General features: G+C 34.1%; 3 protein-coding genes across 3 annotated transcripts; all 3 read right to left on the reverse strand.

The window, feature by feature from the left end:
- Positions 1-3,436: 3,436 nt before the first annotated feature.
- Positions 3,437-7,160, reverse strand: LOC107483625 (uncharacterized). The gene is made up of 7 exons (XM_016104239.3): positions 7,001-7,160; positions 6,874-6,912; positions 6,732-6,785; positions 6,556-6,609; positions 4,030-4,083; positions 3,876-3,947; positions 3,437-3,711 (listed from the first exon to the last, which is right to left on the reverse strand). The coding sequence occupies exons 1-7, from the start codon at positions 7,052-7,054 to the stop codon at positions 3,589-3,591; spliced, it is 450 nt and encodes a 149-aa protein (XP_015959725.1). The 5' UTR covers positions 7,055-7,160; the 3' UTR covers positions 3,437-3,588.
- A 14,765-nt stretch (positions 7,161-21,925) lies between these two features.
- On the reverse strand, positions 21,926-25,021 carry LOC110280433 (uncharacterized). The gene has a single exon (XM_021141476.2). The coding sequence runs from the start codon at positions 25,019-25,021 to the stop codon at positions 21,926-21,928; it is 3,096 nt and encodes a 1,031-aa protein (XP_020997135.1).
- Positions 25,022-33,035: 8,014 nt separating this feature from the next.
- LOC107483624 (flowering-promoting factor 1-like protein 3) lies at positions 33,036-34,100 on the reverse strand. Its single transcript, XM_016104238.3, has one exon. The coding sequence runs from the start codon at positions 33,931-33,933 to the stop codon at positions 33,592-33,594; it is 342 nt and encodes a 113-aa protein (XP_015959724.1). The 5' UTR covers positions 33,934-34,100; the 3' UTR covers positions 33,036-33,591.
- Positions 34,101-67,411: the final 33,311 nt, after the last annotated feature.

The following is a 67,411-nucleotide window of genomic DNA, read 5'->3' on the forward strand; positions in this document are numbered from 1 at the left end:
TTAATCACATTACTTTCATTTTAAATAAATTTATTTTTTTATAATTTTAAAAAATTTTGATACATTAGAGACAAAAGGTATAATTTATATTTTATTGTATATATATATTATTTTTTCTTTTCTGCAAGTTTATATACTAGTCATTCTACAAATATTTCATGATAACTAAAAATCTTTAAGAGTAAAATTATAAAAAAATTAATTTATTTAAAATAAAAGTAATATGATTAAGTGTAATTTACTTAGATGTGATTAAAAAATAATTGAATATTATGTATAGTAAAAAATTGATATTATTAAAGGATAAAATTAAAATTTATTTCTGTGTATCATTTTTGACCTCAACGTTTTCGTCCTATTTAAGTCCCTAACGTTTCAAAATCGTCTTAATTTTGTCCCGCCGTCAATTCTGTTAACGGATCCCTAACGGCAGGACAACATTGAGTCAGGTTTGAAACATTAGGGACTTAAATAGGACGATTGAAACGTTAAGAATAACTTTAAAATTCACCCCAAATGTTGGAGACAAAAACAATACTTTACTCAAATAAGAATACCATGAGTACTAAAAGATATCATGCAAAAAAGAGTATTGAAAAGTTATTTTTTAACCGTTAGTATGAGCAAATTAAACAAAAAATAAACATAATAATAATAGTAAAAATTATAGTGTATTAAAAGAGTACTGAATACTAGAAAAAAATACTATATAAAAAATTAAAAATATTATTCCAATGTCAAAATGTTATTTGCAAATCAAAATCAGCTATTAAAATCAGTTATTAATGTATTTGTGTATAAATATACATGTGTAGTTTAATTTATTTTCAACATGTATTTGTGTTTCAACATATATTTCATATTGATAACGGATTTTGGTGACTGATTTTAGTGTAAAAATAGTATAATCTTTGATAAAAAAAAATATACTAAAAAAATATAAAAAAATTTAACATACTTAAAAGGATAGCATTATATTTTAATAATTATCTATCTAAATATGATTTAATTACTATTATTTAAATAATTGGAAATCTCAAAAAATGTTTAGAAAGAAATAGAAATAGGAATAGAAATTGTTATTCTTATTTTAATATATATTTTTATTTACTATAAATTCATCAACTAACATACAATACAAAAACATTATGTGTAAAATGACATTATTAAAAATAAAAGTGGCATAAATCATTTTTTGCTCTAAGATTTCTTTTTAACAAATTACTTTATTAAGATATTATTTTAGAATATAAAAAGAACTTTGTTGAAAAATAAAGAGCTGGAAATATTTTTATTTTTATAATTTATGAAAAAAATCTTGTTAGCAAGCATTTTAAAAGGATTTTTTAAAGATATTAAAAATAAATGCTGTTTAGATGTATTTTTAAAAAAAAAATTATAAATTGAATGCATTAAGAGAAAAACTACAATTTTCCATATCCCAGATTCTCCTTCCTCTATCCTTGTCAATTATTTAGTAGAAAGATAAATAATGCTTTAACACTTTTAAGTTCTATAATTATTCTATTTATTTAATGAGAGTTGTTATATATCTAATATTTTTTACACTAAAATTTAATTAAGTTTGCTAAAATTTAACAAAATTTCTTTTATTATATGTAGCGTTACACACATGTTTTACAAATATAAACAAAATTCTTTTTCACTTTGCATTTATTCTTCATGCGCTTCTTCCTCCTTCTTTTATTGGTAATGTTGTTGTTACATTTTGTTTTTATTTCTTCTTCTCCTCCTCTTTTTTATGTTATTATAGTCATTTATTCTTTTTCGTTTGATATTTTTTCTCTTTTTATTGGTTTTATTCCTCTTAAGAGAATAAATCAAGAGGAAAAAAAAGATGAAAAAGAAGAAAAAGATGAAGCGAAAAATGAGAAAGAGAAAGAGGAAAAAGAGTTTTGAATTGTGTATGACAACAATACCAAATACACTGAAATTACAAGAGTTTCTGAGTTTATAAAATACACAATTTTTGGTTCATTTGTTATTACACAAATGATGTTATAATAATATTTTGATTCATTTACAGTCCAGATGTGTTGTCGATGAACAATTTATCCCAAAGGTTGGGATGACTTTCAAGATAAATTGAATGGAATGGGATAGAATCTAATGCAATTGAATAAAGATATAATGAATAATTTCATTCTTCTTTGCTAATAAATTTGGTCAATACCTATCAACAGCATAAAGTGAACCTCAAGTCCTCAATTAATATACAAATGAACTAAAATTAGTTTAAATTTGAACAAGCAGTAAAAAAATGCTCATTTTTTAACAAAAACACATCGAATTTATTTTTGAATCTAAATGAACCTCAATTAAACTAAAAAATGAACCGAAATTACTTAAGGAATGAAAAATTTGGTCAATCAACAACATCAAATGAACCTCAATTAATTTAGAAATGAATCGAAGTTAGTTCAGATTTGAACAAGCAGTCAAAAAGACTCAATCATCTACAAAAATACATCGAATTCATTTCTGAATCCAAATGAACCTCAAATAAACTAATAAATGAACTAAAATTATTTAATTATGATACCAGAAAAAATCAGAACCAATAAAAAATGTTAGTAAAATGTTAATGTTGATAATGATGATAACGAAAGAGAAAGAAAATGAAAAAGAAAGAAGAACTTGCATGTACAAATTTAAAAAAATCTGCATGTACAAATTTAAAAGAAAAAAAAATTAAAATACTTAGTTAGACTTTGTTGAAATTATAACTAGAGTTCCGCTCAATGAGTTAAAAATAAATATTAGGATAAAATACTACTAATTTCTCAAACACAATACACCCATATTATCCAGAATAACCATTCAGATACCAGAAATAATAAATATCTGATCTTACTAAACCAAATATTTCAATACTCTCATTATACACATAGTATAAATACTCCATTTTATAAATATTCTCGTTTAATACTAGCCACAAATTCACAACCTCAACCCCGATGAATTGTGTTAAGCAAGCTAATTTGCAAAGCCTCGAGTCAATGCAAGAGGAACAATATATTCAACTTGATATGATGCACGACTATTAGAGTAAATCTTGAAAAAAATGATTTCCTCTCCAAATAAATATGTATAGTATTATTATTCGATGAATTTTTTAGCAATTATTAATATAGCAGATATAACAACTATAAAATTTTCTTTAAAAATATAGCTTTAATTAAGATTATATTCTTTACTATTTGATAATATTTTTAAATTTGATCATATTTTTTCTTTTTATTTTAAAATTAAAAAATAATATCAATTATTATCATTTTAATTTTAGTTACAATTATTAAGTCTTACTAAAATTTCATAATTACTATAATAATAGTTATCATAAATTCGAAGATTAAAATTTGATTAACCTAAAATTTCGGATACTATGTCAAGTTACTATGCAAATTTCATAGGCTAGAAATGAAAGGCAACCACAGAAGTTACCATTGATTGATGAATCCTGTATTATCATACGCAGCAGTACTCATCAAACACGTCACACACAACTAATAATACAACATGGAAAATCTCTCAGCCTCCTCTAAGGGAACAAACTGCTCCTTGTGTTTAAATTTTATCCACTTTGGCAGTATGCTCTTCAGGTAATACCTGTTGCTCTTCCTTGTCAATTTCCTCAATCTTAACCTCCTGTGACTGAGTTTGTTTTACATCTCCTGCTACATCCTGAAGCTGCAAATGCATTCATTATGTTTATGTTAGAACATTTAACAATTGGAACAACCATCCTAAAACTAATCCTAGAAATTATATGGACAATGACCACTTTGTCAAAATTGCTGTATGATTTGAAAGATTGGAAGTAAAATAAATAATCCTTCCTTCCAATGACTTACCCCCAAGTTTTTTAAGCTTGCTGTAACATCCTCCTGTTGCTGCTGAAGGGTGGTCCTAAGGTCTTGGAATTCCTAGTTTTTGATTTACACAAATTTTGAATATCCAAATTATGTTGAAAGAGAAACTTGAGGGAAAATCCAAAAGCACACTTACTGTTCGTAGTTGCTCCACTTCAACATTGAGTGTTTTCTTAAGTTCTGACAGCTCCTGCATGAACAGAAATAAATACTGAATTGCCAAACTACAGATTTATCACATGCATAAAAAATGAAGCTGAAGTACATCGAAACTTCAAAGAATTTCAGAATAAGATTTGATGTTAAATACTATTTCATATAAGGATTCTACGGAGGGTTGCTCATCTTCCTTTGCATTCTGTATTCCCCTTATCTTTGTCACAATAAATCTCTTCTTTTTATCAAAAAAGAAACAGGAAATCTCCAAACCAGTTATAAAAGAAGGTCTCAACAACCATAATAACAAAAAATCACACAAAACAGAAACAAAAAGTGGAGAAATCTGTTTTTCCTATCAGTTTTTGTATTATGATTACATAATCAATTAATGACATAGGAATCCACTATGAATTAGGTAAACTATAATGCAAAAAAGAATAAATATGTGCCTGCCATGTCCCAAGGAACCATCATTTTTTAAGGCTCTCAGACCTAACATGTTGCTTCTATATGTCAATCAAATATAATAATAAATTACGGAGAGATAGGTTGTGGGGGAAGCTACTCTAACGGTAATTTGAACCTTTCATTGTTAAGTTTTATCCTAGCTGGTACAAGGTAGTTATTGCTATTCTTAGTTCTTAATCTAGTAAGAGCCTAAGATTTCGTAGCTTACTGTATCATTGCAGTAATAGGCAGTGTTTGGGTTGACATTTTATAGTAAGCTTCTTCAAAGATATATTATTATATCCTGTATGCCTATATCTTACTCAATTCTTGTATAATCTTATCTAACATAAAGGAGTATGATAAGCTAGACACCATTCTTTGCCCATAGGAAAATGTACATTGGTTCTACCAACAATGCACCAAGCACAAGACTTAATTTGTTAGAACTGCTTTCATTCAAAATTCAAATGCTTTTCTAATGTAAATTTAGGAGCTCACAAATTGATTTGAAAAACTGCAACAAGAAACTTTCCTTATATCATCCAATATTTTGAGCTATTCTGTTAGAACTGCAATCAAGAACTGGAAGTAATTGTGGTATTGTTTTAGGATCAAGACAATGTGTCGAGATTCAAGAACCCAAGAAAAAGTTACACTAACTTGAGGAAGAGTAAGCAACGAAGCACTTCCAATTCTATAATGTTACAAAGATCAACCACATCTAACTAATTCCTTCTTACCTTCATTTATGGTAACTAACTCCTGGCTAATGGGCCCTAAGTCCTAACATTTAACTCCCTAGTCCTTTTACAGTTTTTACACAACTTATGCAATCATGGCAACTTAACAAACTCTTGTCATTGTTAAAGTATATATGTTAGGCACAAGATAAAGTTGGAAAAGAATTAAGAAACAATTGAAGCAACTCAAGAAATGAGGAGCAATCACCAAGGCATCTTGGGACATTACTTAGCTTTGGTTTTAATGAAAGAAGCATGAAGCATTCTTGAACTATGAATGAAGTAAGTACCATCAATAAGAGAAGAGAAACATGCCAGTAGAGAAGGCAGAAAGTCTAAGAAGACAGATTGAAATAGAAAAGAGCTTCATGGGTCATCATTCACATGGAGGTGACTGAGAGATAAACTGATGGCAAAACTGCAAGTTTCTTGGTATGATAATTGATACTATATACAATAGTGTTGTAAAATGTATTATAGATTATTTGAAAAGCATGCAACCCTTGTCACTGACAATCAAGGATGTACCTTACACATACGACATGCCCAACTAACATTTAAAAGTATTGATTCACCAAGTTCATTTTGGCTCTTCCTATTTGGAAAAACAGCCGTGCCTAGAGCTCTTCAACAGTTCTAACTACTGGAAGAAAGAAACTATATAGGCAATCTTGTTCGTGTGAAGATAAGAACAAAGGTTAAAGGCTGGCTGTCCATTACCCTATGTAGTTAATTTTTTCGTGGCAGAAGCACAAAATATGTAATGCGAACTCAGAAATGGACCAATTCGTACAACTTACTCCAGCAAATGGGAACAAATGAACATATGCACAAGGCAGAGTAGCAGACCCAGCATAAACTCTCAAACGCTCAGCAATGTATGATTCGACACCATCGAAGAAGGAAAAGGAACTGGCCTAATAGCTATTGTGGTCCGTAAAAGCGAGAAACCCCAAATATAAATTTGTTCAGTATATATCAGGAGACATTGTATGCGCACCCTAATAGTACTTGACAAGGCATAAACAATAGCTATCGCAAATGATGCAATCAAAAACACTAAACAGGAAACTAAGTAATACTAACAAGTATCTTCAGGACAATATAAAATTTGTTGCATCAAATGCAATTAAGGATCCTAACAGATCAATTTTAAGAAATACCATTCAATCCAAAATGAACAAAGTACACTATCACCGGAAATTAGTGATACAAAGCATAACATAGCAATCCTCATCGCTCAAAACCTTTCACAAAAAATGCAGTCTCTATATGTAAATAGTTTCCACAGACTGAGAATGAAGATCACTTACATCGCGATAAACCTTCACTTGTGTGTCTAGCTTTGACCTCCAACTTTGCAAATCCTATCATTAATACACCAAAAATAAAATAAAAAAAGTAAATAAACTAAGAAAAGAGATCGGAGAGAGCAGTCACTGAGAACTGTGAACTAAGGAATTTAGAAAAGGGATTTTTTTTTTATCACCTGTTTCAAACTCTGGATTCTCGTGAGAAGCTCCGATCTCGATTCATTTAGTTCCTGAGAAGTAAACAATGGCAAACAAGATTCATTAATACATAAATAAATACATAACGTAGGAAATAAAAGTGTATTTTCGAAAACGGACCGCGATTTTAGACGAAATCGGAGTGACCTCATCCTTCTTCTGAAAAAAAGAAACAGAACTAAAATTGATTAATATTTAATGTTTAGTAGAGATAGTTGGAAGCAAAAAGGGAGAAAATGGCACTAACGGTGGAGGAGGGAGGGAGGGAAGCGGCGGCGGCGGCGGAATCAGGGGAAGCCATTGTGAAGAAAGGGAAAGGGGTTGGTTTGTTTTTGAAAATGGGGGGAGCGTGTGAGAGCTGCTTTCAAGTGTGGAAAATGGAAGCAAGAAATAACGTTATAAAAATTGTCGCCAGTAGAGACACTACAAATACTAAGTAGGTAACTCAAATTTGAATAATTGGGCACCGAGATTAAATCAAGGTTCTGTTGGGCGGGACTATTTCTTTTTTTTTTCCGTAAAATTAGCACAACTATTATTTTTATTTACGAATATTTAAATTATTGATAAAATTAACCATAAAAACTAAAATACATATTATTGTACCATGATAAAAAAAAAATCATGTTGACAAAATATTCAAATATCAATTTTTGTTAGATCTGTTGAATTTAATGATAAATTATCTTTTTTCTATTATTTTCAACATTCTTACTCTTTATTTTCGTTTAGATATTTTGAAAGACTTTAGACTTACGAAATTCAAGATATAGAACAAGCTCAAAGTTGAGGTTTAGAAGGTGTGAAGTGACGATGATTTTGTATTTTAAGATCAATCTCCGAAAGGACAAAGGACCAATACATCGCAATTGTGAAGAAGAATGGGAAAGGTGCGAGGTGCAATTTGATAAACAAAGATAATGAAGGTTCAGTGGATGTTAAAGTGAAGGATTATGTGATAAATTGGATAGGGAATAATGTCTAAATGCAAAGACCTAATGGTAAGTGGGTTGTTTCTACTTCTATTGTTTCTTCTGGTTGGAAAAAAAAAAAAAACACAAGAAGAAAGAGGTGGAGGAGTAATAATAGTAGCAAATTTATGAACAATGCTAATAGTTAGGGATGAACGCGGATATGATCGGATTAGATATAATCAAAATCTATATTCAATCCCCACTAAAATTATCGAATCGGATATTTATATCCGCAAAATATAAATATTTCTTAAATCTTATTTTTATTAAAAAAATAATAATAAAATTCCTTTTCTCTACTTTTTTAAATATATTTATTTTTAAAATAATATTAAACATATTTTTCTTAAATAATAAAATTAAAATAATATAACATATATGATAATTACTAGTTGAAATAAAACATAAGAAGAATATTTACTTATTTATTTATTTTTTTGCAGATTCGCGGATATACGGATCGGATATGCGGATACCTACATAGAATCCACAATCTGATCTTATAAATGTGTGGATCAGATCGGATCCAACCCGATAACCTTGCAGATCGGATCTATATCTGCAATTTTTGGATTGGATTCAAATAAATACCACGGATATGCGGATCAGATCTGATCCATGAGCACTCCTACCAACGACGATGTTTTGAAAGAAGGAAGAAGGCTTGTTAGGGAATGGTGGAAGGAGGAGTATTCTCAATAAGACAAAAACTTGCTAGTAAGAAAAAGATAAAAAAAAATGAGAAAAGGACAAATAGGTCCTTGATCTTTTGGCCCGCAGACATTTCTGTCCTAACTATTGAAAAATACTTTTAAGTCCCTGACCTTCACAAAATTTGGACGGATCAGTCCCTCCGTCTAAATGCCTCCGTCAGGGACTGATCCGTCCAAATGCCTCCGTCAGGAACTGATCCATCCAAATTTATGAAGGTCAGGGACTTAAAAGTATTTTTCAATGGTCAAGGACAAAAATGCCTGGAGGCAAAAGGTCAGGGACCTATTTATTTTTTTCTCAAAAAAAAAGAAAAAGTGCAAACAAAAAGAAGCATAGTGATGATTGGTTAGTTAGAGATGATTATCTTAAGAAGATTAAGAAAAATGGTAGTTGGAATAGCATAGAAGATGAAAAAGAGGTATATGAAAAAATAGTACTTTAAAATTTAATATTAAATTTTAGTAAAGTCAATAAAAATTTGACGCTGAGACATTTTTGTTCACCGAAATCAATTTTTATAAGTACAACACGAAATTTTATATTTGTTTTTTTATTTCAATTGTTTTTACGTTAATCTAACCATAATTCTCGCTTTCCTCACTTATTTTTTTTCTTTGTGTGTTTTAAGTTTTAACTCCTTTTAATATCCACGATTCTTCTTCCTCTCTTTTCTTTCTTCCATCCTCCTTTTGTCATTGTTATGTCTCTCCTCCAAATTGTCGTTGCCACTACTACCTCTCCTTCTCTCTTCCTTATCACTTTCTCCTTTTTTCTTTTCACATAGCCGTAGCCATCATCTATGCTTCTCTTTTCATTGTCGTGTCCCTCTTCAATACTGTCGTTGCTATTCCTTCTCTTTTTCTGTCTTTGTATTATCGTGCTCATAATTGCAATTGGTCATCATCTTTATTTAAATGTGTCTTCTTCACTGTCACGTTGCTTAGATTTTTCTGTCTCATCTTTGTTCTTTTTTATCATTTATTTTAACTCGTTCAAATTTTTAATAAAAAACCGCATTACTGAACTGATGAAGAAATAAAAATTTATGATAGTATTTTGTGATGAAGTTAAAAATCGGTGATGGCAGTGGTGGTAGAAGGCTCTTGTGGTGACAACATTAGTATTGGTGGTCGATAATAATAAAGAACTAATAAAGATAAAATTGATATTTGAATTAAATTATTTTGTCTTGTACATAAGTACATTGTTGTAAATACTTTAAAAAATTTGTGTCTATTTATATCTATGTCTTTTGGTATATTTATGTTTGTATCTATGTGATTTGAAGGTACTAACCAAACATAGTCATGTTTATTATTTAATAGCACCCAAATTTTAAAATCAGATATTGACATATAGTGACAAAATATATTTATTTAGTTCTTGTCAAAAAATTAAAGGTAATATATTAGACATGAAAGATGAGGCACATATTATTATTACATAATTGAAGACAAAATTTCACTTTCAATTCTCATCACCAGCAACTTCATAAATAAATACTAGTGTCTTAATAACAGAACAAATTACATATATTCATTTGTATATGTGTCTTTTTGTTCGTATCTTTAGTAATCTAAGGCTTTATTTGGTTATATCTTAGATATAGATATAAACATTGAGACATATATTAAGAAAATACAAACACAAAATACATGTACACATATTTTATATTTGACAAAATAAATATACAAAATATTAAAAAATCCATAATACTATCATTTTCTACTTTCACCACCATCACCACACAAACTTTTAATCCACCATCACCTATTTTTCTCCTTCACTGCCATTCATATAACCAAAAGTAAATTATCTAGATATTAAAAAATTCTAATAATTTCAACAATAAATTCAATAATATTAAAAAAACAACAGAGATGAATAACAAAGAATAATTTAAACTTTGTTTTAGAAAAAAAAAGGAAAATAAAGAAAAAAGCAGAAATAAGGAAGAATGGACAGAGAGCAGAATCAGAGAGAGCAAGAATGACAAACCAAAGAGAAAGAGGGAGAGAGACTGTGGTGAGAGAGAGAGAAAGAGAGAGAGAGAGAGAGAGAGAGAGAGAGAGAGAGAGACGGTGGCGGCAGCGAGGAGAAACAGAAGGTAGCAGATGTGCACAAAGAAAGAGGAGATGCGACGGATCTAAACCAAGGTGGTTCAAAGTGTTAATGTTGCAAGTGTGAGGAGTGCATGAAGTTAGTCCCACATCAAAGAAAATAAAGAAGAGTGAGGAGTTTATAAGATGAGAGACCCATTAACTTAACACCTTAAGGTTTTGAGTTGGATCTGGTGTCTTCTCATCTTATGTTATCTCACTTGATTCCTTCCCGAAATCTCTCCGGTGGTCGAGAGCTCCCTACGATGGCCCCAACAAGTGGTATCAGAGCCGATGGTTAATCGGTCTGGTGGTTTTAAGGGGTATTCAAGGTGAAGTATCGAAAGTCTTCCGGGCAGTGTGTCCCGCGGTGTTTTGCGGCGGTGTGATGGATGAATACTCATGGTGGAGGAGCTAGAAAGAGGGGGAGTTGATGCTTGATGTGGAGACTTACACTTAAGGGAGATATTGTTAATGTTGCAATTGTGAGGAGTATATGAAGTTAGTCTCACATCAAAGGAAGCAAGGAAGAGTGAGGAGTTTATAAAATGAGAGACCCATTAACTTGACGCCTTAAGGTTTTGAGTTGGATGTGGTGTCTTCTCATCTTATGTTCTCTCATTTAGTTCCTCGCCGAAATCACCCCGATTGTCAATAGCTCTCCACGGTCGGTCCAACACGTGGTATCAAAGCCGATGGTTAATTGGTCTATTGGTTTTAAGGGGTATTCAAGGTGAAGCATCGAAATTTTTTCCGGCAAAGGTGGTCTGGGCAGTGTGTTCCACAGTGTGTTTGCAGCAGTGTGATGGACAAATACTCGTGGTGGAGGAGGTAGAAAGAGGGAGAGTTGATGCTTGATGTGGAGCCTAACACTTGAGGGGAAGATTGTTAATGTTACAAGTGTGAGGAGTGCATGAAGTTAGTCCCACATCAAGGAAAGCAAAGAAAAGTGAGGAGTTTATAAGATGAGAGACCCATTAACTTAACACCTTGAAGTTTTGAGCTAGATGTGTTGTCTTCTCATCTTATGTTATCTCACTTGATTCCTTTCCGAAATCTCTTCGGTGGTCGAGAACTCCCCACGGTGGCCCCAGCACAAAGACGACAAATTTGAATGAGTAATAGAGAGTAAGAAGAGAAAGATGAAAAGAGAAGGGCACAGCGGCAACAGCGAAGACAGAGAATGTGGAAAAGAAAATAGGGAGAAAGAAAGAAAGAAGAAGAGGAGGGTAGAGCATTTGAGAAAAGAGAATGAAGAAGGCGAAGGAAAAAAATGGAGTTAGGACTAGGGGTAAGACTAATCTTTTAAAAAATAATCAGGGTTAAAAGAGTAAAATTTTGTGTCTCGTTTATTATTTCTCAGTATCTTATTATTTTTTGAAAGACATCAAATACATATGTTTTTTAAAGGAGGAGGTGCAACGGATCTAGACCAACGTGGTTTAGGGCGACAGATCTGAATGAATAATGGAGAGTGGAAAGAGAAAGATGAAGAGAGAAGGGCGCAACAACAACGGCAGAGACAAAGAAAATAACAAAAAAAAATAGGAAAAATGAAGGAGAGAAGAGGAAGAGAGTAGAGCATCTGAGAAAAGTGAATGAAGAAGAAGAAAAAGTGGAGTTAGTACTAAGGGTAAGACTGGTATTTTAAAAAATAATCAGAAATAAAAGAGTAAAAATTTGTGTCTCATTTATTGTTTCTCAATTTGTTATCGTTGTTGAAAGACACCAAATATATGAATTTTATGTATGTTTAAGGGTCACTGAATCTTTTAAAAATTAGTGTCTCAACAACCAAACAATGTACATATATATACATGTCTATTTCTTTTATAGACACGGATATAAAACAAATACTTACTAAGATAATAAATAAAGAAACACGACAAATCAAATACAAAATATGAAGCTTAATTAATCAACCCAAGCAATTGCCACTTGTATTTCTCTTGGTTGGTTGGATGAGATTATTAACCTATCAATTTTTGTATAATATGTCTAACACATAGGTATAAACACATAGGTATGTATATTGCTCATATTGGTAATTCTTTATTACTTGCTAAAGATTCTAATCGTTTATTTCGTTTATATTCTTTAATTCACTCACCACAATTAACTAAGAATATGATTAGTGTTGGTAAATTTACTGAGGACAATTAGGTATTTTTTTAATTTTATGCTCGACATTGCTATGTCAAATGTGAGAACTTTAAGATGATCCTCTTACAAAGTTTTCAAAATCAAGGGATTTATCAATTTCATAATGTTACTGTCCCCAAATCTGAAAGCAGTAATCAAAAACCTTTGTTATTTTCTATTGTAATTTTGTTAATCTTTTGCATCTAAGATTAGGTCATGCTGCTCACAAAACTGTGCAGTATATTATCATCAACAACTATAATCTTAACAAAGCTAATAAAACTCACAATTCTGGTTCCAATCAAATTATGTGTGAACATTGTACTTGTGCTAAAATACATAAACTTCCCTTTCCCATATCTACTTCTACATTTAATCATTCCTTAGAAATTGTTTATTTAGATATGTGAGGACCATCTCCTTTGATTTTCCATTTAGGCTACAGATACTATGTTATCTTTATAGGTGATTATTCAAAATACACTTGTCTATTTTTGCTGTTAATAAAAGTCAAATTTTCAATGGCTTTAAACAATTTAAATCTTTAATGGAAAATTTAACAAACCACAAATCAAATGCTTTCAATATGATAATAGTAAGGAGTTTACATCTAATGCGTATACTAGTTTTCTTGTTGAATCAAGTATTTCTCATAGAATGTCTTGCCCTTACATCCCCAATCAAAATGGGACAGCAGAAAGAAAGCATAAACACATCACAGAAATGGGTCTAACTATGCTCTCTATTGCCTCTATGCTTCTATTGTACTAAGATGAGGCTTTTTTAACTGTCACTTATTTGATTAATCTATTGCCTTCTAGAGTTTTAGAAAATCAGCCCCCAGAAGAAATTTTCAATACTAAACCAGATTATGAATTTTTAAAAGTCTTTGGAAGTGTTTGTTGCACATACTTAAGACCTTTTAATTCAGTCAAATTTGATTTCAACTCACAACAATGTGTCTTCATGGTTATTCTGCACAGCACAAAGATTATAAATGCCTAACTCCCTCTGGCAAGGTGTATATTAGTCGCAATGTTTATTTTTTATGAAACCAGTTTTCCTTATAACTCTTTATTTCTATCTTAGACTAATGCTGCACCACCTCTTATATCGAAATTCACTCCCATTAACACTACCACTAGTTCTTCTAATTGTGCTTTTTCTACCAATGCTATGCCCAGCTTAATTCCCTTTATTGCAGATACTTCTTCTCATAATATCCACCATTCTATTTTCACTTTACCTGTTAGTAGGGAGCAATACACTTCTTATGGTATGGGTGCTATCTTGGATCCAGTTAGTTCTTTACCTATAACCACTTTCAACAAAATCAAAACCTTTAAAGTAATTCACCTCAAACCCAAATTCCCATTTTTGTCATTGAAATACACTTGTCCTCTATCATAAGGAGTACCTCATCCACTAATACCTATCCCATGAGCACCAGATTTAAGACAGGTGTCTTAAAGCCTACAGATCACATTGCATTTTCTACTACTATTTAAGATACTGATCCCCAAATACTAAAATTGACTACCATAGTATTACAGAAACCAAAATGGTTAGAAGCAATAAAAGATGAATACAAGGCCTTAATTAGAACTAATACTTAGCCTTTAGTTCCATCCTCACTAAACATTAATATTATCGGTAATAGATGGGTATTTGCTATAAAAAAGAATCCTGATGGTGGTATTCAAAGGTTCAAAGCTAGACTTGTGGTAAAGGGGTTCCATTAGTCACATGATTTTGATTTTCAAAAGGTATTCAACCCAGTCATAAGACCAACCACTATAAGATTCATTCTAACTATAACTTTGTCTCAAAACTGGATTTTAAAACAATTTGATTTTAATAATACTTTTTTAAATGGTGATTTGCATCAAGAAATTTACATGCATCAACCTCAAGGCCTTGAACAATGTTCTCCACACCTTATATGCAAATAAAATAAAAATCTCTATGGTCTTAAACAGACACCTAGAGAATAGTTTATGAAATTCAGCTCAATTCTCCATTCTTCTGGTTTCTATAATACTAAGTCTAATACTTCTTTATTCATTAAGAATGGACCAATCTAAATTATTTATTTGTTATGCTATGTTGATGATATTATTATCACTGGAAATGATGTTATTGAGGTTCAATTGGTGATTAACAAATTGCATAATTTGTTCTCACTTAAAGATCTTGGACAATTATATTATTTTTTAGGCATACAAGTGCAATATACTCATTCGAATAACCTACATCTTTCTCAATCTAGATACATAGATAATTTGTTTTATAAAGTTGGGATGAGTTTTGCCACTAGCATGCCAACCCCTACAATCTCCTCCCTTCAACTCCTGTCCACTGGCTCAGAGGAATTTAAAGATCCTTTTCTATTTCGTTCAATAATAGGAGCTTTATAATATGTAACATTGACAAAACCTGAAATATTCTTTGCGGTTTGTAATGTCACCCAATTTATGCATCATCCTTTGCTTTCTCACTGGAAGGCGGTAAAAAAGATATTGTGTTATTTACAAAGCACTGGAACTCATGGCTTAGTATTCAAAAAGTGCAATAATTTTTGCTGTATTAATTTACTGATTCAGATTGAGGCAGCAGACTTAGAGGATAGAAAATCTATCTCATACTTTTGTGTATATCTAGTTACTAATTTGGTCTCTTGGTTTTGTAGAAAATAATCCACAATTAGCAGGTCGTCAACGGAGGCAGAGTTTCGAAGCCTAGTTGCTTACCAAGCTGAGCTCGAGTGGATAAAAAACATGCTCAGCGGTAGATTAAGTTGTGAAAGCCCCCACCATATTCTATGATAACATGTCTACAGTAATGTTGGCAGCAAATTCAATACTCCATAATAAGACTAAGCATTTTAAATAGACATTCAATGTGTGAGAGACAAAATTAATACTAAGGAACTTCATGTTGTGCACATTTCGGGAAGTGAATAAATTATTGACATTCTGACTAAACCGTTGTCAGCGGCCACATTTGATCGGTTGAAATTCATACTCAGAGTGGTGACAACCCTCTCTTGAGTTTGAAGGAGGTGTAGAGGAGAGCAAATATACAAAGATCAAGTATAATTAATAATCATTCTTTAGTCTTGATATATAGTTCAGTTTGACAGCTAGCCAAGCAATAATAGAAGTTTGGGCTTGGGCTCTTAGTTACTAACTATATATATCAAATGTAAAGTGTAAATGGGTGGAGTATCAAAGGAGTACGGATACAATTTATTTTTCATTGTTTGCTTGTTATACTTGTTTTTTGGGTTTCTTTGCATAATTCTTCTCCTCTGTTCACTGAGATCCTTTGTATATGTTCTTAATTCAAAATCACTTCACATACACATAATTTCACAACTTAAATAATAACTTAATTGACAAATCACGTATTATTTAGATTTAGTTGGTCCTTTTATATTACTCTGTTACAATTATCTGTTATTTCTAATTCTACAAAAATTCATATTTTTGTCCCTTATGCCACTTTGAAAGATTATAATTTATATTAACATTTTAATATCAAAAGTCCTAGTAATTATTCTTTAGATGCTAATGAATCAAAAACTGATTTTGTTAAAAGTATAATTGTCATAGATGTCTTAGATTGTAACCATATTTTAAGATTTGATTAGATAGAGTCGGTTATAAATATAACTTAGCTAAGTTAGTTAGAAATTGGGTTCTGAGCTATAAATAACCCCCTTTTTCTGTTCTATGGATACCACAATCATTAATAAAGTCATCTTTTATTCTCCTTATTCTCTTCCCTCTTCTCTCTACTTTAAAACTATAATCCTTATTTTCATAATATGTTATTAGCACAAATTTTATTCTAGACTAAATATGGATATTTTTCATGTTTTACTCAAACTCAACAATGAAAAAGTATGTCTCGTTGACAGTTCTTCAACACATACAATACTTAGAGACAAAAGATATTTTATCTCTCTTATTATAAAAAATATATAAATGTAAGTACGATTGTTAGTAGTGCAAAAATGATTGAAGGCTCCACAAGAGCTACTATATATAGTATTATCTAGAGGAACCAAGTTTTTTTATATATAATCAAGGTTGTAAAAATTGAACCGGTCATTGAACTGATCGAACGACAAGTTTAATGGTTTAATGGTCTAACCGACATTGAATCGGTTTAATTAAATATATAATAAAATTATTAAAAATTTAATATATAATTTTAAATATACAAATTTAATTATTTATAAACTAATAAATTTAAAATTTTATAATTTGATGTAATAACTTGTTCATATTTTATCATTAAAAATTTACAAAATAAAAAATTTCGAATTAACTTCTAAGTTCTATAATCAAGTAATCAACAAGAATACGACAACAAAAATTTAGAATTACAAACTTACACAAAAAACTCACACCATCAGCAATAAAGAATTTGATTCACAAAAATTTCAACAAAAACCTTTCAATCAAGTATTTAACAACAAAAACTCAGAATCCAAAAATAAAAAAACTCAGTATCCAAAATAAAAAAAAATTCAAAAACATAAAAACTAAGCAAAAAAAAGCCAAACTCAAACATCCAAACTAAATTCAAAATCACATAAGTAACAATCCAATTCAGAACACAATCCTAACTCAAAATCTACTACACAAACTCAACTTAGAAGTCAGAATCTTAGAAATTAAAACTAAATAAGCAGTGAGTTACTGAAGACACAACGAGGCAAGAATGATAGTGACAGAGTAAGTTTGGAAGAGGATTAGTTTGCGACCGCGAGGCCCCGAGCAGAGATTCCACAGCGAGGCTCTGTGTAGAAATTCATAGAGGAGAGGACGCACTTGAAGATGATTGAGCAACTGTTATCAACCGAAAAAACAGGGCCGATCAGCAACCATTCAAGACCGAGCAACCATTTGCAATAGCGACACCAAGAGCTTCGACACCTTTGCACAATGTAGAGGAGAAGATGATCGACGAGAAGAGAAACCATTTGCGACGCCAAGAATTCCCAGAGGATAAGATGATCGAACAGAAGAGCAACCCTTTGTCATTGCCGACGGCGCTGGTATCCTCTACTCGCCGAGGACAGAGACGACGAGCTCAGGGCAGTGGTGATGAAATGTGTTTTAGGGTTGGGATTGTGACTATTGTGAGAGAAAAAGGAGGAGGAGCCGAGGGCGATGTTCTGTTGCCTCATTTTTTTTCTTTTTTTAAAAAATAAAAAATGCGCCATTTTGATGGGGGGAAGAGCAAACCGGAATGCCAAAAAATCGATTAAGTTCAATCGGTTTACCGGTTAACTGTCGATTTGACCAATTTTTTAACTAACTTTTTATAGAGCAGTTTTATGTATCAATCGGACTTGCTAGAGGACCAATTTTTGGTTAATCCGGTCAAATCGACTGATCCGGTTTGATTTTCAAAACCTTGTTAATAATGCATTATCAAGTAAGTCTCATAGAATTTTGCTATGTTTTAAAGATATCTGTTAAAATGGATACCATATAGAAACCACAATAGAAGAAAATAATGAACATCTCTATATTACAACTATGATATCAGGTAAAAATGTGTGTTAGAAAAACTACCTGCTCTTTCTTCTGATGGTGTGTACTACGTCACTATTAGCAATGCAGAATCACATGCCACAATAAACTAAAGTTTACAAATATAAATATATTTATAATTTAAAATGACAAGTTAGGACATTCAAGTTCAATCATAATTAAAAAAATCATCGAGAATTTATTTAGTCATCTTCTAAAGGAATATGAAAATTCTTCAATTTAATGAATTCTCATTTGCTACTTGTTCTCAAGAAAAATTAATTACAAGACTATTACAAGTAAAAATTATGATTGAATTACCATATATTCTGGAACGTATTTAAGGTGATATATATGGACTCATTCATCCCCAACATATGAACCGTTTAAATATTTCATATTTTTAATAGATACATTTTTACAATGGTCCTATATTTACAAGATTGCTTACTCAAATAGTTAAATAAAAAACTCAGTTTTCATATTATGTTATAAAAGACAATATACATCTTGATAATGCTGGTGAATTTAAGTCCAAATCATTAATGATTATTGTGTTTCAACTGTAATTATGATAGAAAGCCTGTTGCAAATGTACACACTCAAAATAATCTAGTAAAATCACTGATTAAACGCCTCCAATTAAAAATTAGACCATAACTTATGAGGACTAAATTGTCTGTTTCAGTATGCGAGCATACTATTTTGCATGTTACAATACTTATATGTGTTAGACTAACAAGTTATCTTAAATACTCCCCATTACAACTGGCTTGTAGTCACGAGAAAAATATTTCTCATCTTAAAATATTTGGATGTGTGATTTATATCCTAATTGCTCCACCACATGACACAAAGATGAGACCTAATAAAGATTGGAGATATATCTCACTTTTGAATCTTCATCAATTATAAAATATCTTAAACCCACAACGGGTGATTTATTTAAGGCAAGAAATTACTTAAAATATATTGTTGTCGTCCTATTTATTTTAGATCTTCGCACTAAACAATGTGAGTTAGAAGTACAAAAATTAATTCATATGCAGAATATTGTAAATTAATTGTCAAATGTATAGACCGGGCCAAAGAGAATAACAAAATCTCACATTCCAATTGCAAATACACCAATAAGAATAAATGTCTCAAAAGTACAAGTTATTAGTACAAATGACAATAATTTATGCGTAAAGTATGAAAGACCAATCAATTCTAAAGATAAACATCCTCGAAAAGGAAAGAGATACCTAATCATGATTATAACAATATGAAGGTAAGTATTTAAAAGAGATCTAAAGATATAAATATTGATGAAACCTCTAAAAAGGTTCAAGCACCTAAAAATAAATAGAACTCGATAAGTTATGTTACTACTAAAAAAATATGGGACTGAAAGTATACTGTTATCGACAATATTTTTACTTATAATGTTGTGTTGAACTAATAAAGTAAGATGAGGAATATGAATCGAAATCTGTCAAAGAATGTAGATAAAGGAATTATTAGCTAAAATGAAAAAATGCAATTCAAACTAAATTAACTTTTCTTAAAAAATATTTTTTTTTATCCTATAGTTAAAATACCTAAAGCTGTAAAATCAGTGGCACACAAGTAAGTTTTTTAATGCAAATGAAATGAAAAAAAAAATAAAAAAGATACAAAACATGACTAATAAAATAAGTTGTTTAAAATAGTAAAACAATTATGTTAGACACTAAAAATTAGTTATCAAATTAATTATCATACATATAAAGTATGTATTGAAATTATAAAATATATATTTAAAAATAAGTTAAATAATATATATTTATATACAAATATTTAATAATTAATTTAGTGATTATTTTTTGTATGATATATATTTTTTTATAATAAAAAAGGTGTTAAGATTGGAATTCACAACACAAAATTCAGATTTAGTGTAGCAAGGCTTAGAAAAAATAACAGAAGGTATGAGATAGAGAATTAATTATTATGAATGCAAATTACAGCACTCCCTTTCTTCGAGTCCAGGGAATAGACTCCACCTCTAACAACTGATTCTCTGCCTTCACTCTATTCCCCCCGCTTCTCCTATATCGTATTGCGTCGTAACTAACTCTTTTCCTACATTCCCAGTGTACCCCTAGTGTACTCTTAGTGTACTCTCACCCTCATTTTTCCATATAGTAGTCCTTAGCCCAAACAGGGGCCTTCCTCTCTCTTTCACTTTTAATTGGGCCTTTTTCTATTACTCCTTCATTTGAGACTTCAGAACCTTCACTTGGATTGGGTTGTTGAATTGGGTCTGGATCCGGGTCAGTGCTTGCAACAATTATCCCGTCCCCGACAATGACCTTGTCCTCAAGGTCAAGATCTGAGAATAACTTCTGTAACTCTTCTCTATCTAACCAAGTTGTCTCTTCTCTGGGTGTTCCCTCCCAATCCACCAACACTTGTTCAATTGATTTGCCTTCTCTTATCACCGTGCGTTTCGCAATAATTGCTGAAGGCAGCGGTTGAAAGGTAGCAGGCGCTGTCGCCAGAATAGGGGATGTGGTTGGTGGCTCACCGTGAAACTCCTTCAGCATTAAACATGGAACACCGGGTGGATGGTGCTACCGGCGGGCAGCTCCAACCGGTATGCGAGCTTACCTACTCATCGTTGGACCCGATATGGGCTAAAAAATCGCCGCCCCAGCTTCAGATGTTCACCATGGAACAATGATATTTGCCGGTATGGTTTTAATTTGAGCAAAACCCAGTCTCCTTCCTTAAACTCCCAATCACAACGGTGCTTGTTTGCTTGATTTTTCATGCGAATTCGTACCTGATGCAGGTAAAAATCCAGTTCATCATTGAGAATCTCCCTTGTGCACAAAAACTGATCTACTTCTAGAACTGGGGAAGATCCAGGAATGTAGCCAGGGGGTAAATTCATGGAAAATCCATGTAGAGCCTCGTGAGGGATCATTTGAATGGCCGTGTGAAAAGAACTATTGTAGCAAAACTCCGCCCAAGGTAAAAATGAGGCCCAGAGTTGGGGTCGTGAATGTGTGAAGGCACGAAGATATTGTTCCAATGAGCGGTTAGTAACTTCGGTTTGCCCATCGCTTTGAGGATGATAGGCAGTACTATAGTGCAGCTGTGTACCACTAAATTCGAATAAGCTACGCCAGAACCTGCTGAGAAATAAGGGATAACGATCTGAAACTATGATTGAAGGAAACCCATGAAGTTTAACCACCGAAGCAATAAAAATCTTAGCCACCGAAGAAGCCGTAAACCCAGTACGCAGGGCCTCAAAGTGTGCCGTCTTACTAAAATGATCCACCACCACCATGATTGCGGAATATCTTGATGATTTTGGAAGTTGCACAATAAAATCCATGGAGAGTTCTATCCATGGTACCCTCGGAATAGGTAATGGGTGGAGCAGCCCCTGTGGTTTAGAAGCACTATATTTTTTTGATTGACAAATTGTACATTCTTGAATAAACTTGTGAATATCCCTTCGCAGGCCAGGCCAAAAGAAAGCACTGCCCAATGCTTTAAATGTCTTGAGCTCTCCGATGTGACCCGCCATGGGTGTATTATGGAACTCTTTAAGTAATTGAGACCGCAGACCATCAAAATCAGGAACCCAAACTCTACCCTTGTACACCAACAATCCTTCCTGGAAATGAAAGTCAGGAGGCAGAGTTCCCTCCTTGAATTAACTAATAAGGAGTTGGGTCTCTTGATCCTCTGCGGTGGCATGCAAGAGGGAGGGTAACAACGATGATTGCACCGTTGAGAATGATTGAAAGCTTGTAACCTCAACATCCTCATCCTGTCGCGATAGCGCATCAGCAGCATGATTAGTCTTGCCAGAGCGAAATACTACCTCAAAGTCATATCCTAACAACTTGGTGAGATAAAACTGTTGATCCAGGGTTAACACCACCTGATTCATGAGCTCCCGCAAGCCTTGGTGGTCTGTCTTGATGTAGAATCGGTGCCCCAACAAGTAATGGCACCATTTAGCGACAGCTTGGGTAATGGCATAGAGTTCCCGCACATAAGCCGAAGCCACCCGCAATCTACTATTGAGCTTCTTGCTGAAATATGCGATAGGGTGTCCTTGTTGAGACAACACCGCTCTAATTCCTTGTGATGAGGCATCAGTTTCTACAGTGAAGGGAAGACTAAAATTGGGCAAGGCAAGGACCGGTGTTTGTGTTAAAACCAACTTTAAACGCTCAAAGCGCTTTAGTAGTTCAGTAAGAGGGGTAGCAAGATGCGCATAACTAGCCACAAATCTGCGGTAATACCCGGTTAGACCAAGGAACCCCCGAAGCTGTTTTAAGGTCGTCGGCCTTGGCCATTCCACTATTGCCATAATCTTGGAGGTATCTACCTGGACACCCTCTTTGGTAACCACATGCCCAAGATACTCAACTTGTTCTTGACAAAAAGCACATTTGGAGAATTTGGCCACAAAGTGATGCTGTTGCAACACACTAAGAGCAATTCTGAGGTGAACAAGGTGTTCCTCCCTGGACCTGCTATAAACCAGGATATCATCAAAGAAAACCGCAATGAACTTTCGAAGGTGGGGTTTGAACACTTTGTTCATCGTGGCTTGAAATGTGGAAGGGGCATTGGTAAGGCCGAAAGGCATCACAACAAATTCATAGTGGCCAAGGTGTGTCCAAAATGCTGTTTTGTGAATGTCCTCATCCCGTACTCGAATCTGATGATAACCGGAGCGTAAATCAATTTTGGAAAAATAGGCAGCACCGTATAGCTCATCTAAAATTTCATCAATAGTGGGAATGGGAAACTTATCTTTGATTGTAATGGCATTGAGGGCGCGATAGTCCACACAGAACCGCCAACTACCATCCTTCTTCCGTACTAGCAATACCGGGCTGGAAAAAGCACTATGACTTTCCCTAATCACCCCTGCCTGCATCATCTCATCTACCAGCTTCTCAATCTCCTCCTTTTGAAAATATGGGTACCGATAGGGCCGGACATTCACTGGATTGGTTTCAGGCAGCAAATGAATTTGATGCTCAATTTTCCTTTGTGGAGGTAATTGCTCTAGCTCCTTGAATACTTCTTGATACTCATCTAGTAACAGTTGCACCTCTTCATCTTGTGCACTCAGTTCTGTTGTAGGCATCGATTCAACCACACGCAAATGCAAAAATGAGGCAATTACATCTGCCGACACCATCTTGTTGAGGACTCGGTTCCTTACTGCCCCCGGCTGGAACAACCTCTCCCCCTGCAGCTTGATAGTAATTTCACTCACTTTGAATTCCATGGTCAAGTGCATGTATTTCATCATAACATCACTAAGTTGCATAAGCCATTGTGCCCCTAGAACAACATCTGCACCCTTAATGTCCAGTATGAAAGTCTCCAACCGAAAACCATACCCTTGCATATGCAATGGCACCGCACTGCACTTGGATGCACAACCGATACACTCCCCATTACCCACATACAGATTCAGCTGGTGCACTGGGGTCAGGGGTAAGCACAATTTCTGGGCAGTAGCTGCTTTCATGAAATTGTGAGTGCTGCCGCCATCAACTAGCACCATAACTGGATGACCATCACAAGTCCCGGCAATCTGAATAGTCTCTGGATGATACGCACCCACCATGGCGTTGAAGCTAATCTCCATTACTCCTTCCTCCGGACTGGATTGTGGCGAATTAATGTCCAAATCAAAGCTCTTGTCCTCATCTGTTCTTTCTCGAGTTAACTCCTCTAACTCCTCTCCCCCTACTAACAATAAGTACGTTGATTTGCATTTATGGCCCCTGGAGTATTTTTCATCACAGTAATAACACAACCCCTTATCCCTCCTTTGTTTAATTTCAGCAGTAGAAAGGTGTTTGTGGGTTTGGTTAATTGATGGAAGCATGTTTGAAGACTTCTCTGATGCAGTGTTCATCCCAGTAGCTGATGGGGTGTAGCTGGGAGAGCGTGGAGGTGGAGTGCGATTTGCACCCAGTTGGGCAGGTTGGGAGCTTCCCATGGTTCTACTCCTATGTGGCCTCAAATTCAGGTTGCTGGCTTGAAATTTTTGTTCATGAAGCTTGGCCAGCACCACAGCCTCGACGTACGTGCGGGGTTTAGCCAGCATGAGTTCACACTTCAATGCCTCCAGTAACCCAGCAACAAATAATGAGGTAAGCCATTCTTCACTCAACCCCGTTACTTGATTCGAGAGCTCTTCAAACTGGTGCTGGTAAACTGCCACGGTTGTGACTTGTTTGAGCTCCTTCAAGGCTGCTTTGGGGTCATGAAAGATGCTACGGCCAAATCGAACGCAGAGCGCATCCAAGAAACTCTCCCAAGTGTGATTAATGGAATTGTTCACGCACCAACGATACCATGTATAAGCCGGACCGGTCATGTGGAATGAGAGCATTCGTACCCTCCACGCCTCTGGTACGGCATATACTTCGAAGTATTTTCGAGCCCGAAACGTCCACTCTTCCACCCCCTCTCCGTCAAACATGGGTAACTCTGTTTTCACCCCTTTTGGCCAGCGAGGTTGCTGCCAATCTCCCACAACAGCAGAGAAGTCGCTGGGTGTTCCATACTCTGGAATGGGTTGTTTCAGCTTCAGCGAATCACGCAACATCTTCTCGATGTTCTTGACAGAGGTCTCAACGGAACCGAGCCGCTCTTGGGTACCCCCTATTTGAGCGATCGTCTCAATCTGGCCGCGTTGCAATGCAGCGATCTCGGAGCGATTTTGCTTGCAAACATCCTCGAGCCGTGAAATGGGAGTTCCTGATTCCATTGAATCCTCTCAATGAAAGCACCAAATTGTTAGGATTGGAATTCACAACACAAAATTCAGATTTAGTGTAGCAAGGCTTAGAAAAATAACAGAAGGTATGAGATAGAGAATTGATTATTATGAATGCAAATTACAGCACTCCCTTTCTTCGAGTCCAGGGAACAGACTCCACCTCTAACAACTGATTCTCTGCCTTCACTCTATTCCCCCGCTTCTCCTATATCGTACTGTGTCGTAACTAACTCTTTTCCTACATTCCTAGTGTACCCCTAGTGTACTCTTAGTGTACTCTCACCCTCATTTTCCCATATAGTAGTCCTTAGCCCAAACAGGGGCCTTCCTCTCTCTTCCACTTTTAATTGGGCCTTTTTCTATTACTCCTTCATTTGAGACTTCAGAACCTTCACTTGGATTGGGTTGTTGAATTGGGTCTGGATCTGGGTCAGTGCTTGCAACAAAAGGTGTATCTTTTACTATTACTTAAATTAATAAATCTATTTTTTTATTTAAATAAAAAATTCTTGATTTTTCTCCTCATATATTAAAGCAAATTGTTATCATGGTACAAAGAGTTTAGGTAAAAAATGAAAAATTATTTAAAAAAGTATTATTTTTATTATTCATATTTTTTTTATCTATAATTACAAAGTTCTTCCAATATATAGACCAATAGTATGTAAGAGTATACTCGTTATCGAATAATATCCTAATAAATTACATTGATTTTTTTTCTAATCCTCTTTGATATTTTTCTGATTTTGTTCTCTAATTATGATATTCTAATACTCCCCCTCAAGGTGAGTAGTGGGATCACCAATACTCAACTTGGTGAGAACTTTAGCAAGGACTTGTCTTGAAACTGCTTTAGTAAGAATATCAGCCAACTGATCTTCTGATCTCACAAATGGAAGCTCAATAATGTCATTCTCAATTTTTTCTTTAATAAAGTGTCAATCCACCTCAACATGTTTTGTTTTATCATGTTGTACGGGATTCTCGAAAATGCTGATTGCGACTTTGTTATCATATTTCAACTGGCTTGGCAATTGTGGTGGAAACCCAATCTCAGTCATCAATTTTCTTATCTACAATACTTCAGTTATGTCTTTAACAATCCCTCAAAATTCTGCCTCTGCGCTTGAAAGAGCTACAACTTTCTGCTTCTTGCTTTTCCAAGTTACCAGGTTGCCTCCAACAAGTATAAAGTAACCAGCTGTTGATCTTCTATCATTTGGGTTGCCCGCGCCTAATCTGCATCAGTGTATGCCTCAACCTTCAAATGGCCATTCATTTTGAAAATGATTCCACTTCCTGGAACTCCCTTCAAATATCGAACTATCCTCATGGCAGCTTCCATATGATCTTCTTGTGGCTTATGCATAAACTGACTTACTATTCCCACAGCATAAGCTATGTCAGGTCGAGTATGTGATAAGTAAATTAATTTTTCAACCAGTCGCGGGTACCTTTCCTTATCTGCTAGGGTGACACCTTCTACTATCTTCAACTTGTGATTAACTTGCATGGGCGTATTTATTGGTTTGCAATCCACCATTCCTGTTTCTGTCAGAAGGTCCAAGATGTACTTTCTTTGGGATATAAAGATTCCTTTGATGGATCGTAGAACCTCTATTCCTAAGAAATATTTTAGTCTTCCCAAATCCTTCATTTCGAAGTCTGTAAATAGGTTCCTTCTCAATTTTTCAATTTCTTCAGCATCACTTCCCATTATGATCATATCATCCACATAGAATATTAGGCAAGTGATTAAATCTTCCCGTTTTTTCAAAAAAAGGGTATGATCAGAGTTACTTTGCTTGTACCCAAACCTTTTCATGACATCTGTAAATCTTCCAAACCATGCTCGTGGAGATTGTTTAAGTCTATAAAGAGCCTTCTTTAACCGGCAAACTTCATGTTTTCTAAATTTCATTGAGAAACCTGGAGGAGCTTCCATGTACACTTCTTCTTTCAACTCTCCATGTAAGAAAATATTCTTGACGTCAAATTGATGGAATGGCCAATTTTCATTTGCTGCTATTGAAAACAACACCCTAATAGTATTAATCTTTGCAACCGGTGAAAAAGTTTCAGTGTAGTCGACACCATAGGTTTGTGTATAACCTTTGGCCACCAACCTTGCCTTGTACCGTTCAATAGTGCTATCTGCCTTGTATTTAATGGTGAAAACCCATTTGCACCTGACTGGCTTTTTTCTTGTCGGTAGGATACACTTCTCCCAAGTTTCGTTCTTCTCTAGAGCTTCTATTTCTGTATTCATGGCTTTTCACCATTCAACTTTCTCATTGGCTTCTCAGACAGTTCTTGAAATGTCTTCTGTTAAGAGTCTGACAGAAAAAATCTTTGCAACATCTGCTATTCCTTCTCTAGCCACTCTTATCGGGTATCTTGAGTTACGGGGAACATGCTCTGGTGAGTACGATCAGAAGGCATCCCTCTGTTTCTTCTTAGAGGAAGAATAAAGGTATTGGGTTTTGGTTCTTCATGTTCTAATGCTATATTGTTATTGTTAGTGGCCTCATTAAAAATAGGGAGTAAATTATCAGATTGACAATTACTTACCTCTTGTCTGACATTCTCAAAAGGACTCTCACTGGTTGTATGTACCGAGTTGTTTTCTACGTTGAGTGAAGTATGCTCGGTGGCTCCATCTACTTGCTCTGTTTGAACATTTTCTGGGCAACAAAGGTTATTTAGCCAACTTGGTGGTTCATTATTGTTCTCCGCCTAAATACCATGTTGGCGGCTGAAGTAAAATTCAAATTCTAAAAAATTACAATCCATGGTCACACGAATACGATGAGTGATTGGATTGTAGCACCTATACTCCTTTTGGTGTGTAGCATACCCAACAAAAACACATTTTTCTGCACAAAGATCAAGTTTGGTTCTATTGGATTTAGGAATATGGACAAAGATGGAACATCCAAATACTCGAGGTGGTAAGGTTAGAATAGGCGGGATTGCAGTTTGAGTAGCCAAGACTTGTAAGGGTGTTTTGTGGTGGAGAACTTGGGTAGGTAGGCGATTTAGTAAGTAGGCAGAGATTGCTATAGCTTTAGGCAAAAAAGTTTTTGAAACTTGTGCATCAAAAAGTATGGCTTGGGTCATCTCAAGTAACTTACGATTTTGCTGCTCAGCCACACCATTTTATTGGGGTGTATTTGGGCAGGAAGTTTGATGAATAAGACCATTTTTCATAAAAAAATCGCGCATTGAATGGTTAATAAATTTCCCACCATTATCTCAGCGAAATACTTAGATTTTCTTGTTGAATTGAGTTTGAATCATTTGGTAGAAAGCAAAGAACTTATCAGACACTTCAGATTTGTGTTTTAAAAAACATACCCAAGTCATGCGAGAGAAATCATCCACAAATAACACAAAATATTGAAACTTATTATGGAAAATAGGAGCTGGTCCCCATACATCAGAGTGTATTAGAGAAAAACTGGAATTGACTTTAGTGTTGGTTGGAGGAAAAGAAACTCTGTGATTTTTTTGCACGAATACAAGTTTCACATTTGAGGGGTTCAGTACTACTTGTAGAAAGATTAGGAAATAGTAACTTGAGGTACCCAAATGAAGGATGTCCGAGATGCTTGTGCCATAATCAAAGTTGCCTAGTAACCGTTCCGTGAGCAAACATGGCATGACCTTGGTGTGGTACTTCATCAACGTAGTAAAGGCCTTCTCACTCAGTATCACGCCCAATGATCTCCTTCATAAGAATGTCCTGTAAAAGACAAAAGATAGAGTACATGAGTACCACACAATTTAGTTTCTTTGTTACTTGGCTAACAGACAATAATTTTGATGATAGTGCAGGGACATAGAGGCAATTTTTTAATTTTAATTTTTCTTAAAAAGTAATGGAGCCTCCTCCTTTAACATCAATTAATTTTTCACTAGCTGTTTCAATATGGGCTTTTAAATGTATAGTCAATCTGTTAAAATCATGAAAGTCATGAGTCATAGTATCGTAGCCCCACAATCGAAAATTCATTCATTTATTTTTTTAATTGGATTCTGATTTCGAGTCTCCCCTTTATATTGAGTTGCGGTCTAGGCTGAGTAGTTAGGCCGCTGCTGCCTTGCCATCGTGACTTGCTTCCTCTCTTCTGCCCTTGCCCTTGCCCTGGCCACTGTTGCTGGTGACCTTTGGTGACCTTTGGGATGCTCACAGCGGCGGCTCCCTTACTCTGATTTCTTGATGACTTAGGATTGTTTTTTCACCAATTTGGATAGCCCACAATCTTAAATTAGTTTTCTTTGGTGTGTTTCTTCTTTTTTCTTCTACTAGTTGCTTTTTTATCAGAGTTGTCCATAATGGATAATTATATCTGTTTAATTTAAAACCAATTGACAAATTATCAAAATTGGTTTGTGATGATCGCATGCCAAAACTATTGCATGGCATATTTACAATTTGTAATGTGAATTCGTCAGAATTTTGAATCTCTAGAACCTGCTCTACCATGTTACCATGGTACAAAGAATTTAGAAAAGAAACAAAAAAAATTATTTAAAAAAATATTATTTTTATTATTCATATTTTTTATCTGTAATTACAAAATTTTTTCTATATATAAATCAATAATATGCTAAAAACACTCATTATAAAATAATATCCTAATAAATTATATTAATTTTTTTTAATCTTTTTTGATATTTTTTCTAATTTTATTCCCTAATTATCATATTCTAATCAAAATTAGAAAAGTTACGAGTCAACGAAAAAGAGCATCATAGCCCATGCAAGAACAGAATGGGCTTATAAAGATACACCACACCACGCACATGCATGTGAGATTGCAAGCTAGCTGTAGAATTTCTCTCTTGCTAGCACATTCCGTTTTCCTTTTTCTTTTGTTGTGCAAATACATTGCCATTCATATCTAGTTCAAGAATTTCTCCTTCTCCATAAACTAATTTATGAATAGGGAGGGATAAGGGTCTCTTATCCTTTTTGACCAAATTTATTTCATTTTTGTTAAAATTAATGAAAGAGTCTTATCCTTGGAATCAATTGATTGAGAGAACAAACAAGTTTTGGATAAGGGATAAGAATATAATAATAAATGATATATATAGCATCTTTTTAAATATTATATTAAATATTTTTTTTTAGTGATGCTACATGACGAAATCACTTTAATAATCAATTTCAATTAAGTTAGTTCAATAGTTTAATCGTACTGATAAATATCAGTTAAAGAAAAAGAAAAAAACACATAAAAAATTAGTTAAATTTGATTATAAAAATAATTTATTTACTTAATATTTTTTTTAATAAATAAAGAACATATATATGTGTATCAGTGTATGTTCACTATCTTGTAGCCTTAACTACTAGTAATTACCAAGAATCTCATATAGTAGGGGTGAAAATTGAAAAATTAAGGAATTCAGATAAGTTTTTGAAAAATATTATTTTAACCAATAAAAAATCTGTTTTATTAGTCAATTCAAATAATTTATTCGATACTACTAGAAAGAAAAGACTAGTTTGTTACATAATTAGTTTTTAAAGAACGTTGTACTTTTTCTAAAACTAAATATATAATTATATTAGGTATTAGGATTGCTGAATGTATTTTATATAGTAAATTTAAGATAGTANAAATAGTGTGCAACAAGTTATATAAATAATAAGAAAAATGCTATTTTGTACACTAAAATTTGTTACTAAAATTAGTTATCATCAATGTATTTTTATATAAATACATGTATAGTTTAATTTATTTCAATGTATATTTTGTATTCTAGCATATATTTTATACCAGTGACTAATTTTGGTAGCTAATTTTAGTGTACATGTAGCATGACCCAAATAATAAAAACAATAAACGAGAAAGTCCTTAGAAATTGCTTCTAATTAAACCCTAATCATAATGTTTTTTTTTTAAAGGTAAGAGTAATTTCTCGCATGATTTCTTAATTAAGAAAAAAAAATAAACAGAACCAGTAGGATGCATGGAAGGGGGACATGCATTGGAGGGAGATACCTTGTGATCCAACCAGGTTGCGTTGCTCTCTCTCCAACAATTTGGGTCCAACGCGTATGGCAGTTTGTGTATACATCTTTAGGGCAAAGATTTGGGGGGTATGGGAGATTTTCAAAGTAGATAAGAATATAAGATACAAATGAAAGACTCTTTTTTCTTTTAATTTTCTCATTGAATGTACAAATGCACCACATATATATTTCCTATGTAAAATTTCACCCTTTAATTAGTGGATGTATTCGATAACGATGAGAAATTCTTCCGTACGTACATTATTCATATCATATCTTCTTGTTTACCATCTATTTTTCTGCTAAATTTCCTTTCCTTTGCTATTTTTGGTTTTGTAATTAATTAATCACTATATAAATTGGAATAATACTGTTTTTTCCTCGCAGTATTTTATAATTCTATGAATGGAAAATTAATACGTCGTGGATTTGAGATCAATTTAAAAATTTGTTATTAGTCAATTAATTATTGTATATACAAGATGAAAGTCGAACCAGATAAATAAACTAACCATAAATTAGTTTAACTGGGATAATAATGCCATGTTGTTATAAGTATTCATGAAAAAATATATGCTAGCTTTTTGATAATGAAAAGTATAAGGAACAAATTTTTAAATAGTCAATGTTAGTCTTTATTTATTATAAAATTACTTTTCAATTTTAATTTTTGGAGAACTAAGGTTTATGATTAGAATTTATAGTATGGAATTTAAAATTTAGGGTTTAGAATTTAAAATTTGTAATTTAAATTTTAAATTAAAAAAATATGACTGAAAAAAGTAGTTACTTAATTAAACTCTTAAAAAATATATATAAAAAATTAAAGAAAAAATTGTGAATAAAATAAAAAAGTTGTAAGGATATATATCATTATATAGAAAAAAGTTTAGGAGCCACAATAATTCATCGGTTACTAACTTAAAAATTGGTCAATAATTTAAAATATATATAAAAAATATCCTGAATAAAAAAACATAAAAATATCCAAAATCTAAGTAAAATGAACGTTTGAAAGTCAACGAAACAAAGTATAAAAGCAAATAAGATTCAAAATTTAGAATTTAGAATTTAAAGTTTAAGATTTTAGAATTTAAAATTTAATAAGGATAATGGTAGTTGAAATTGTAAAAAGAAATAAAAATGGATAAAAGAATAATTTCAAAGAAAAATAGTAAGCGATTGAATTTGTTTGTTTAATTTATTAAAAAATTCTCAAGTGTTTTAAAGCAAATCAATGTTTTTGTTGTTGTGAATTAATTTAAATGTTAAAATATCAATAAAATAAAATTCAAAATATTAAATTTTAAATTATAAACTCAAAATGTTAAAATAAAAAGTAACATTAAACTCACAAAATAAATGACAGAAAACAAAAATATTTATTTTTCTCAAACCACATTACTGTGTCACTCTAGGCTTGGCCTACCTTTATTCTCTTATGTGCGGGTCAACAGGTTTAGTCCCAATCAAAGCTCTTCTTATCCATCATATATATGTAGCCAACATTCTCAAATTTGTGGTTGTGACTTGTGAGGGGTAAAGAATGTTAAGAACGAGAGAAGAGCTAGGTGAATGATGCCGGCACCATCAGATTTTCTTGCAGTTTCTGGCCATCCACCTTTCATGGCAATGGCATCAAATTGTAACAGTCACAAAAAGTTTATTATTATTATTATTATTATTAAAGTACAAAATATTAGAAAATCATTACCGTAATTTATTATTTTTGGTCAATAATTAATTAATAATATTTAAAATTATGAGTTAAAAATATATTGTTAATTTGCTAGACTAAACATATTAGACTAATAGTTAAAAGTAGATGAAATCCGATCCGATCCTACTCCTCTAGGAAGTGATAGAAGAATCACATAACGAAAGTTGCATGTAATTTATATATATTTAATTACATATATAGTACATCGAATATATTTAGCACATAATTAAGCTATAAAAATAATGAGTAGGATGTAGAAAGAAAGATTAATTACATCACCACAACCACACACAGTTACACAAATGACATTCAGTCATTCACCAAATCAAAGAGTACCCCACAAACTTCACCAACTGATACACAAATCAATGACACATACAATTACTTTGAAAATATATAGAGAAACAACCCATCATGCATCCCCCACTATGACCATCTAGAAACTTAGCCTGCCCCTCCTGCTCAAACTCCATGCCTGATATGGGTACTTTCTTGGCCATATGTATATGTATAAAATTAAAAATTTTTAAGTTTAAGGATATCATTTACCTGGGAATAAAAAAGATAAATTCTAAATATAAAAGTAGAGTTAATTTTATAATAAAAGAGTTTTACACCTTCAGATTCATGTATTTAAATAATTTTTAAAATAATAAATTAAAAATTTTTTGAAATTCACATAAAATTATGTATATTTTATGAATATATATAACATTTTTTTCAAAAGAAAAATCCAACTTAAGATTAGAATATATACCTCTAAATTAATGAAGCAGTGATTAATAACAAAATTATGTATGTATATATGGGCTACATGTCCCTAACTTCAAAGGAGTTCTTGTTCTTGACGACTATGTCATACATGTGCATGGACTTGAACTTGGTGAAATCCTTAGGCAGAGAAATGAGGTGCACGGTGGACCGCTTGTGGAACTGAAGAAGCTCTGGATCATCATAGTAACGCTCCCATCCCAGCGACCGAAGCTTGCTTTCTAGGGCGGCGTAATTGGTGATTACCTCGTTCGTTGCGCTGTGAACCAGCACCTTGCGCCTTACGCCTGATGCTTGCCGCCCACCACCCTCCACGGCGTCTGCGCCTGGGTTCTCGACGAGCCGGACCACGCCGTTCTTGAAAACCCAGACGCCAGACATTCTTTATTAATGTTAGAGGTGTGTGTTACTGTTATTGTCTTTTTCTTTTAGAGTGCTTGTGTGCGTTGCAAGCTAGAGAGTATGGTGTTACATATATATACACACAAACAGGTAAATGAAATAAATTAAACGATGGGGTTCGAATTTTAGGGTTTCTTTGAGAGAGGGGGGTGTTTGGTTAATTTGTTGAATGTTGTATTTGTATAGTATATCATATAGATTCCAATAGAATGGACTCAATGGGTAGTGATATAGAATGAATTGAAATAATATTTTTTTTATTTTTATTTTTTAAAATTCATGTTGTTACATTGCGTTTATATTTGTTTCTTTTGATTTACCAAGCTATATATATAAATTTTTAGGTATATTCTACTATGTCCTACAAATAATTCTTTGTGATATATATCGTGATTATTGATAAATTATCTTTTAACTAGAGTTTTAAGGTTTGAATGAGATCATTAAATCTAATTGGATATGATCGAAAAAAATTTTAAAAAGAAGAGAGCTACAAAATTGATAAAAAATTATAATATATTAATTAAAAGTGATGGTAACTGATATGTAAAAAGAAGCACTAAAATATTTTATTTTTTTATCTTTAATTGTTATTAAATTATTTTTCAATCATTATTCAGATGATAAAAATTTTAAGATGATAATATTTAATTTGTTTTTGTTATATAGTTATATAAGGTTAAAGGATTGGTTACTTGAAGAAGAGTACCATGGTTAACCTGACTGAATTTAAAAAAAAAATATTAGAAAAAAATCTTAGAAAAGAGACAGTTGAAAAAATAATAAAAGTGCTTGTTAAAATTAGTAATTGAAAGCGTAAGAACAAGTTTAAAATTTTAACCTAATTGATTGAAAATGGTAATTGAATTTGAAAAAAATTAAGATTTTAAAATTAGAGAAGAAGATGTGTATTTAGCGAGAATGATGAAAATGATATTATTATAAAAAAAAATAAAGAAAAAAGAAAAAATAATATAAATCTTAAAATTCTAATAAAAAATAATTTATTAATAATTATTGTATATATTAAAAGGAATAATTTATCTTTCATTTTAGAAAAAGCATGATAGAATTTACCAATTTTTAACACCCAATAATAAAATATTCCTCTCACATAATGTATGCGTTTGTGCATTTCGATTCTCACTTGTACGCATATATTTATGCCAAGTTGGTACATGAATGAATGAAATCATGAATGGTTCAAAGAATAATAATATTTCTCTGATAGATAAATATGAAAATAAAGAAAGAAATTTTAGCCAATCATCTTATATATACTAGCGCTTGATTCTTGCTTAGCTTAATTGTCATGAAATTAAAAAACTGATGGGGTATATAACATATATATATAAGACATGCACTATTAAAAAAAAAGGATGTTGCTAGAGTTTTATATTCCATATATTTGTTCCAACTTAGGGCATCTAAAAATTAGTGCCAGAGAATACTGTGATTTCAGTTTGTAATTGTTTTTGGCAAATGTATTGACAACCAATTTTGATGGGATGTTTTTTGGTGGAGAAAAATATATGTAAAATACAAGATTGGTATCAAAATTTTGTATCAACAAAAATGTTATTTGTATATTAAAATTAGCTATTAAAATTAGTTATAAAATATATGAATAATTTAATTTATTTTTAATATGTATTTATATTTTAACATGTATTTTATATTAATAGTTAATTTTAACGACTGATTTTAGTGTATATGTAGTATAATTCTTATAAAAAATACTCTAATTTCATTTCAGACGGTGGTTGAAGATGTAGAAGATCCCAAATTTGATCAAGAACACAAGATTGAACATATTATGGTTGGAGGCCATTATATATACTAGCGCACGACGTAAAAACAAATTCGTTAGTAATTATTCTTCTGTATAGTGTTTATATTGGAATAGAAGATACATTTTAAAAATATGTAAAATAAATAAATAACACATTTAGATATAGAATAATTAATTTGGTTTTGATTTGTTTTGTGTGCATAATATTTTTTAGTTTAAGATATGTAAATTATTATTGTGCTTAAGAGCTTAGGTCAATTTTAATGGACTAACGGAGTAAAATTATTTACACGATCGTTTAATTATGTGTTTTTTTGGTGATTATTTATGTATTTAATTGGTAATTAATGTAAAATATTGTTATTTTTTAAGTGGTGTTATATAATTGAATACACATATAAAATTACTTTATGCTAACAGTGTATCAAAATTAAATTTTTAAGAATTTACTAAGACTTATCTATGATATTCCTTCTTTTTTAAAATTAAAATAGAAAAAAATATCGTTAATTTCAAAATACATTTATCTTGCATTATTATGTCAAGATTTGGATATTTTAAAATTTAATTTATTTTGATATTTAATTTATTTATATTATAAAACTATTTCTGTTTAAATTTAAACTGATAAAAAAAACACATGATGATGAATATTATATTTTTAACTTATTCTCTCACACAATAACATCTTTGAATATGCTTGAATTTTTTTCTAATAGTATTGATGATTATATTATTTGAATATGAAGAATAAAGAAAAAAGAGACCACTGAATTTATGCAATATTCTTCTCCAATAAATTAGGATATGGTACATCTATCACGCTTTAGTATAAGATTTTTCAATATACATATTGATGTGAGTATAGAGTTATAAGGTGTGACTCAAATTCTTAAGCAAATAATGGAGTTTGTTATGGTATTTAATTTGTCAAAAAAATTAAATAATAAATATTTAATTTGTTAAAACTAATAAATTTTAAACATTTGGTATTTATTAAAAGACAAGTTGGAGAAGAGGCGAGAAGATTGAGGGGAAGAATTAGCATGACTTAGGGCCCCTTCGTGGAGGATACTAGTGTTGATGTGTCAGGTTCGGTTTGTGTCACCGAATATGGTCTATGATCCGAATGCCTGCACGGTCAGAGGAGTTTGGAGCATTAAAAGGGATGAAGAGACTTTTTCTCAAGGAAGGAATGCACTTGCAAACAATCAATCTTAGCGACATGAGCGATTTACAAGTTGCTTGTGCAAGTAAGGTTCTTATTGGCACGTGACCTTTAATTCAAATGATAAATTATGTGTTTTTTACATAAATGTTTGGTAATCAAGTTATTTAGATAAATATGTTTAAAACATCTTTTAAAAATATTTTTTAGTAATTAAAATTTAATACATATAATCGATTAAATTGTGTTATTTTTGTTAAAATTAGATCAAACAAATTAATTTGACCGAAAAATAGTGAATCAAATCTTAAACTGGTCTAAATTAATACTATTTTTTTATAAAAATGACTATAATACTCTTATTATAGAGAATGATTAAAATACTCTTATTATATATATATTAATTTTAAAAATTCTAAATCCTAACCCTATGATAGAAAAATAAAAGACTAAAATTAGGATTCTCAAAATTAATATATATAATATAAGTATTTTAGTCATTTTCTATAATAGGATTTTGTAGTCATTTTCTATAAATGTTATGATTATGATTTAGAGTTTTCAAAATTAATATATATATAGAAGTATTTTAGTTATTTTCTATAATAAGGGTATTATAATAATTTTTTATAAAAAATTAAATTTAGACCGATTCAAGATTTGATTTATCATCTTTTCGATCAAATTAATTTATTTGGCTTAATTTTGACAAGAATAACACGGTTTAATCAATTATATATACTAAATTTTAATTACTATAAAATATCTTTTAAAAAAAGACGTTTTAAACGTCTTTATTTGAGTGGTTTCCAAGAAAATTAGTCAAAAAGAGTCATAATTTACTTAATTTAGCATTCATTAATTGTTACGACAGTTAATAAATACTAAATAAAATAAGTTCTGACTGTTTTTTTTTGTTTTCTTAACATTATCGGTTTTTTAATATGCTATATCTGAGTTCAAAATTTGGTAAAAATCAGATAATAGATATAAATTTTTAAGTATTAAATATGTGAGTGTATAGTATGAGTGAATTTATGATATAAGGGTTATTTTTGGTGAGTTTCTAAAAAAAGATCTTTTTTCGAGTTATTTTTTAAAAAGATCTTATGCATAAGTAAAAGTAATTTTATGTTTGGATATCTCATGCAAAAAGATCTTTTTATCTATCAATTATGTTTGGGTATAACAATATAAAAGTACCTTTTTATTTATTTATTACATGAAAAACATATTTTTTTTAGGAAAAAAGATCTTTTAAAAAAAGATGCAAATTACCGCTTTTTAAAAAAGATGTTTTTTTTCTAGTGCTTTTACTTTTATTACTAAAGATTTGCCAAACACGCTAAAAAATAAAAATTTTCTTTCATTAAAAAAGATCTTTTTTAACAAAATAATAACACCCAAACAAACACATAATACTTAAAATCGAAAATTGTTCAATCTATTTAACCGAGAAAAAAAAAACTTATCGACTTGTTCTAGTAAGATTCTTACTCTTGTTATTTCAGTTTTATTTTTCTATTTCAATTCTGTTATATGTACACATTTCAATTCAAGTAAATTCTGTAATTTTTTCTGCTTAACACTAAGACAAGCATATCCTTAATAGTATGGTGATTCGAAAGTTTAATATTTTAAACACTAAATTTATGTCACAAATCCTTAAACATTAAATTGATATGATAAATTTATATTTTGAGGATTTTCCAAACTCTATATATGATTAAAAAATCTAATTAATTTAATTAGTACAAAAATGTCTCTCCTAACAATATTTTTGAGATTTAATTACTTTTTAATCTTTATATACTTTCATCAAATTTTTAATTAGATCACTATATTTTTTGTTTTTTCAATTGGATTCATATTTTATTTATAATTTTATAATTAGGTCAATTTTATATTAAATATGTTAAAATTAATAGCATATTTTTCTCAAAATACATGTGATTAAATTTTAATTAGATTTTTTATTATGAATACTTTCAATTTGTGAAGAAATATTGAATTAACTCTAACATTTTTTACATTAGAAAAGACTTAATTATAAAAATTAAAAACAATGTAAGGAATTTAATTGAAAAAAAATAAATATAAGAATTTAATTAAAATTTTGATAAATTATAGAGACTAACATAATAATTAAATCTATTTTTAGAAAAGAAACTTAATTACCTACAGGTTAAGAAGTAGAATAATATTAGTGATCATAGTGACATCTCTATTTTAAGGACCTATTTAAAGTTTTTTTTTTCACAGTATTCTCGAGTCAAGCAGACCAAAGATTAATTTGCTGTAGATCGAAGCCCTAGTCAATGAATTATTACATATATAAAGCGAAATTTAAATTCTCGACACTTAATTAAGTGAAACTAATTACTAAATCAATTCAAATTGATTTTATTTAAAGTTTTACTTATTATATATGCATATAACAACATGGGCTTAGAGAGAATAATGCATGGGAAGTGTATAATTTCATTAATTTGGACTTGATTAAGTAGAAATTAAAGGAGAATTAGGGTTGTACAAAAAATAATTAAATTGTGGTTAATCGGTTAAAAAATTATAATCATAATTTGGTTAACCAATTTAATAAAATAATTTTAAAAATTATATCTATATTATTAAAAAGTGGTTAATCAAAATTAAATTTTAAAAACTAATTTTTAATCGGTTAATTAAAACTAAAACCAAATTTTATGCAACTTTTGCGATTAAATTAGTTAACCAATTTTTAATTTTGATTTAAAAAAATTCAATTTTCTATGTAAAAAACGGTTTTTTTATAAAAAAAAAAACGGTTATTAAAAAAAAGGTTATTTTTTAATTTGATTTTTATTTTTATAATTGGTTAAAAACCAATTATTGAATTTTTTAAAAGATTTATAATCAATTTTATCATATAAAACTAATTTAATTAATTAATTAAATTATATTTTTAATTAATTCAAAATAAAATAAGTTTGCTTTTAGATTAACCAAATCATGTTCGGCCTGAAAAGGATGCTTGTGGAACGTGCATTGCATGGTATACAGACAGAGTGAATAATATACTAATGATATGCTCTTTTGAAAATTCTTCCTCCATATAGTTTATAGTGAAGGATATATAGTGCAGGGGACCGAGGGACCAAATTAAGAAAGGAACTTTCCAATTATTATGGTCGATGATAACAAATTTAATGTTAACTTTGATTAACTAATTAATGACTAAATTAGCATGTCCATTTAATTTAAAAAAATGCTAGGTGGCTAAACATATTTTTAATTAAATTTAACTAAGTCACGTAAATACGTAGCACTATAAAAAATGCATTAAATACATTTGAATTTATCGTAGGATTTAATATTGTCCAGTAGTATTAAATTTACTTATAGATTTAGCAACAATTTTGTTGTGAAATCCATCGTGTTAAATATTTATTGGCGGATAACTACCCTTTTCGATGATAAAATCGTCGGTAAATATTTGATGGGAAGAAGAGACTAATAGGCGTCAAATGTAACGTTGGCGATACTGGAGAGAATCTAACGATAGACACGATTAATGAGACGCTGCGTTTTGGTTATCTGCACCGCATTACCGTCGGACTAATTCGCTAGTATATCCAATGATAATGGTGAACTAAATTCGAACTGCAAGCCCTCTTTCTCTTTATTTCGAATTTGCTCTCTCTCTCTCTCTCTCTCTCTCTTTCTTACCCTCCCACTCTTTTTGTAACCATTTTATCTCTCTTCACCGATCCGTTAACTTCATTCTCTCCGGCAGCACCATTTCAGTATTCTGTGATAGTTGCTGCGTGCTACAAACATTTCTGCCACTGATATTGCAAACGCGCCCGTCACTGTTGCAAATATTCTTGCCGTCCCTGTTATTACTATAAATCCTATGCCGTTGCTTCTGCTCTTTTTTTCGGTATTTTTTATTATTATTAATTTGTTCTTAATTTTTTATTAAGTTTTATTAGATCGTTATCTTTTGTGAGGTATCAGATTTCTTTGAGAAGAAAAACACGAAGCAGGTAAAAGAAGGAGAAGAAGGAGAAGAGAGAGTTGGAGAAGAAGGAGAAGAGAAAATTAGAAAGTGTGTTGAAATTTTTTAGAATGATTATTAGGTGATTACACTTGAAGTGATACTGAGTTTGTAATATATAAAGTGTTTTTAATAGAGATTTCTAGAAGAGCTAATTGGCTCTTCTTCTAACAGATTCTGCTGATTTACCTCTAACAAACTCTGCTGATCTGGCAAGTCAGTTCTAACTAACTTCTTTTTGCTGCACGTGCTTTTGTGTGTGCGCAATTCCCTGCTGTTATCAGCAGTTCTGTTACTGGGCTCTCTTCTTTCGTCACAGCTAACATCAACTCTGCTACTTGGATTCCCTTGCTCTCTCTTAACATCAACCCTGCTACTTGAGTTTTCTTGTTCTCTATCAACAATTCTGAGGCGTGGTTTGAATTTATGGAAGGAGGCACTTGACAGTGGTTTTGTAAGGCAATAAGCTATTTGATCATGGGAGGGAATGTGAAGAATGTGAATTTTTTTGCTTGCAACATAGTCTCAGACAAAATGCAAGTTCAGCTCAAAGTGCTTGCTTCGATTGTGAAGAATCGGATTGGCTGTCAGTAGTACAGCACTTTGGCTGTCACAGTAGAGACTGGGTTTAGTGGTACATGTTATTCTCATCTCACTTAATAGATTCTGGACCCAGATAATCTTAGTAAGACATGATGCTACTCCTCGGTATTCACCTTCTGTGGAGCTTCTAGACACCACCGGTTATTTTCTACTTGACCAAGAGACCAGATTTGGTCCAAGATAAACACAAAAGCCACTAGTAGACTTCCTATCATCAACATCACTTCCCCAGTCAGAATCACTAAACCTATAAATTTTGCATTCACTCGACCTTTGAAACCTTAAACCATGCTGGTATGTACCAGCTAGGTACCTGAGTATCCTTTTGACAGCCTTCCAATGACTGTCTAGAGGGTGGTGCATAAATTGAGAGACTTTGTTGACAGCAAATATGATATCAGGTCTTGTGATTATTACGTATTGGAGGCTTCCCACAATGGATTTGTACAATTATAGTTTTGGAAACTCTTCACCATCATGTACAGAGAGCTTTAAGCTTGAAGCCATTGGAGTGGGCATGGGCATTGCATCATGCATACTGGCCTTTGCAAGCAGCTCCTTAATGTATTTAGCCTGGTAGAGAAGTATCTCATTGTCAGTCCTCTTGATGGCTTCGATACCCAAGAAATAGTTCATTTTCCCCAGATCTTTTAAGGAGAAGATTGAATTAAGCTAGATAATTAGGCTGGAAATTTCAGAACCTGAGCTACCAGTGACTAAGACATCATCCACGTAGCAAGAATATAAATTGCTGAGGATTTAGTGAACCGAGTGAAGAGAGAACTATCAAAAATAGTGTTGTTGAATCCGAAGGTGTTGAGAGTGGTCTTGAGCCTGGTGAACCATGCACGAGGTGCCTGTTTTAACCCATACAGAGATCTCTGAAGCTTACACACATGGTGAGGATGAGAGGGAAAGATGAAACCTTTAGGTTGAGTCATATACATTGTTTCCTCAAGATCCCCATTCAGGAACGCATTGTTGAAGTCGAACTACCTGATTTGCCATCCTTTCGCTAATGCCAAGCTGAGCATGACCCTGACAGTAGGAGGGCGCACAACCGGACTAAAAATCTGGTCAAAGTTCATGCCTTCCCTCTGATGAAAACCCTTCGCTACATGCATGGGCTTTGTACTTTTGGATCGTACCATTGTGGTGTTGCTTAATTCTGAAAACCCATTTGCAACTGATAATGGGTGCAGAGTTGGGAGCCGGCTTGGAAACTAGCTGCCACGTTTGGTTTCATTAGAGGCTGCATACTCCTCCTCCATCGCATTCTTCCAAAGAGAATAAGTGAGGGCTGGTGCACGAAATTGTAAATCACACTTTTCACAATTCGTACCACTAACCAGCAAGTGCACTGGGTCGTCCAAGTAATATCTTACGTGAGTAAGGGTCGATCCCACGGAGATTGTTGGCTTGAAGCAAGCTATGGTTATCTTGTAAGTCTTAGTCAGGATATCAATTATAATTATCAGTTGACTTGCAAATGAACAAGAGAGCATGGATTAAATAATACTTGTTATGCAGTAATAGAGAATATGTTGGAGTTTTGGAGATGCTTTGTTTTCTGAATCTCTGCTTTCCCCTATCTTCTTCTTCACGCACGCAAGGTTCCTCCTATAGCAAGCTGTGTGTTGGTGGATCACCATTGTCAATGGCTACCATCCGTCGTCTCAGTGAAAATGGTCCAGGTGCGCTGTCACCGCACGACTAATCATCTGTTGGTTCTCACTCATGCTGGAATAGGATCCATTGATCCTTTTGCGTCTGTCACTACGCCCAACCCTTGTGAGTTTGAAGCTCGTCACAGTCATTCAATCCCTGAATCCTACTCGGAATACCACAGACAAGGTTTAGACTTTTCGGATTCTCAAGAATGCTGCTAATGGATTCTAGCTTATACCACAAAGACCCTGATTAAGGAATCCAAGAGATACTCATTCAATCTAATGTAGAACGGAGGTGGTTGTCAGGCACACGTTCATAGGTTGAGAATGGTGATGAGTGTCACGGATCATCACATTCATCATATTGAAATGCGAATGAATATCTTAGATAGAAACAAGCGTGTTTGAATAGAAAACAGAAATAATTGCATTAATCCATCGAGACACAGCAAAGCTCCTCACCTCCAACAATGGAGTTTAGAGACTCATGCCTTCAGAAATACAAAGTTCAGATCTAAAATGTCATGAGGTACAAAATAAATCTCTAAAAGTTGTTTAAATACTAAACTAGTAACCTACGTTTACAAAAAATGAGTAAATTGAGATAGATAGTGCAGAAATCCACTTCTGGGGCTCACTTGGTGTGTGATGGGACTGAGACTTGAGCTTTTCACATGTATGGGCTGTTTCTAGAGTCAAACGTCAGGTTGTAACCTGTTTTGGGCGTTTAACTCCACATTGCAACCTGTTTCTGGCATTTAACGCCAGAATGGAACATGGAACTTGCATTAAACGCCAGTTTACGTCGTTTATCTTCGAGAAAAGTATAGACTATTATATATTGCTGGAAAGCCCTGGATGTCTAATTTCCAACCCAATTAAGAGCGTGCCAATTGGATTTCTGTAGCTCAAAAAAATCCATTCCAAGTTCAGGAAGGTCAGAATCCAACAGCATCAGCAGTCCTTTTTTAGCCTGAATAAGATTTTTGCTTAGCTCCCTCAATTTCAACCAGAAAATATCTGAAATCACAGAAAAACACACAAACTCATAGTAAAGTCCGGAAATATGAATTTTGCCTAAAAACTAATAAAAATATACTAAAAACTAACTAAGACATACTAAAAACCTCATGAAATTACCCCCAAAAAGCGTATAAAATATCCGCTCATCACAACACCAAACTTAAAATGTTGCTTGTCCCCAAGCAACTAGATAAATAAAATAGGATAAAAAGTAATCAAGAAGCAATAATATCTCAGAGTTTTAAGTGATGCTCAGATTCTAATTATATGAGCGGGACTAGTAGCTTTTTGCTTCCAAACAGTTTTGGCATCTCACTTTATCCTTTGAATTTCAGAATGATTGGCATCCATAGGAACTTAGAATTCAGATAGTATTATTGATTCTCCTAGTTTAGTATGTTGATTCTTGAACACAACTACTTTATGAGTCTTGGCCGTGGTCCTAAGCACTTTGTTTTCCAGTATTACCATCGGATATATAAATGCCACAGACACATAAATGGGTGAACCTTTTCAGATTGTGACTTAGCTTTACTAAAGTCCCCAATTAGAGGTGTTCAGAGTTCTTAAGCACACTCTTTTGCTTTGGATCATGACTTTAACCACTCAGTTTCAAGCTTTTTACCTAGACCTTCTTGACACAAGCACATGGTTAGGGACAGCTTGATTTAGCCGCTTAGGCCAGGATTTTATTCCTTTAGGTCCTCCTTTCCATTGATGCTCAAAGCCTTGGATCCTTTTTGCCCTTGCCTTTTGGTTTAAAGGGCTATTGGCTTTTTCTGCTGCTCCTTTTTTTTTCACTGCTTTTTTTTGCTTCAAGAATCAATTTCATGATTTTTCAGATCATCAATAACATTTCTCTTGTTCATCATTCTTTCAAGAGCCAACAATTTTAACATTCATAAAATTCAATATCAAAATATGTACTGTTCAGGCATTCATTCAGAAGACAAAAAGTATTGCCACCACATATAAATAATTAGAATTTTCCTTATTAAAAACTCGAAAAAATATTGCCTCCTTATTCTAAAAATCTGCTATTTTATTCATGTTTGATGATGATGAGAAAAATAAATTATAGCTTAATTGGAGATAAAATCAAAATAGAGATACTAATTACTACTACTCATATTTAACTTCTAAGATAAATTCCTAATAAGAACAATTATCACAGAGTTAAGGCTAAGATTAGGACTCAACAACCTTTATTTTGGGAGGTGGATGCTCCTTTAATCTGTGGGGTGCTTGGCCCTTCAAGAGATAGCTTCTGACGCTTCAGTTCCTTCAGTTTACGCCCTTGCTCTTCTTGTTCCCCAAGCAGTTTGCAAAGCATGCTATTTTGATTTTTCTATTCTTCATTTAGTTGGTCCATAGCTTCTTGCAACTTGGTAACAGATGCTTCAAGACGCTCCTAGTATTCAATTTGAGGGATTTCTGGGAGGAACTCATGTGCTTTCCTCTTGATGGGGTCATCCTGCACTTGTTGTCCTTCCATTGACTTTTTGGTGATTGGTTGCTCAACTAAGATATACTCATTTACTCCCATCTTTACCCCAACATCTTTACATAGCATAGAGATTAAGCTTGGATAAGCCAATTTGGCATCTTTGGAGTTCTTGTTTGCAATGGTGTAAAGTTCACAAAAGATCAGCTGATGAACTTCCACTTCTTTTCCCAACATAATGCAATGGATCATTACTGCTCTTTTGATGGTGACTTCAGAGCGGTTGCTAGTGGGCAGTATAGAACACCTAATGAAGTCCAGCCAGCCTCTGGCGACTGGTTTGAGATCTCCTCTCTTGAGTTGGTTTGGGACACCCTTTGTGTTGGTTGTTCACTTGGTTCTAGGGAGGCATATGTCCTCTAGAATTTCATCCAAGCCCTTATTTGTTCTCATCATTCTTCTATTAAAGGAGTCTGGGTCATCTTTCAGTTGAGGCAGCTTGAAGATCTCTCTTATTTTGTCAAGGTGGAGGTGAACAATCTTTCCTCTGACCAGAGTTCGATAGTCATAGAAGGCGGTTCCAGCTATTCTCTGCCTGTCTGTTTGCCACAGATTAGAGTAGAATTCCTGAACCATGTTTCTTCCCACCTTTGTTTCAGGATTAGCTAGGATTTCCCAGCTCCTGTTTCGAATTTACTCTTGGATCTTTGGATATTCGCCTTCTTTCAGATCGAATTTAACTTTCAGGATCACTGACCTTAGACCCATTATTTTGTAGTAATGGTCTGAGTGTTCTTTGGTTAAGAACTTCCCTTGATTCCAAAGTGGTTTTGGAATATTCTCTTTCTTGCCTCTTGGAGTGGTTTGTTTTCCCTTAGGAGCCATGATCTTAGTTGGTAATGGTTTTGTGATCACGGATAAACACACCAAACTTAGAGGTTTGTATTGGATGAAATTGTGATTCATACTTAAATTGTTGTTCGAAATTGATTCCCAGGTAATGGCCCAAAAACTTGGTGCTCAATACCATGGTCTAAACATATTTTCACAACTTCGCTCAACTAACCAGCAAGTGTACTGGGTCGTCCAAGTAATAAACCTTACGTGAGTAAGGGTCGATCCCACAGAGATTGTTGGTATGAAGTAAGCTATGGTCATCTTGTAAATCTTAGTCAGGCGGATAATAAATGGTGATAGAGTTTTCGAATAATAATAATAAATAAACAGAAAATAAAGATAGAAATACTTATGTAGATCATCGATGGAAATTTCAGATAGGCGTATGAAGATGCTGTGCTCCTTTTGAATCTCTGCTTTACTACTGCCTTCATCCAATCCTTCTTACTCCTTTCCATGGCAAGCTGTATATAGGGCATCACCGTTGTCAATGGCTACATCCCATCCTCTCAGTGAAAAAGGTCCAAATGCTCTGTCTTGGCACGGCTAATCATCTGTCAGTTCTCGATCATGTCGGAATAGAATCCCTTGATTCTTTTGCGTTTGTCATCACGCCCAACAATCGCGAGTTTGAAACTCGTCACAGTCATTCAATCCCGGAATCCTACTTGGAATACCACATATAAGGTTTAGACTTTCCGGATTCTTATGAATGCCGCCATCAATTCTAGCTTATACCATGAAGACTTTGATCTCACGGAATGGAAGGCTCGGTTGTCAGGCGAGGGCAACCATGCGTCGTGCATCAGGAATCCAAGAGATACACACTCTAGCTTTCGCGTGTAGAACGGAAGTGGTTGTCAGGCACGCGTTCATAAGGACGGATGATGATGAGTGTCACGGATCATCACATCCATCAGGTTGAAGTATGAATGGTATCTTAGAACAAGAATAAATCAAATTGAATAGAAAATAGTAGTAACTGCATTAAAACTTGAGGTACAGCAGAGCTCCACACCCTTAATCTATGGTGTGTAGAGACTCCACCGTTAAAAATACATAAGTGAAGGTCCAGGCAGGGCCGAAAGGCCAGCCCCCAAAATATGATATGAATTCAAAAATAGGGAGAATGATCTATGGTTAAAAGACCGAATGGTCAAAGACACTGAATACAATAGTAAAAAGTCCTATTTATACTAGACTAGCTACTAGGGTTTACAGAAGTAAGTAATTGATGCAGAAATCCACTTCCGGGGCCCACTTGGTGTGTTCTTGGGCTGAGCTTGAACTTTACACGAGCTGAGGCTTATTTTGGAGTTGAACGCCAAGTTGTAACGTGTTTTTGGCGTTCAACTCTGGTTCGTGACGTGTTTCTGACGTTTGACTCTAGAATGCATCATGGAACTGGCGTTGAGCGCCAGTTTACGTCGTCTAATCACGAATAAAGTACAAACTATTATACATTGCTAGAAAGCTCTAAATGTCTACTTTTGAACACCGTTGAGAGCGCGCCATTTGGAGTTCTGTAGCTCCAGAAAATCCATTTCGAGTGCAGGGAGGTCAGAATCCAACAGCATCAACAGTCCTTTGTCAGCCTTTTATCAGAGTTTTGCTCAGGTCCCTCAATTTCAGCCAGAAATTACCTGAAATCACAGAAAAACACACAAACTCATAGTAAAGTCCAGAAATGTAAATTTAGCATAAAAACTAATGAAAAATCCCTAAAAATAGCTAGATTATACTAAAAACTATCTAAAAACAATGCCAAAAAGCGTATAAATTATCTGCTCATCACAACACCAAACTTAAATTGTTGCTTGTCCCCAAGCAACTGAAAATCAATTAGGATAAAAAGAAGAGAATATACTATAAATCCCAAAATATCAATGAATATTAATTCTAATTAGATGAGCGGGACTTGTAGCTTTTTGCTTCTCAACAGTTTTGGCATCTCACTTTCTCCTTTGAAGTTTAGAATGATTGGTATCTATAGGAACTTAGATTTCAGATAGTGTTATTGATTCTCCTAGTTAAGTATGTTGATTCTTGAACACAGCTACTTTTATGAGTCTTGGCCGTGGCCCTAAGCACTTTGTTTTCCAGTATTACCACCAGATACATAAATGCGACAGACATATAGCTGGGTGAACCTTTTCAGATTGTGACTCAGCTTTGCTAAAGTCCCCAGTTAGAGGTGTCCAGAGCTCTTAAGCATACTCTTTTTTACTTTGGATCATGACTTTAATCACTCAGTCTCAAGCTTTTCACTTGGACCTGCATGCCACAAGCACATGGTTAGGGACAGCTTGATTTAGCTGCTTAGGCCTAGATTTTATTTCCTTGGACCCTCCTATCCATTGATGCTCAAAGCCTTGGATCCTTTTTACCCTTGCCTTTTGGTTTTAAGGGCTATTGGCTTTTTCTGCTTGCTTTTTCTTTTTAATTTCTAAATTTTTTTTGCCATTTTTTTCGCAAGCTTTTGCTATTCACTGCTTTTTCTTGCTTCAAGAATCAATTTCATGATTTTTCAGATTATCAATAACATTTCTCTTTGTTCATCATTCTTTCAAGAGCCAATATTTTTAACATTCATAAACAACAAGATAAAAAATATGCACTATTCAAGCATTCATTCAGAAAATAAAAAGTATTGTCACCACATCAATATAATTAAACTAATTTCAAGGATAAATTTGAAATTCATGTACTTCTTGTTCTTTTGAATTAGGAATATTTTTCATTTAAGAAATGTGAAGGATTCATGGAACTATTCATAGCCTTAAGACATAGTTACTAAATACTAATGATCATGTAATAAAGACACAAAACATAAACAAACATATAGCATAAAAATTGAAAAACAGAGAGATAAGAACAAGGAAGTTAAGGAATGAGTCCACCTTAGTGAGGGTGGCGCCTTTTGAAGGACCAATGGTGCTTTTTGAGCTCCTTTATGTCTCTTCCTTGCCTCTGTTGCATGATCCCTAGTGATTTTGGTGCTCCTATCCTTAGTTGCTCCCAATAGTTGTGGAGGAAAATGTATCCCCTGAGGTATCTTAAGGATTTCTTGATGAGAAAATTCCTCATGCTCTCTTGATGTGCAGTCAAATGCTCTATTACTGAGCTATGGATCCTTGAGATGAATCTCTCCATCTCCCATGATTCAGAGGTGTAAGCAATTGTCTTTCCTTTTCTCTTCTCTTTTTTTTGAGGTTTCTCTGGCGTTAGGTGCCATCAATGGTTATGGAAAAGCAAAAAAGCTATGCTTTTACCACACCAAACTTAGAATATTGCTCGCCCTCGAGCAAGAGAAGAAAGAAAAGAAGAAGAAGAAGAGAAAATATGGAGGAGAGGGAGAGATGTGTATGTTCGGCCATATGGGTAGGATTGGGAGGGGAAGAGATGGATAGATGTGAGTGGTGAAGGGTTTTTAGGGAAGAGTGTTTATGGGGAAGAGAGTTTATGGGGAAGAGAGGATGAATGTGAAGAAGAGGAGAGAAGGTGAGTTGAGGTAGGTGGGGATCCTGTGGGGTCCACAGATCTTGGGATGATCCTGTGGGGTCCATAGATCCTGAGGTGTCAAGGATTTACATCCCTGCACCAATTAGGCATGTAAAATGCCTTTGCATACAATTATGGCATTTAAACGCCGAAGTGATGCTTATATTGGGCGTTCAACGCCTAATTGCAGCATGTATCTGGCGTTGAACGCCGGTTCTATGCTTGTTTCTGGCGTTCAGCGCCAGCTCTCCTCAGGGTATATTCCTGGCGTTCAAACGCCAGGATACTACTTGTTTCTGGCGTTCAACGTCAGATCCATGCTTTGTTCTGGTGTTGAACGCCAGCCAGATGCTCCTTACTGGCGTTTGAACGCCAGTAAGTTCTTTCTCCAGGGTGTGATTTTTCTTCTGCGGTTTTTGATTCTGTTTTTAATTTTAGTATTTTTTTCGTGACTTCACATGATCATGAACCTAATAAAACATTAAAGAACAATAAAAGAAAAATAAAATTAGATAAATAAAAATTGGGTTACCTCCCAATAAGCACTTCTTTAATGTCAATAGCTTGACAGTGGGCTCTCATGGAGCCACACAGGTAATCAGGTCAATGTTGTAGACTCCAAACACCAAACTTAGAGTTTGGATGTGGGGATTCAACACCAAACTTAGAGTTTGGCTGAGGCCTCTCAACACTAAACTTAGAGTTTGATTGTGGGGGCTTTGTTTGACTCTGTACTGAGAGAAGCTTTTCATGCTTCCTCTCTATTGTTAAAGAAGAAGATCCTTGAGTCTTAAACACAAAGTAGTCCCCATTCAATTGAAGGACTAATTCTCCTCTGTTAACATCTATCACAGCTCCTGCTGTGGCTAGGAAAGGTCTTTCAAGGATGATGCATTCATCCTCCTCCTTCCTAGTGTCTAAGATTATGAAATCAGCAGGGATGTAAAGGCCTTAAACCTTTATCAATACGTCCTCTACCAATCCATAACCTTGTCTTACTGACTTGTCTACCATTTGCAATGAAAATATGGCAGGATGTACCTCAATGATCCCCAGCTTCTCCATTACAGAGAGTGGCATAAGATTTATGCCTGACCCCAGGTCACACAGAGCTTTTTCAAAGATCATGGTGCCTATGGTGCAGGGTATTACGAATTTACCAGGATCTTATTTCTTTTGAGGTAAAGTTTGCTGAACCCATGTATCTAGTTTACCGATGAGCAAGGGAGGTTCACCTTCCTAAGTCTCATTACCAAACAACTTGGCATTCAGCTTCATGATAGCTCTTAGATATTGAGCAACTTGCTCTCTAGTTACATCTTTATCCTCTTTAGAGGAAGAATAGTCTTCAGAGCTCATGAATGGCAGAAGGAGGTTTAATGGAATCTCTATGGTCTCTATATGAGCCTCAGATTCCTTTAGGTCCTCAATAGGGAACTCCTTCTTGCTTGAGAGACGTCCCATGAGGTCTTCCTCATTGGGATTCACGTCCTCTTCTTCCTCCTTAGGTTCGGCCATTTTGATTATGTCAATGGCCTTGCACTCTCTTTTTGGATTCTCTTCAGTATTGCTTGGGAGAGTACTAGGAGGAGTTTCAGTTACTTTCTTACTCAGCTGGCCCACTTGTGCCTCCAAGTTTCTGATGGAGGACCTTGTCTCACTTATGAAACTTAAAGTGGCCTTAGACAGATCATAGACTAAATTTGCTAAGTTAGAGGTGCTCTGTTCAGAATTCTCTGTCTGTTGCTAAGAAGATGATGGATAAAGCTTGATATTGCTGAGCCTATTTCTTCCACCATTATTAAAGCCTTGTTAAGGCTTTTGTTGATCCTTCCATGAGAAATTTGGATGATTTCTCCATGATGAATTATAGGTGTTTTCATAAGGTTCACCCATATAATTTACCTCTGCTATTGCAGGGTTCTCAGGATTATAAGCTTCTTCTTCAGAAGATGCCTCTTTAGTACTGTTGGAAGCATTTTGCCATCCATTCAGACTTTGAGAAATCATGTTGACTTGCTGAGTCAACATTTTGTTCTGAGCCAATATGGCATTCAGAGCATCGATTTCAAGAACTCCCTTCCTTTGAGGCGTCCCATTATTCACGGAATTCCTCTTAGAAGTGTACATTAACTGGTTATTTGCAACCATGTCAATAAGTTCTTGAGCTTCTGCAGGCGTTTTCTTTAGGTGAATGGATTTACCTGCAGAAAGGTCCAGTGACATCTTAGAGAACTCAGATAGACCATAATAGAATTTATCTATCATGGTCCATTCTGAAAACATGTCAGAAGGACATCTTTTGGTCATCTGCTTGTATCTTTCCCAAGCTTCATAGAGGGATTCACCATCTTTTTATTTGAAGGTCTGAACATCCGCTCTAAGCTTGCTCAGCTTTTGAGGAGGAAAGAACTTAGCCAAGAAGGCCGTGACCAGCTTATCCCAAGAGTCCAGGCTATCTTTAGGTTGAGAGTCTAACCATGTTCTAGCTCTGTCTCTTACAGCAAAAGGGAAAAGCATGAGCCTGTAGACTTCAGGATCTACTCCATTAGTCTTAACAGTCTCACAGATCTGAAGAACTCAGTTAAGAACTGGTAGGAATCTTCTGATGGAAGTCCATGAAACTTGCAGTTCTGTTGCATTAGAGCAACTAATTGAGGTTTCAGCTCAAAATTGTTTGCTCCAATGGTAGGAATTTAGATGCTTCTTCCATCAAACTTGGAAGTAGGTGTAGTATAATCACCAAGCATCCTCCTTGCATTATTGTTGTTGGGTTCGGCTGCCATCTCCTTTTCTTGTTCGAAAATTTCAGCAAGGTTGTCTCTGGATTGTTGTAATTTAGCTTCTCTTAGTTTTCTCTTCAGAGTCCTTTCAGGTTCTGGATCAGCTTCAACAAGAATGCCTTTTTCCTTGTTCCTACTCATATGAAGGAGAAGAGAACAGAAAAAGAAGAGAAATCCTCTATGTCACAGTAAAGAGGTTCCTTATTGTTAGTAGAAGAAGAAAGGGAATAAGAGTGAAGAAGAATGAATAATCCAAACACAAGGGTGAGGATAGGGGCATTGATTTGAGATGAAGAGAAGTGTTAGTAAATGAATGAATAAATAGAATAAGATGAGAGAGAAGTTTTTTGAAAATAATTTTTTGAAAAGGAGTTAATGATTTTTGAAATTTAAGATAAGAAATAAAATTGAAATTAAAATTTAAAACAATTAATTAATTAAAAAGAATTTTTTTTTTGAAAAAGAGGGAAGTATTTTCGAAAATTAGAGAGAGAAAAGTTGTTAGGTGATTTTGAAAAATATAAGAAATAAACAAAAAGTCAAATAGTTAGTTGAAAAAGATTTGAAAGTCAAATTTGAAAAGATAAGAAGATAAGAAGATATTTTGAAATCAAATTTTTGAAAAAGATAAAATTTTGAAAAAGATATGATAAAAAGATATGGTTGAAAAAGATTAAATTTTTTTAAAAATTAAAATTAATTACTTGACTAACAAGAAACTAAAAGATATGATTCTAGAATTTAAAGATTGAACCTTTCTTAACAAGAAAGTAACAAACTTCAAATTTTTGAACCAATCACATTACTTGTTAGTTAAGTTTCAAAAATTTTGAAATAAAATTAAGAAAAGATTTTGAAAATAATTTTTGAAATTTTCGAAAATCATAAAAGAAAAATGAAAAAGATTTGAAAGTTGAAAAAGATTTTGAAAAGATAAGCTTTTTAAAATTGAAAGTTTGACTTGACTTACAAGAAATAACTAATTTTAAAATTTTTTTTGACTAAGTCAACCCAAATTTTTGAAATTTTGAGAGAAAAAAGGAAAATATATTTTTTTGATTTTTAAATTTTTTAATTATGAGAGAGAAAAACATAAAAAATGACTCACAACATGAAAATTATGAATCAAAACACATGATGCATACAAGAACACTATGAATGTTAAGATGAACACCAAGAACACTTTGAAGATCATGATGAACATCAAGAATATATTTTTGAAAAATCTTTGATGAAAAGAAAGCATGCAAGATACCAAACTTAGAAATCTTTAATACTTAGACACTATGAATGCAAAAATGCACATGAAAAACATCATACAACACGAAACAAGAAAATTTAAAGATTAAACAAGAAGACTTACCAAGAACAACTTGAAGATCATGAAGAACAGTATGAATGCATGAATTTTCGAAAAATGCAAGAACAATATGAATATGCAATTGACACCAAACTTATAAATTGACTCAAGACTCAAACAAGAAACACAAAAATATTTTTTATTTTTATAATTTTATTATTTTTTGGATTTTATTTTATATTTTTCAAAAAACGTATAGGAAAAGAAAAATAAGAAATTCAAAATTTTTAAGAAGAATTCCAGGAATCTTTCAATGTTAGCCTAAAGCTCCAATCCAAGGGTTGGACATGGCTTAATAGCCAGCCAGCTTTAGGATATAAATCAGTCATACAACAGCTGATATTTCAATTAACTTGCCTCTATGCTGATGGTTGGAAGCCTCAATCCAAAAGAATTTGGATATGGCTTTACAGCTAGCCAGGCTTCAACATGGTTCATGAAACACTAGATATCATTCTTAAAAATTTAGAATAATTTTCGAAAACAGATGAGAAATACTTTTTTTTTTGAAAATTTTTTTGAAAATAAAACAAAAAGAAAATTACCTAATCTGAGCAACAAGATGAACCGTCAGTTGTCCAAACTCAACAATCCCCAGTAACGACGCCAAAAACTTGGTGGACGAAATTATGATTCATACTTAAATTGTTGTTCGAAATTGATTCCCAGGTAATGGCCCCAAAACTTGGTGCTCAATACTATGGTCTAAACATATTTTCACAACTTCGCTCAACTAACCAGCAAGTGTACTGGGTCGTCCAAGTAATAAACCTTATGTGAGTAAGGGTCGATCCCACAGAGATTGTTGGTATGAAGCAAGCTATGGTCATCTTGTAAATCTCAGTCAGGCAGATAATAAATGGTGATAGAGTTTTCGAATAATAATAATAGATAAACAGAAAATAAAGATAGAAATACTTATGAGATCATCGATGGGAATTTCAGATAGGCGTATGAAGATGCTGTGCTCCTTTTGAATCTCTGCTTTCCTACTGCCTTCATCCAATCCTTCTTACTCCTTTCCATGGCAAGCTGTATGTAGGGCATCACCGTTGTCAATGGCTACATCCCATCTTCTCAGTGAAAAAGGTCCAAATGCTCTGTCACGACACGGCTAATCATCTGTCGGTTCTCGATCATGTCGGAATAGAATCCCTTGATTCTTTTGTGTTTGTCATCACGCCCAACAATCGCGAGTTTGAAGCTTGTCACAGTCATTCAATCCTAAAATCCTACTCGGAATACCACAGACAAGGTTTAGACTTTTCGGATTCTCATGAATGCCGCCATCAATTCTAGTTTATACCACGAAGACTCTTATCTCACGGAATGGAAGGCTCGGTTGTTAGGCGAGGGCAACCATGCGTCGTGCATAAGGAATCCAAGAGATACACACTCTAGCTTTCGCTTGTAGAACGGAAGTGGTTGTCAGGCACACGTTCAAAGGGACGGATGATGATGAGTGTCATAGATCATCACATCCATCAGGTTGAAGTACAAATGGTATCTTAGAACAGGAATAAATCGAATTGAATAGAAAATATTAGTAATTGCATTAAAACTTGAGGTACAGCAGAGCTCCACACCCTTAATCTATGGTGTGTAAAGACTCCACCGTTGAAAATACATAAGTGAAGGTCCAGGCATGGCCAAAAGGCCAGCCCCCAAAATATGATATGAATTCGAAAATAGGGAGAAGGACCTATGGTCAAAAGATCGAATGGTCAAAGACACTGAATACAATAGTAAAAAGTCCTATTTATACTAGACTAGCTACTAGGGTTTACAGAAGTAAGTAATTGATGCAGAAATCCACTTCCGGGGCCCACTTGGTGTGTTCTTGGGCTGAGCTTGAACTTTACACGAGCTGAGGCTTCTTTTGGAGTTGAACGCCAAGTTGTAACGTGTTTTTGGCGTTCAACTCTGGTTCGTGACGTGTTTCTGACGTTTGACTCTAGAATGCATCATGGAACTGGCGTTGAGCGCCAGTTTACATCGTCTAATCACGAATAAAGTACAGACTATTATACATTGCTAGAAAGCTCTAGATGTCTACTTTTGAACACCGTTGAGAGCGCGGCATTTGGAGTTTTGTAGCTCCAGAAAATCTATTTCGAGTGCAGGGAGGTCAGAATCCAACAACATCAGCTGTCCTTTGTCAGCCTTTTATCAGAGTTTTGCTCAGGTCCCTCAATTTCAGCCAGAAATTATCTGAAATCACAGAAAAATACACAAACTCATAGTAAAGTCCAGAAATGTGAATTTAGCATAAAAACTAATGAAAACATCCCTAAAAATAGCTAGATTATACTAAAAACTATCTAAAAACAATGCCAAAAAGCGTATAAATTATCCGCTCATCAGTTTGCTTGTCCTCAAGAAAAAGAAAGGAAAGGAGAGGGATAGAGAGAGAGCCAAGTTCGAATTGTGGAGGAGAGGAGGGATGCCGAACGTGGATTTAAAGGGAAGGGGGTGGGTTTTCGAAAATTTTTGAAAAAGATAGCTAGGATAGAAGATATGATTTGTAAAAGATAAGTATGATAGGAAAAAGATGTAATTTAAAATTGAAAAGATATGAAAGATATTTGAAAAAGATAAATCTGAATTTTGAAAAGAAGATATGATGAGTTTAAAAAGATTTGAGAAGAATTTAAAAAGATTTGAAAAGAATTCAAAAAGATAAATGAGCTTTGAAAAAGGTTTGGAAAGATATTGAAGAAAAATTAAGAAATATGTTTGGTATTAAAAATTTTCGAAATTGAAGTTGAAAGATGAGAGTTTGTAACATGTTTATGCAAGAAATCATGAATTGAAACATGAAAAACGGAAAAAATTTGAAGTGAAAATGAAGTTACCCTCTCCCCACAATCCTGGCGTTAAACGCCCAACTGCTGCATGTTTTGGGCGTTTAACGCCCATCTGTTGCTTCTCCTGGCATTTAACGCCCAACTGTAGCTTCTGGCTGGCATTAAACGCCAGAAAATCCTTTATCACTGGGCATTTTTCTGAATGCTCAGGATGCTGCAAATTTGGCGTTAAACGCCCAGAATGGTATCCATTCTGGCATTTAACACCCAAATGGCTATCCCTACTGGCGTTAAACACCCAGTAGATGCTTCTTTTGGGCGTTTAATGCCCAAAATAGCTTTTACTGGCATTTTCACACCAGTGAGCTTCTTTTTGCTATTTTATCCTCTGAATCCTTCTGTAACTCTGTGAACTCATGCAATTGCTATTTTACCTTGAAGATAATTAATATGAACCTGTAAAATTATCATTTAATCAACAAATAAGCTTTGTTAATGGCTGGGTTGCCTCCCAGCAAGCGCTTCTTTATTGTCTTTAGTTGGACTATTACTGAGCTTTTAATCAAGTCTCAGTTTTGAGCATTCTTGCTCAAAATTGCTTTCAAGGTAATGTTTGACTCTCTGTCCATTAACAATAAATTTTTTGTTAGACTCATTTTCCTGAAGCTCTACATATCCATATGGTGACACACCTGTAATCACATATGGTCCTTTCCACCGGGATTTCAATTTTTTGGGAAATAATCTGAGCCTAGAGTTAAACAGCAGAACTTTCTGCCCTGGCTCAAAGACTCTGGATGACAGCTTCTTATCATGCCATGTTTTTGCTTTCTCTTTGTAAATTTTTGCATTTTTGAAAGCATTGAGTCTGAATTCCTCTAGCTCATTTAACTGGAACAATCATTTTTCTCCAGCTAACTTGGTATCAAGGTTTAGGAATCTGGTTGCCCAGTAGCCAGTAGGCCTTGTGTTCCAGTTCCACTGGCAAGTGACAGGCTTTTCCATACACAAGCTGGTATGGAGAAGTCCCTATAAGAGTCTTGAATGCTGTTCTGTATGCCCACAGAGCATCATGCAAGCTTCTTGCCCAATCCCTTTTACGGTTAATCATAGTCTGTTCCAGGATTCTTTTAAGTTCTCTATTAGAGACTTCAGCTTGCCCATTTGTCTGTGAATGATATGGAGTTGCCACCCTGTGGCTAACTCCATATCGAACCATAGCAGAGTAGAGTTGTTTATTGCAGAAATGAGCGCCCCATCACTGATTAGTACTCTAAGGACACCAAATCTGTTGAATATGTGTTTCTGGAGGAATTTCAGCACTGTCTTAGTATCATTAGTGGATGTTGCACCCATTTGGATACATAATCCACTGCCACCAGAATATAAGTGTTTGAGTATGATGGTAGAAAAGGCCCCATGAAGTCAATACCCCACACATCAAACAACTCAATCTCCAATATCCCTTGTTGAGGCATGGCATAATCGTGAGGCAGATTGCCAGATCTTTGGCAACTGTCACAATTACGTACAAATTCTCGGGAGTCTTTATAGAGAGTACGCCAGTAGAAGCCACATTGGAGGACTCTTGTGGCTATTCGCTCACTTCCAAAATGTCCTCCATACTGTTATCCATGGCAATGCCAGAGGATCTTCTGTGCTTCTTCTTTAGGCACACATCTACAGATTACTCCGTCTGCACATCTCTTGAAGAGATATGGTTCATCCCAAAGATAGTAATTTGCATCCGAAATTGATTTCTTTGATTACTGCCTACTATACTCTTTGGGTATGAATCTCACAGCCTTGTAGTTTGCAATATCTGTAAACCATGGTACTTCTTGGATGGCAAAAAGTTGCTCATCCAGAAAGTTTTCAGAGATCCCAGTAAGAGGGAGGGACGCCCCTTCTACTGGTTATATTCGGGACAGGTGATCTGCTACTTGGTTCTCTGTCCCTTTTCTGTCTCTTATTTCTATATCAAACTCTTGTAGAAGCAACACCCATCTTATGAGTCTGGGTTTTGAATCTTACTTTGTGAGTAGATATTTAAGAGTAGCATGGTCAGTGTACACAATCACTTTTGATCCTACTAAATAAGATTTGAACTTGTCAATGGCATAAACCATTGCAAGTAACTCTTTTTCTGTGGTTGTGTACTTCTTCTGTGCATCATTTAAAACACGACTGGCATAATAAATGATGTGCAGAAGCTTGTCATGCCTTTGTTCCAACAATGCACCAATGGCATGGTCACTGGCATCACACATTAGTTCAAATGGTAATGTCCAATCTGGTGCAGAGATGAGTGGTGCTATGACCAGCTTAGCTTTCTGAGTCTCAAACGCCTGCAGACACTCCTTATCAAAGATAAATGGCATGTCAGCAGCTAGCAGATTACTCAAAGGTTTTGCAATTTTTAAAAAATCTTTTATAAACCTCCTATAGAATCCTGCATGCCCCAGAAAGCTTCTAATTGCCTTAACATTGGCAGGTGGTGGTAATTTTTCAATTACCTCTACCTTAGCTTGATCCACCTCTATTCCCTTGTTTGAAATTTTGTGCCCAAGGACAATTCCTTCAGTCACCATAAAGTGACATTTCTCCCAGTTTAAAACCAGGTTAGTCTCTTGGCACCTCTTTAGAACAAGTGCTAGATGGTCAAGACAGGAGCTGAATGAGTCTCCAAATACTGAAAAGTCATCCATGAAGACTTCCAGAAATTTTTCCACCATATCAGAGAAAATAAAGAGCATGCACCTTTGAAAGGTTGTAGGTGCATTGCACAGACCAAATGGCATCCTTCTGTATGCGAATACTCCAGATGGACATGTGAATGTTGTTTTCTCTTGATCCTGGGGATCTACTGCGATTTGATTATAACCTAAATATCCATCCAGAAAGCAGTAGTAATCATGACCTGCTAGTCTTTCTAGCATCTGGTCTATGAATGGTAAAGGAAAATGATCCTTTCTGGTAGCTGTATTGAGCTTCCTGTAATCAATACACATACGCCACCCTGTAACTGTTCTTGTAGGAACCAATTCATTTTTTCATTATGAACCACTGTCATGCCATCCTTCTTAGGGAGGACTTGGACAGGGCTCACCCAGGGGCTATCAGAAATAGGATAAATAATCCCAGCCTCTAGTAATTTAGTGACCTCCTTCTGCACTACCTACTTCATGGCTGGATTCAGCCGCTTCTGTGGTTGAACCACTGGCTTAGCGTCATCCTCCAATAGGATCTTGTGCATGCATCTGGCTGGGCTAATGCCCTTAAGATCACTGATGGACCACCCAAGAGCTGTCTTGTGTGTCCTCAGTACTTGAATTAGTTCTTCCTCTTCATGTGACTCTAAGATAGAGCTTATGATTACAGGAAAAGTGTCACCTTCTCCCAGAAATGCATATTTCAGGGATGGTGGTAATGGTTTGAGCTTGGGTTTAGGAGGTTTTTCCTCTTCCTGAAGGAATTTCAGAGGTTCTATTATTCTCTCTGGTTCCTCCAGATCAGGCTGAACATCTTTAAAGATATCCTCTAGCTCTGATTTGAGACTCTCAGTCATATTGACCTTTTCTACCAGAGAGTCAATAATGTCAATGCTCATGCAGTCGTTTGGGGTGTCTGGATGCTGCATAGATTTGACAACATTCAACTTAAACTCGTCCTCATTGACTCTCAAAGTTAATTCCCCTTTTTGGACGTCAATGAGGGTTCGTCCAGTTGCTAGGAAAGGTCTTCCTAGAATGAAAGTTGCACTCTTGTGCTCCTCCATTTCCAGCACCACAAAGTCAGTGGGAAAGGTAAATGGCCCAACCTTGACAATCATATCTTCAATCATGCCTGATGGGTATTTAATGGAGCCATTAGCAAGTTAGAGACATATCCGGGTTGGTTTGACTTCTTCAGTCAAACCAAGCTTTTTGATAGTGGATGCAGGTATTAGGTTGATACTTGCTCCAAGATCACATAGAGTTTTCTTGGTACAAGTACCCTCTATTGTGCATGGTATCCTGAAGCTTCCGAGATCTTTAAGCTTCTCTGGTAAGCTTTTCAGAATGACTGCACTGCAATCTTTAGTGAGGTAAAATTTTTCAGTTTCTCTCCAATCCTTCTTATGACTTAAGATCTCTTTCATGAACTTAGCATAAGAGGGTATTTGTCAAGTGCTTCTGCAAACGGAATCTTTATTTCAAGAGTCTTGAGATAGTCTGCAAAGCGAGCAAATTGCTTATCCTGTTCTGCTTGGCGGAGTTTCTGAGGATAAGGCATTTTGGCTTTGTATTTCTTAACCTTAGTTGCTGCAGGTTTATTTCCTACAGATCTGGTTAGAGAAGCATTTTTAGAGGGGTTGCTATCAGCACTTGTATGTGTCTGATCCCTCACTGGCGTTTGAATGCCAGGGTTGGAAGCTGGATTACCGTTGGACGCCAACTCCTTACCTGTTCTGGCGTTTGAACGCCATAACTAAGCTTCCTTTGGGCGTTTAACGCCAATTTCTTGCCTGTTTGTGGCGTTTGAACACCAGAACTGAGCATGGGTTGGGCGTTTAATGCCAGCTCTTCACCCTTTTCTGGCGTTTGAGCGCCAGAATTATTCCTCTCTGGGCTCTTACTGTCCTCAGAGGGATTTTGGGTATTAGTTTGTTCATTTCTTGGCTTCCTGCTACCTTGAAGTGAGGTATTTAATATTTTTCTACTTCTTAGTTGAACTGCTTAGCACTCTTCTGTTATTTGTTTTGATAACTACTGTTCTGTTTGCTTCAACTGTACTTCCATATTCATATTAGCCATTCTTGTGTCTTGTAGTATCTCCTTGAATTCGGCTAGCTGTTTTGTTAGAAAATCTAATTGCTGATTGAATTCAGTAACTTGTTCTGTAGGACTAAGTTCAGTAGTTACTGTTTTAGCCTCCTCTTTCATGGAAGGTTCACTACTTAGGTACAGGTGCTGATTTCTGGCAACTGTATCAATGAGCTCTTGAGCTTCTTCAATTGTCTTTCTCATGTGTATAGATCCACCAACTGAGTGGTCCAAAGACATCTGAGCTTTCTCTGTAAGCCCAAAATAGAAGATGTCTAACTGTACCCACTCTGAAAACATTTCAGAGGGGCATTTTCTTAGCATCTCTCTGTATCTCTCCCAGGCATCATAAAGAGATTCATTATCTCCTTGTTTGAAGCATTGGATGGCCAGCCTCAGCTGTGTCATCCTTTTTGGAGGGAAATATTAATTCAGGAATTTTTTTGACAGCTGTTTCCATGTCCTTATGCTGGCCTTGGGTTGGTTATTTAACCACCTCTTAGCTTGATCTCTCACAGCAAATGGGAACAGTAAAAGTCTGTAGACATCCTGATCTACTTCCTTATCATGTACTGTGTCAGCAATTTGTAAAAACTGTGCCAGAAACTTAGTAGGTTCTTCCTGTGGAAGACCAGAATACTGGCAATTTTACTGAAACTTAGTAGGTTCTTCCTGTGGAAGACCAGAATACTGGCAATTTTACTGCACCATGATAATGAGATGAGGATTCAACTCAAAACTACTGACTCCAATGGAGGGTATACAGATACTACTCCCGTATGAAGCAGTAGTGGGGTTAGCATTTGACCCCAGAGTCCTTCTGGACTGTTCATTTCCATTTAGATCCATGATGGGGTAAGGGAGATGATGTAGATAAAAGTTTTATTTATTTTATTATATTTTTTTTAAAAAATTTCGAGATAATAAAATAAAATAAAAACTAAAATAAAAATAAAAAAGATTTGAAAATATTTTATGAGGATTTTTCAAAAGATGAAGAGAGAGAAAAAGTGGTTAGGAAGTTTTGAAAAAGATACGATTTTTTAAAAAACTTGACAACTAAGATATGATAAGATAAAATTTTGAAATTTAAATCTGAATTTTTATGGGAAATTTCAAAATATTTGCTTAAAATTAGTTAGAAAAGATATTTTTTTTATTTTTGAATTTTATGATGAAAGAGAAAAACACACAAAAGACACAAGACTTAAAATTTTTAGATCTAATGCTCGTTGTTTTTGAGAATTTTGGAGGGAAAACACCAAGGAACACCAAACTTAAAAATTTTAAGATCAAAACACAAGAAAGACTCAAGAACACTTTGAAGACTCACAAGAACAACAAGAATACCAAGGAACACCAAACTTAAAATTTTTAGAAAACCAATATAAAATTTTCGAAAACTAAAGAAAAATTAACAAGAGAACACCAAACTTAAAGTTTGGCACAAGATTTAATCAAAGAAAAAATTATTTTTGAAAAAGTTTTAAAAGGAAGGTACCCAATTACCAAGAACACAAACACAATGCTCTAGCCAATTGAGCTATAAATGTAACGTGTTTTAAAAAAGGTATTTTTAATATAATTTTTTTTGAAAACTAAAAATTTGAAAATGCACAAGAAAAACAAGAAAAGACACAAAACAAGATAAACTAAAGATCAAACAAGGAAAATAGACAAGAACAACTTGAAGGTCAAAGATGAACAAAGAACATGCAATTTGAAAATTGAAGGACAAAGAAAAGCATGCAATTGACACTAAACTTAAAACATGACACTAAACTCAAAGAAAAAACTAAAAATTAATAAAGAAAAATAATATTTTTGAAAAATTTTTGAAAAGAAAATAAAAGACTCTGACCAAAAAAGACAAAATTTTCCTAATCTAAGCAACAAGATTCACCGTCAGTTGTTCAAACTCGAATAATCCCCCGCAATGGCACCAAAAACTTGGTGCACGAAATTGTAAATCACACTTTTCACAATTCGTACCACTAACCAGCAAGTGCACTGGGTCGTCCAAGTAATACCTTACGTGAGTAAGGGTCGATCCCACGGAGATTGTTGGTTTGAACCAAGCTATGGTTATCTTGTAACTCTTAGTTAGGATATCAATTATAATTATCAGTTGACTTGCAAATGAATGATGAGCGGATAATTTATACGCTTTTTGGCATTATTTTTAGTATATTTTTAGTAATATTTTAGTTAGTTTTTATTATATTTTTATTATTTTTTATTTAAAATTCACTTTTCTGGACTTTACTATGAGTTTGTGTATTTTTCTGTGATTTCAGGTATTTTCTGGTTGAAATTGAGGGACCTGAGCAAAAATCTGATTTAGAGGCTGAAAAAGGACTGCAGATGCTGTTGGATTCTGACCTCCCTACACTCGAAGTGAATTTTCTGGAGCTACAGAAGCTCAATTGGCGCGCTCTGAATTGTGTTGGAAAGTAGACATCCTGGGCTTTCCAGCAATATATAATAGTCCATACTTTATCCAAGAATTGATGGCCCAAACTGGCGTTCCAAATCAGCTTCAGAATTCCCAGCGTTTAACGCCGGAACTGGCACAAAAGTTGGAGTTAAACGCCCAAACTGACACAAAAGCTGGCGTTTAACTCTAGAAAAAGTCTCTACACATGAAAGCTTCAATGCTCAGCCCAAGCACACACCAAGTGGACCTCAGAAGTGGATTTTTACGTCATTTACTCATTCTTGTAAACCCTAGGTCACTAGTTCACTATAAGTAGGACCTCTTGACATTGTATCTTTATCTCATGACACTTTACACATTTCATACTGTACCTTCTATGGCATGAGTCTCTAAACCCCATGGTTGGGGGTGAGGAGCTCTGCTGTGTCTTGATGGATTAATGCAATTACTACTGTTTTTCATTCAATCACGCTTGTTTTCATTCTAAGATATCACTTGTTCCTCAACTTGATGAATGTGATGATCCGTGACACTCATCATCATTCTCACCTATGAATGTGTGCCTGACAACCACCTCCGTTCTACCTTAGATTGAGTGGATATCTCTTGGATCCCTTAATCGAAGAACCGACAGATGAATAGCCGTGCTATGACAGAGCGCGTTGAACATTTTCACTGAGAGGATGGGATGTAGCCATTGACAACGATGAAACCTTACATACAGCTTGCCATGGAAGGAGCCTTGCGTGCATGAAGAAGAAGACAGTAGGAAATCAGAGATTCAGAAGATAGAGCATCTCCAAAACCTCAACCTGTTCTCCATTACTGCAAAACAAGTATCTATTTCATGTTCTTTTACTTTTCACAATTAAACCTGAGAATTATTGATATCCTGACTAAGAGTTACAAGATAACCATAGCTTGCTTCAAGCCGACCATCTCCGTGGGATCGACCTTTACTCACGTAAGGTATTACTTGGACGACCTAGTGCACTTGCTGGTTTGTTGTGCGGAATTGCAAAAGTGTAATTGCGATTTCGTGCACCAAGTTTTTGGCACCGTTGCCGGGATTGTTGAAGTTTGGACAACTGACGGTCTATCTTGTTGCTTAGATTAGGAATATTTTATTTTTGTTGGTTTAGAGTCTTTTATTTGAGTCTAGTTTCATATTTTAAGTTTGGTGTCAATTGCATGCTTTTACTTTCTCTTAATTTTTTGAATCTGCATAGTCTTAGTTGTTCCTTTACCTATAAAAATTCTAAGTTTGGTGTCTTCTTTGTGTTTTCCTTTAAATTTTCGAAAATTTGTGTTTGATTTTCTAAAAATTTTAAGTTTGGTGTCATCTTGTTGTTTTTCTCTCTCCTCATTTGAAAAATCAAATCTTTTTCAAAATAATTTTCAATCATATCTTCTTAATTGCTAATTCCAAAATCTTTTTAATTAATTAATTAATTCAATTTTCAATTTGCTTTGATTTTATTCTCTTTTGGTTTTCGAATTTTTATATTATTTTTCATTCATTTTAGTTTATTTTTTTCGGTTACTTTTAATAAAAAAAATATAATAATATCCACATCATCTCCCTTTCTCCATCATGGACCTAAGTGGAATTGAGCAGTCCAGAAGGACTCTGGGGTCATATGCTAACTCCATTACAGCTGCATATGGGAGTAGTATCTGTATACCTCCCATTAAAGCAAGCGGCTTTGAGCTAAACCCTCAACTCATTATCATGGTGCAGCAAAATTGCCAGTATTCCGGTCTTCCACAGGAAGAACCTACTGAGTTTCTGGCACAGTTCTTACAAATTGCTGACACAATACATGATAAAGAGGTGGATCAGGATGTCTACAGATTATTACTGTTTCCATTTGCTGTAAAAGATCAAGCTAATAGGTGGTTGAACAACCAACCTACAGCAAGTATAAAAACATGGAGACAGTTATCAAACAAATTCCTAAATCAATTTTACCCTCCAAAAAGGATGACACAGCTGAGGCTGAACATCCAAGGCTTTAAACAAGAGGATAATGAATTCCTTTATAATGTCTGGGAGAGGTATAGAGGTATGCTAAGGAAATGCCCCTGTGAAATGTTTTCAGAGTGGGTACAGTTAGACATCTATTATGGGCTTACAGAAAAAGCTCAGATGTCTTTAGACCACTCAGCTGGTGGATTTATACACATGAGGAAGACGATTGAAGAGGCTCAAGAGCTCATAGATACGGTTGCTAGAAATCAACATTTATACTCAAGCAGTGAGTCCTCTACAAAAGAAGAAGCTATGGCAGTAACTACTGAACCTAACCCTCAAGAACAGATGGTTGAGCTTAATCAGCAATTACTCCTGATGACAAAACAGTTAGCAGAATTTAAAGAGATGCTCTAAGAAATTAAAATTTCTAACAAGAACATAGAATCACAGTTAAATCAGACAAAACAGCAACTATCTAAACAGATAACAGAAGAATGCCAAGCAGTTCAACTAAGGAGTGGGAAAACATTGAATAATTCAGCTCAAAGTGGCAAAAATCCAAGAAAGGAACAACTGACAGAGGATAACCAAACCACTGCCCAAAATTCCTCTGAGGACAGTAAGAGCCCAGAGAGGAATACTTCTGGCATTCAAACGCCAGAAAAAGGGGGAAAAGTTGGCGTTAAACGCCCATTCCTTGCCCAGTTCTGGCGTTCAAATGCCAGAAAAGGGTGGAAAACTGGCGTTAAACGCCCATCCTGCACCCAGTCCTGGCGTTCAAACGCCAATGAGGAATCAGACACCTGAGAGTGCTAATAGTAACCCCTCTAAGAAGGCTTCTCCAACCACCTCTGTAGGGAATAAACCTGCAGCAACTAAGGTTGAAGAATATAAAGCCAAGATGTCTTATCCTCAGAAACTCCGCCAAGCAGAATAGGATAAGCAATTTTCCCGCTTTGCAGACTATCTCAGGACTCTTGAAATAAAGATTCCATTTGCAGAGGCACTTGAGCAAATACCTTCTTATGCTAAGTTCATGAAAGAGATCTTAAGTCATAAGAAGGATTGGAGAGAAACTGAAAAGGTGTTTCTCACTGAAGAATGCAGTGCAGTCATTCTGAAAAGCTTACCAGAGAAGCTTCAAGATCCAGTA

The sequence above is a fragment of the Arachis duranensis genome, chromosome 4 (assembly GCF_000817695.3).
Source record: "Arachis duranensis cultivar V14167 chromosome 4, aradu.V14167.gnm2.J7QH, whole genome shotgun sequence".
Classification (NCBI taxonomy): domain Eukaryota; kingdom Viridiplantae; phylum Streptophyta; class Magnoliopsida; order Fabales; family Fabaceae; genus Arachis; species Arachis duranensis.

Excerpts from the sequence above, each read along its gene's own strand:
- LOC107483625 (XM_016104239.3), bottom strand. The coding sequence starts at position 7,054 with ATGGCTTCCCCTGATTCCGCCGCCGCCGCCGCTTCCCTCCCTCCCTCC. Across the intron at positions 6,610-6,731 it reads GAATCCAGAGTTTGAAACAG|GATTTGCAAAGTTGGAGGTC; the intron begins GTGATAAAAAAA and ends TATTAATGATAG. Across the intron at positions 3,948-4,029 it reads AAGTGGAGCAACTACGAACA|GAATTCCAAGACCTTAGGAC; the intron begins GTAAGTGTGCTT and ends ATCAAAAACTAG.
- LOC110280433 (XM_021141476.2), bottom strand. The coding sequence starts at position 25,021 with ATGGAATCAGGAACTCCCATTTCACGGCTCGAGGATGTTTGCAAGCAA.
- LOC107483624 (XM_016104238.3), bottom strand. The coding sequence starts at position 33,933 with ATGTCTGGCGTCTGGGTTTTCAAGAACGGCGTGGTCCGGCTCGTCGAG.